The 71,878-nt window shown below is 47.5% G+C and overlaps 2 protein-coding genes across 8 annotated transcripts; both read left to right on the top strand.

The window, feature by feature from the left end:
- Positions 1–2,246: 2,246 nt before the first annotated feature.
- On the top strand, positions 2,247–4,309 carry LOC117851825 (uncharacterized). Its single transcript, XM_034733724.2, has 3 exons — positions 2,247–3,238; positions 3,803–3,847; positions 3,936–4,309. The coding sequence occupies exons 1-3, from the start codon at positions 2,392–2,394 to the stop codon at positions 4,058–4,060; spliced, it is 1,017 nt and encodes a 338-aa protein (XP_034589615.1). The 5' UTR covers positions 2,247–2,391; the 3' UTR covers positions 4,061–4,309.
- A 3,789-nt stretch (positions 4,310–8,098) lies between these two features.
- LOC117852202 (1,4-alpha-glucan-branching enzyme 3, chloroplastic/amyloplastic) lies at positions 8,099–41,359 on the top strand. Of its 7 annotated transcripts, none has more exons than XM_034734199.2 (22): positions 8,101–8,538; positions 8,853–8,924; positions 9,044–9,108; positions 10,156–10,833; positions 12,873–13,045; positions 13,125–13,214; positions 14,011–14,086; positions 14,449–14,556; positions 15,163–15,253; positions 15,367–15,468; positions 16,465–16,567; positions 16,930–17,067; positions 17,281–17,343; positions 22,925–23,026; positions 24,056–24,133; positions 24,258–24,365; positions 29,103–29,183; positions 31,436–31,540; positions 40,107–40,192; positions 40,307–40,361; positions 40,438–40,636; positions 40,874–41,359. In XM_034734199.2, the coding sequence occupies exons 1-21, from the start codon at positions 8,222–8,224 to the stop codon at positions 40,468–40,470; spliced, it is 2,724 nt and encodes a 907-aa protein (XP_034590090.1). In that variant the 5' UTR covers positions 8,101–8,221; the 3' UTR covers positions 40,471–40,636; positions 40,874–41,359. The 7 variants fall into 7 exon arrangements, with proteins under 7 accessions (XP_072149280.1, XP_072149276.1, XP_072149277.1 ...); XM_034734200.2 differs by lacking the exon at positions 8,101–8,538 and adding an exon at positions 8,570–8,724; XM_072293175.1 differs by lacking the exons at positions 40,307–40,361; positions 40,438–40,636; positions 40,874–41,359 and adding exons at positions 29,432–29,502; positions 29,618–29,804 and having other exon boundaries at positions 8,100–8,538; positions 40,107–40,123.
- The last annotated feature ends 30,519 nt before the right edge of the window (positions 41,360–71,878 follow it).

Consider the following 71,878-nt stretch of genomic DNA (forward strand, 5'->3'; position numbering starts at 1 on the left):
CGGCTTCTGTCAGCGCGTCCGCCGGAAGAGGGCGGCTACCTTCGGATCTGGTCGAGCATCTCCTTGCTGGCCGTTGCCGCCAGGCATGATGATGGTGTTCGGTCGTGGCATCTGTACCCATCGGGGAAGGCGGCTGATCCTGCCATCTTGCTGACAGCCCGCGGAAGGCGGACGTTGCGTCCCTATCGCCGGATGCGTGGGGCGCGAGAACGGGCGCGACTTCCTCCTGCTCTGGGCGGTGCAAGTCATGAGTGACATGCTGCGAATCAGGGGGATCTGCGGCCACTGTAGCCTGTGCGGTCGTGGCTACAGTGTTCCGCTCGGGTACTTGTGGCGGGTCACGTCGAGGGGCGCCTTTCTGCGTGCCAGAGCCGCGGTGCATTTATGGCGAGACCGCTGGGGGGCCCACAAGGTCCGCGCCCTCGTCCGTCAGTCTGCGCCCGAGGTGGACACTTATCTCGTGGGCCCGGATGAGTCCGACCCCCTACGCCCGGGGTCGGGCGAGGCGGAGCCTTGCGGCGAGGGGTCGGGCGCTCCCGACCCTAGGACCGCGGGTCGGGCGAGGCGGAGTCCCGCCATCGAGGGGTCGGGATTGTCCGACCCCGGGACCCTGGGTCGGGCGAGATAGAGTGGGATGTTCTCTGCCTCTACTGGGTCGGCAGTAATCGTAATTACCGCAGGTGGGCATGGGCCTTCATGATTGTTGCTCTAAGGGGTGTTAGGAGATCGTTAATATTTCCCCCCAACAGGAAGGCTCGTAGAACTAGGGTATTCTACGAATCTCACAAGGCCCTAGTGTTGTACTTAGTGTTTAATTACTTTATTTTCCCAGGCTCGTTTTAGTTTAAAACTCTTAGAATGGTTTAACTTGCACTTTAAATTTGTTTCAAGCTATAGTTTGTAATAATTCGCACCTTCAGTTTTTATGTAAAAAGGTAATGTTTGTTGATGCTTTCCCTTCGTGGAAGCAATCATGATGTATTGCTAAGATTCAAGTCGTGGATGATTCGAGGCATCCTGAGGACACTCGATGGACTACCAGATTTAAACTGTTTTAAGTGTGTTTTGAATAATTGTTGTTCCGACAATGATTAGGCACACTTAAGTCAGTTTAAGTTGGACGGTTCCACCACAATCACAACGTATATCTATTTTGTACTTTTTATTACAATATCTACTGCTAATCCTGTTTATTGGGTTATAAATTTGTATACTTTTACATGTTTAGCATTTTTTTAAAAATTGATTCAACACCTAACTCAATATTTCAATATTTAGTATATGAGAAAATTAAGTTTGGGATTTAAATTAATCACTCAGAGCAACTTCAGCAATAACTCTAAAACCAAAGCCCACAAATATCAAATGGACTCTCTATTTTTTAAGGGCCAAAAAATATCTACAACTCCAACGATAGCCCTATGGATAGAGGGCTCCCTAGAGACTCTCAGGAAATGTGGGAATTTGAAAGCCTCAAAAAATGAGGAGCATAGTATTTGTTTACTTCACCCTCTAAATTTTGAGGTTGTTAGGGGTTGTTGGAGTTGCTCTCCCATATGCTCCCTATAATCAAAATAATGCCATATGCGATACACACGACTAGTTTGTTTTCTTCCCACCTTATCTCAGTTTTGTTTGTCTACTGTTGCACTAATCTCAAAGGGTAAAAACGTACATAAGCCCAAATCTCATAGAAGATGGATGGAATTTCGTTTCGAGCTTGTCATGATGGTTCAAATCAAAGAGCTTTGGTTGGGCCAGCGAACAAACTGGCCCAATGTACTGAACATGGACCAAATGAGATATCCATGACGATGATTCCAAAAAGGTAATATGAAGCCCATAAACAATAATCTCCTTTCTTTTATGTTTATAGCTCAGAGGCGTGTCTTATTTTAGTTAACGTAATAAATTCTCTAAAAAAACTAACATGAGAAATAATACAGATCCTTACACCACTAGTACTACTGAACTAAAGGAACCTAATTAACATAATCGCATCCCTTCACTATTTATCTATGCGACTATGCAAATGCAAGGTTAAAGTCGCATTAAATCTTGCAAATACTAATTACAGTATAGCGCCTCAAGTTGAAGTTTTTTCTAAAATTTCTGCAAAATCACACTCTTGGTTTAACTATATACCTTACTTCAGCAGTGCTAAGGGGCAGCCCGACCAAATACAAAAGACATGGGATTAGATTCCGATAGTACATTAAACAAGAGACTAGCACAAACAAAGCAAAAGCTCAAAGGATGAAAGCTCCAAAGCAAATTTAAAGTGCAAAAGCAGCAGCCTAGCCTTAAGCTAGCCTCCATTCTTTGCTTGAACGCTCACACAAACGGGCAAATCCAAAGCAGCTAGCAGCTGGGCAGCTCTCACCCACTGTCATGTTGCACCACTCCACTTCTTCACCGATGGAGGAGATCCATCATCTCCATGCTTTAGCGATCCTTGTAATCGCAGCCGCCATGGCGCTACCATCGGCCGTCGCCGGCGGGCTCTGCCGCGAAAGCTGCGGCAACATCCCAGTCCGCTACCCTCTGGGCATCGACGACGGGTGCGGCAGCCCGTACTATCGCAACATGCTCACCTGCGCCGACAACGCCACGCTCCGCCTCCGCACCCCGTCCGGCACGTACCCGGTGGCCGGCGCGGACTACTCCGACCCGCACCTCGTCGTGACGGACCCGTCCATGTGGACGTGCGCGCGGCCCTTCACCTCCGTCCACGCGGCGCCCTTCAGCCTGGACACGAGCACCCGCTTCTCGCTGTCCCCGCGGAACGACTACCTCTTCTTCGACTGCGACGAGGCGCGCGTGATCGTGGCGCCGCGGCCCGCGAGCTGCGACAGGTACCCGGGCCGGTGCGACTCGGCGTGCGACAGCGCGGGGTACCTGTGCCGCAACCTGCCGGGCTGCCGCGGCGCGCTGGAGGAGGGAAACATGACCTGCTGCGCGTACCGGCCGCGCGCCGCGGGGTCGCTGCGGGCGATGCTGCGGCACTGCGAGGCGTACACGAGCGTGTACTGGCGCGCCGTCGGGGACAAGTTCCCGCCCTACGACCAGGTGCCGGCGTACGGGGTGCGGGTGGACTTCGAGATCCCCGTCACCACACGGTGCCTGCAGTGCCAGGACAAGCGCCGCGGCGACGGGGGAACGTGCGGGTTCGACCCGGCCACCAGGGACTTCGTCTGCATCTGCGACGACGGACGCAACTCCACCACGGACTGTACAGGTAGATCTGCCAAATTTCCGCTCCTGACTCCGGCGTCCCTGGCAACCTTTCATTTTGCACACACTCCATAACTCCAAATCAAGCTAAGTAATCAACCACTCGGATCCATGGCCAATTTCGAAACTGTAGCTCGTGGTTATTCTACAAATTAATGATACGTGTCCGTGAATCATAAGGAGGCATTACTGGAGACGTAACATTTTGTTTAGCCATAAGCGCAACTCACTACATGAACCGCACATTCACAAGAACTTTACTTCCGTTGTCCGTTCTACCCTCGTATTGTATTTAAAGAATACGTTGATTCATCACTTTCTCACTCCTCATATTTTCGTCCGGCTTGGGGAGTGAAATGGGTCAATCGTCCACCATCATGTCTCATCCCTCAGAAACATATGATTAGTTTAGTAACGAGGAATCGATTTATCCTACCAAAATTCTTAGAATGATCCTGTAATAGACCATACTAGAAGAGGTGGTTCTTCGTCCAAACACCTAATAAGGAGTAAAAAGTGCATTGGGCACTAGGTTTATCTGTATCGTGATCTGCTCTTTGTATTGCAGGTGGCCACGCTTCAGGGCATCATGGATCGGCAGGAGTCATTGCTGGTGAGAACCATGTCCCAACAATCTTGCTCGTGCTCCCATATTCTTCAAATTAACTTGACTTCTGATACTTTGGGCATTTTTCTTGCAGCAAGCGTTGTCGTCTCAGTTTCTGCAGCCATTGGCATAGGGGCCCTCGTGTGGTACATACGCAAGATCAGACCGAGCAAAGTGGTGACATGTGGGGTTCAGAGTAATGAAAACAGGTTCTTTTGAGCTGATTGAAGAAAATACTTCCATGGACAAGAGGTGGAGAAGAGCGCTATTTTGTTAGATTTTGTTTAAGCTGTTAGCTAAATTCTGTGATGTATATACAGTGCAGCACCATGCAGTTTTAACCTATCAAGCCAAGGGTTCAAGCCATACATATACACACAGGAAGATAAACACGTTTCCAAGTGTAACAAACATGAGCATCTTGCTGTAATGAAGTCTGTTCGTTAAAAAAAAACAGTTCCAAAGGTTTTTTTGAAGGAAAACGCTTCACTAATCACTACGGATTGGTCGTCCGTGCAACCACCCACAACGAGTACAAGACCAGTGATGTTTTTGCTTCTCTGTGCTACCGCCACTTGCACTCCTTTCAGTTTTCAAATAATTGTTTCTAAGATAGCTATAGTCAAATATTTTAGTTTTGACATTAATGAGTGCTCCGGTACTCCTCATCTATACAAGTCTTAAAGCAGTCCATCTATTATAATTAATTATTTTTAATTAATTTTCGTCTGGCCCTCCCTTGCCTGCCCCATGTCATTCCCGATTCACCTCGGTCGCCGCTGGTGCCTCCACCCCCCACCCCTTGGAAGGAAAGCGGTCAGGAAAACCCCTTAACCATTCCCGCTACTGTATTTTTTAGCCGGGAACGGGTGCAAGTATGGGAAAGTCGGACGGGAAAACGAAATCGGTATTACGAGATATCAGGAACGGAACATTTCGATCGGGAACATGTTGATTACGATCGGGAATCAATAACTCAAAACGGGAACACCATGATACATAACGACTCCAAACAGCTAAATGCACAGACCACACCATTACAACATTACTTAGTCATAGACACACAGCACATAGCCTACAGACTCCAGTAGTTCGTATTCCACGTTCCACAGCTCTACGTTCCAGAATCCAGCCAGAGTTCCAGACATACATCATGATTCACAGATGGCAAGTCCAAATAAAAAAACATACATGCCACAATGGGCAGCAGCAGGCAACAAAACAAAGTTCAAAAAGGATAGCAACTCAGTAGGCCTACAAACTGTGGCGGAAGATTGAGAGCCTGGCATCCTGGCTGCCGAGGGCGACCGGCCAGCGGTTGAGTGGCCGAGCCGCCTGGGAACCGACTGACGATGGAGGGGATGGGCCTGGCCACCAGGCCGTCTGGGGCGACCTGTCGGTAGTGGAGTGGAGTGGCGTGGCCGCCAGGCCACCGGTGGCGGCGGAGGGGCCTGACTACGGCCGCCTCTGTCGCCCAACCGGCGGCGGAGGGGCTTGGGCGCCTGGAGCCCGGAGGCTTGGACCTGGGGGTGGGCGGCGACGGCCAGGAAAGGGGCTGGGGGTGGGCGGCGGCGGAGGGGCTTGGGCGCCTGGAGCCCGGAGGCTTGGGCCTGGGGGTGGGCGGCGATGGCCAGGAAAGGGGCCGGGAGCTTGGCTTGGCCGCGTTGGTGCATCCGGTTGACGATGCACAGGCTTGGACTCCTGGTGGTGGGTGGTGGCCTTAGACTTGGAGATGTGAGAAGAGAGAGAGAGACTGGAGTGTGGCGGCAGCTTAGGAATCGATGGGGAGCTAGGGATGGAGAGGGGGTAGTCATGACGCGGTGACGCGGGGTGGCTGAGGCGGGCCTTAGGGTTCGATGGTGGGCTGAAGCACTGGATTGAGCGAAGGAGTGGGCTGAGTTTGGGGATGGAATACATGAACAACCGCAGGATTTTTTCCGACCAAATACGGGAACCAACGATACGGTCGGGGAAAGGCTCCAACCAGTTCCGCTCCTGATTTCGTCAGTTTTTCCTGATTTTTTTCTATTTTCCTATTTTTTCTTCTATGCAAACGATATCTAATCAGGATATATGATATACGGTGCCGGTCGGTACGGGATTTTCCCATTCTGTTTTCATCCATACCCACCCCGACCGAGGCTCCGATCCACTTTATTCGGCACCGTTTCCATTTCGTGTGACAGGTGAGGAGAGCAGATGCCGGCAGTTCTCGAAAATAGCAGTGGCGGTGCCACCGAGCGGCACTTCATGGCAGTAAAAACTACACCATACAAAATTACCAAAATTATACGAGATCCTGCAGGGTTGTAGAAGATCAGGAAGTAAATTCTACCTTCTTCCATGTCGTTATAGAACACAACTCGTTCGTTAGCATCTAGCACGACAACAATGCAGTAAGCGTCCGTATTGTTGTCACAGCTTCTCTTGCCGGTCGCCTTGTCTTCACTGGATGAAGAGACCGAGACCAGTCACACGCTGCGGTGCCACAGAGGGGACACACAACAATGATGTCTGCGGTGCCACAGAGGACGATGCCGGCGGTGTCGCAGTCGAAGGGAGCGACTTCAGCCTTTTTTTCTTCCCCGCTTAGCGGTAGCGTACTCGCTGATAATGTGTTAAAAGCTAAGTACTAAACGACGTTTAGCGGTATGGTAGCGGATTAGTACCGATGCAGCAGATTGCGGATAACGGGTGCTATAACGGACGCATGGTAGCGGATTAGTACTGATGCAGCAGATCGCGGATAGCGGGTGCTGTAACGGACGCTAAGTCCAAATAACGAAATTCAAAAAATAGCCACAATTTTAAAGCATATATGAATATTAACATCAAATTTACTTATAACAAAGTTATAGCTTTAAGTTAGCCATTACATTTCATGGTAATAATCACAAATAAATAGGTATAATTAAGATGTATGGATATATATTAACATCAAATTTCCATATCAATAAATAAAACAAATTCATTTTCCATCTAATAACTCTTCGTCGTTACCTAAATAACCATTTTAAATATTATTATTACCATCTTATTCATATTCATATGTCACTTGAACTGTAAATGTAGTGAATAGCGGCCTAACATGAGCAATAGCGGCCGCAATAGCAGGCAATAGCGACCACTAAGTCCAAACATGCTACCTTGGATCTGTTGCCTTATAGTACCGCTACCGCTATTGCGGGCGCTACGAATACTATTTAGTAAAGTAAAGAGCGAGAGTAGACAAATGACAAGAGTTAATTGATAGTTGCATTGATATAGTGAAGTATGTACATATATATACATGTTGAAGAGGCGTCATAAAGGGTCTCATCTGTTTGGTGTGAAGGGACATGTCCATTAGAACTTAATCGCCGACACGGGGTGTTTGGATCCCCGGGCTAAATTTTAGCCCCTGTCACATCGAATGCTCGACACTAATTAGGAGTATTAAATATAAGCTAATTACAAAACTAATTTCACAACCCCTAGGCTAAATCACGAGACGAATCCATTAAACCTAATTAGTCCATGATTTGACAATATGGTGCTACAGTAAACATTCGCTAATGATGGATTAATTAGGCTTAATAGATTCGTCTCGCGATTTAGCCTAGGGGTTCCGCAATTAGTTTTGTAATTAGCTCATGTTTAGTCCTCCTAATTAGTATCCGAATATTCGATGCGACACGGACTAAACTTTAGCTCCGGGATCCAAACACCTCCCTAATATTCTCCAACAATATAATCTGTATGTAACACAAAGTTCAGCGTTCCGTGGACACTCGGAATCGATTGTTTTTATTTTCGTATTCAATCAATTTTTTCATGACCGTAATCTATTACGTGGCATGTTTGTATTGGTCAAAAAATTGAGTGAGACCAAAAACGAAAATCAACCGAGAATGCGTAGTCACTCCCTTTGAAATCTGAGATAAAGTTTAGTCCCTGTCACGTCGAATGTTTAGATACTAATTAGAAGTATTAAATATAGGTTAATTACAAAACCAATTGCATAAATGAAGGTTAATTCGCCGCACAAATCTATTAAACCTAATTAACCATGATTTGATCATGTGTACTAATCATGGATTAATTAGGATTAATAGATTTATCTTGCGAATTAGCCACAACTTATGAGATTAGCACGTTTATTCTTTCTAATTGTATCCAAAATCTGATGTGATCCGAACTGGTTCGTGGACCCGGACAACCGTGCCCGAACAACCGTGCCCTAACCAGTGAAGCCCAGTTACCCGATCAACCCATGGCCCAAAGCTTATCCCTCCCCAAAACCCCTCACCGGGCGTCCTCGCTCACGGCGTACCCCTCTGGCGCGCCGCGGCTCCCGGCGGTCCTCCCTCCCTCCTCCGCCACGACACCACCCTCGAAACTATGTCCTCGTGCCCTCTGTTCCTCATGACCCCGCGTCCCCCCCCTCTCCTCGTCCACGCCGACCGCTACCCACCCATCGGGAGCGCCTACCTCCCAACTAGCCGTCGCCCTTGCCCCGGACGGCGGCATGGTTACCTGTTCCGTTGCGACTCGTCTTCTTCCTCCTCCGCGCCTCGCGACCGCACGCCCAGGCCGCGACAGCAGAGGCAGCGGTCGCAGCGCCCCGGCGGCCGCCGAGTTGACGCCGTCGACCCCGTGGGCTTCCTCGCCAAGCTCCGCGTCTCGGACCGCGCTTTTGCCCAGTTCCTCCGCGACCGGTATGTGCTCCGAGCGAGTGGTTTCGGTGCGGGAGTGGCTACGCACATCCTTTCCTCGCCAATATCGAGTCCAATCTCCATTCTCCGGTCTCCCCTTTACTGAATTTGTTGGAATCGAGCAATCGATGTTAATTTGGCAAGCATAGTTTCCCGTGTGGGAACTCATTGGGACTTTTGACTGAAATGGTGCGCATGATTTTTTTGTTTGAATTGTTGAATAGTGAGGTGGGGAGTTGATACTTGATAGGTCATTCTTTGCTATCTGTTGGGAAAAGGTAGCAGGTTTTCTTAGCTTATTGTGTGATTATTGCCAGGCATAAGGCTTTGAAGGACCGCAGATGGGAGCTGTGCTCTCGGTTCATTGATCTGAAAGAGGTGTCCTCTGGGTATGTGCATGACCATCTTATCCTATTAGACTTTCAGTTTTGTTATCCAACAGGTCATTTGGTGGATTGATCCGTTTAATGTGGAAAATGGTTTGTTTGTGTTGTGTTTCCTCTCCTAGATTTGAATTATTGGGCATGCACCGGCATCGGCAGCACCGCATGGATTTCATGGAATGGGCTCCAGGTATGGGGTCATTTTTAGAACTAGTTTTTTGCTAGTTAAGAATGTGTGGCAATTGTCAAACGTGGTTGCATTTCCAGCAGTGTGGTTGGAGCTGAAAGCTTCGGCGCACAATGACCCCTCATTATATTCCTTATATATGTTTGGATTGTTTACATGCATTCATTTTAAATAAAAATATCTTAACAATGTGGCCATCCTGTACTTTTTAGCAGTGGCGGAGCTAGAATTTTGAAGTTGGGTATTCCCACTTCCCATGAAAAAAAACAATGCTACTATCAAGCAAACTAATCTGATAACAAATTTGTACTGCCTAGACCATGATTGTTAATCTAATATACGACATGAGGAGTTTCTAAGATCCAAACAATACATCAATACCGCAGATAGCAATATTCTGATCAATCACATGGGTTTTCGTTTCCTCATCACCTTTGAAATTGAGAAAACCCACTCGTTCCCCCAACCATGTTGAGACTATACAGGCTGCAGGGCAAATTCAGATGTAAACAAGCACAAATTGAGAAATTTCATCCATTCATAGAGCATAGTAACAATTTGCTTGGCAGAATCCTAGTGATCTTAGCCATTTCTTTAGCTCAAAAGAACAAGATCTGGTCCAAGATAATATATACACATCTATGTACCTGATATGCAGTAATTCTATTGCCAAAATAGTTGGGTATGGTATTTCTGGGAATACCCAGGAACATACCTGGCTCCGCCCCTGCTTTTTAGTTGTTTTGGTTAGCTTGAACTTGAAGTGGTCATTTCAGCAATACATTATTTATATGAAGATATATTTGGAGCTGCAGCACTATAGATTTCTTTTTATTTTTCAAAATTGTCCTTTTTACGCACCTTGTTTTATTGTTAGCCTCAACACGTTACATGAGTTACTTTGAATCCATAATTTTACTTGACTGTGTGATAAACTGATGGTTGTAATTGTTGTACTGCTGTGTGTTACATCCTATTTCTTTTTGTGTTTTAACATTACTCTGAACATCTTTTACAACTTTCTTTATTGAACGAAGAATTGCCATGCAGGTGCTCGCTATTGTTCATTGGTTGGTGATTTTAATGAGTGGTCGCCAACTGAAAACTGTGCCAGGGAAGGTCATTTAGGACATGATGATTTTGGATATTGGTTTATCATACTTGAAGATAAGCTCAGAGAAGGGCAAGAACCAGATGAATATTTTTTCCAGGAATACAATTATGTCGATGATTATGACAAAGGTGACAATGGTGTTGATGCTGAAGAAATAATGCACAGGATGAAAGAAGAGTATTGGGAACCTGGAGAAATTAGGTCACACAAGTCTCAGTTAGAGATGGTTGTTAAGCTATATGAGCAAATGTTTGGCCCAAACGGTCCACAAACAGAGGAGGAGCTAGGTGAAATTCCTGATGCGCAAACAAGATACAATGAGTGGAAAGCCTTGCAGAAGACTGACTTGTCAAGCATGTCTCCTTCCTACGATATCATTGACAGTGGTCAGCCGTTTGACATTTTCAATGTTGTAACGGATGGAGCATCCTTTGAAAAGTTTCAAGCAAAGAAACCTCCCCTTGCTTACTGGGTTGAAATGAGGAAAGGCCGAATAGCATGGCTTGAGAAATATGTCCCAACTATTTCTCATAAAGACAAGTACAGGGTTTATTTTAATACTCCTGATGGTGCTTTAGAACGTGTTCCTGCTTGGGCTACATATGTTCTTCCAGGTTTGCCAACATCTCTTTGTATTCATGTGACTTATTTGCTGATTCTAATTGAGGAGGTTGTACAATGCAGATTGAAAAGTTGCGTTGATCGACTGCATAAAATAAATAGTAACTGTGATAGCAAGGGTCATGATTGGTTGTTGGGTCGTAACCCCTGTCTTTTACTTGATTGGATGATGAAGAAACGATCTAGCCGAAATTTGATTGACAGAGAAATATTCTGTTGCATCAGTCATATGCAATAGTGATCTATTTTATTAGTTAAGTTTCTAGATTTTCCTTTTTCGTTGGCTGTGGTGTGGTGTAAGAACATGGATATAAACGAATTTTTGTGAAATGGAAAGTTAGTAAACTGATTCTACTGATTTAGTAAAAGAGGAAAATGGCTCTGTAACACTGTAAATGTCATGTGAGTTGGAAAATAACATTGGCCGCTCATTATTATTATTTCCAGGTTATGCATGCTTGCAGTGTTGCTGAAAAATGTGCCCCAGTTAAGAGGTGCACATAGTTTTGTTAGACATGCATTCTTTTTGTGGTGTAGCAGCAGGCGAGAGCCCTAAGTCACTAACATCATCTTGCAACTAAGTTGTATTTTAGTTAGGGGAAAATATCTAGTGCAAACCCGCCCTCCAGTGCAAACGTGGAAACCTGAATTTCATCCATTAGATGCGAAACATGCTGTCCAGATGAGGTCATGAGAACAAATCATGCTTTTCCAATCAACCTTCACGATTCACATGGAACATTTCACATGGCGTACAATATTTGCAAATTGAAGTGTAGACTGATTGCAACTTGAACCATTGGTTGGATACGACTCCAGTTGCAACTACAGGGGTGTGGAATTTATTGTGCTGAGTTAGGAATGTCCCAATTTAACGCGATGAGGGTAGTAGGTGGCCTGTAGCATTTGCAACTCGGTGTGTAAACTGATTGCAACTCGAACAATTGGTTAGATACAACTCCAGTTGCAACTGCGAGGTGGTATTTATTGCACTGAGTTAGGAATGCCCCTTTTCACACTAGAACAGCTTGGGTGTTACATGCGAAATGTTCCATGTGGTGGCGGGGGGTTAGATGCAAATTTTGCTGCTGGTCTTGGGAGGCTCATCTGGATCGCACATTTTAGAATGGATGGTGTGCATTTGGGTTTCCACGATTGCACTGGAGGGTGGGTTTGCACTGGATATTTACCCTTTAGTTAGAGATGCCTTCTTCTGATGTTTGTTGTGATGGACCATCACAGAGTATTCTGCAATACCGACATTGAGGACTAGGGTTTACAAGATATACATGAGATTTGGGCCAATTGGGCTGAATATCTACAGCTATAGGACTGTTATGCATATCTATGTACACTTAACACCATAGACAAGTCTAGTTGTCCCAAGAAAGCGCCTTCAAGACAGATAACAGGGTGATACGGCTCCAGCAGAACACCAAAGGGTGCACTCATTTCCTACTACCTGTAGAACTGCAATGACACTCGGGCTTGCGCTATTGAAGACACAGTGGGCAAGCAGTTGGGTGTGGCAGCTCTCACTTGGCGAGGCTGTCCAACTATGATTATGAGTGGCTAACCAGATAAAGAACTTGCAGCGCAGAGGGACTGAAGTTTTTTTTTCCAAACTCTCTTGGTTCATATCTGATAGACCCAAGTTTGAAGGCATTGTTGGCGGATTTTGCACGTGTAGAGGGCTCCCTTAATGTCTGAAACTCATCTGCGGTTAACCAATGCTTCTGCGGCTGTATGCTTCTTGATGATCCTCTCTTGTAGAGGGCTCCCTTGCAGCCAGTGTTTGGACCAAATAATGTGTCTGACCATTACCAATAATGCTCTGAACTTCTACACTGAACAAGGCTTGAATTTCCTGATTTTCATGCAATGGTTGATGATTCCATTTTAAATATCTACTCTAGTTCATGTATGTTTCGCAAGAACATTACTATCTTGTTAATATATTCTTTTGTGCTAAATTCTTTTTAGAGACTGTTAGCAGATCATGTTGATTCAAGATTTTTTAGTTTTCTTGTAGATGCTGAAGGGAAGCAATCCTATGCAGTACACTGGGAACCTCCTCCTGAAGAAGTTTACCAATGGAGATTTGGACGTCCAAAGGTCAAGGGTTCACTTAGAATATATGAATCCCATGTTGGCATAAGTGGATCGGAGGAAAAAGTTTCATCGTTTCAGGAGTTCACATCCAAAGTATTTTCTGGACTCTTGTTTTTTTGGCTATTTCATTGTAATTTTAAATATTTATTTCTGTAACCTTTTTTACTACTAGGTTCTACCTCATATAAAAAATGCTGGATATAATGCTGTTCAACTAATAGGCGTGGTGGAGCACAAGGATTACTCCTCCGTTGGCTATAAGGTAAGATTTTCTTGTGGATAAAGTATACTATACAATGTTAAAGTTTCTTGGAACCTGTTGTAGACTGCTTGAGGCCAACTGAAATTCTAGTGTAACAATCTCCATGACATTGACTTAATGTTGCATATGCTTCACTAAATGGCAGAGCCTAGGTGTTGAATTGTGTACTTGTGGCCAATAGCTAATATGAGGATGAAACTTTGGTAGCTGTTGCAAAGAGGGTGGGGGCAGCCGCCACCCTCCACCCCTCTAACAAAGAAAAAAAATGAGTTTCTGGCTTCGCCCCTGGGTGGGTGGCATTTGCAATGTCCTTATATGGGTGTTGCTCCTAATATGATAACAGTTACAAAGTAATTAGGTGACATGAAATAATATACCTGAACTCTGAGATAATTTCCTAGATTGGAAGGTGAAGCCTTATGGCCAAATTGTGGCTCAACAATGAGGGTGAAGAATATGAAGCTGGCGCATACAGTCTGATAATTCTAAAGATTCTACTACTTAGGAATTAGTATAAATGGCTTCTCATTAATTTCATGTTTATTTCTAGCTTTCCATTGAATTTGAGAATATATGATGCACGGGCATTAATTTTATTGGTGTAATATATAGTTTTAATTTGAAATTTAGGGTTATATTTTTTAGAAATATTGTTCGATCCTGTCATTTATATATTTCTTTATTGTGCTGTAAGCAATATTACAGTTACTTCATTTTGCTATAAATTCGTTTCGTTGTATTTTGGAAGATACGTTTTTGATATAGTTCTCATAGAACAAGTGCATTGTCCTTGTAGGTGACTAATTATTTTGCAGTCAGCAGCAGATTTGGCACCCCAGATGACTTTAAGAAACTAGTTGATGAGGCACATGGTTAGCATCTTAAGCTTATTTTTTGGAAATAACTCTGTAAATGGGCATAATATTCTATGAATGATATGCTTCTCATTTTAGCAGTCACATAGCTGAAAGAATCATATATCAGTTACATCTATTCTAGTTCATATTTGTTTGTTTGAACAGTCTTAGTTGAAACAGCCAAGTGTCTGAACTATGAAGCCCTTATCTATCACTGCTTGTGCGATTCAGCTTCTTACCACTTTCCTCAATTATGTTTCTTTATGTATATGATTATGGAACATATTAGTAGCAAGCTTTTCCATATCTATACATTGTAAGGAATGAAACACTGATTAACATTTACGTCTTGATTTTCTTCTACCTGGTTTTGTCAGGCCTTGGATTAGTGGTGCTTCTGGATATTGTCCACTCCTATGCCTCGGCAGATGAACTGGTTGGCTTATCACTTTTTGATGGCTCTAACGACTGTTACTTTCACAGCGGTATTAAAACTACAACTTTCTCTTTTATCCTTTTGAGAATTTTAGCAGTTCTATTTTGTTCTCGATAATTTCTGAAAAGAATTCAATGTCAAACTCATTATGTTTTATTGATATAACTTGGGAATTTAAATGCAGCATTTTTTTCTCAAATAGCAAAGCACTACTGCAGACTAGAACAATGACTTGATATACTCAACAAATGGTCAAGGACCATTTACAGGCCCATTGAACTGCTTGATAAAGTGGAAGTAATTTTCTCTTTTTGAGCAGATGCAAAAAATAATTTTATCCAAAAAACCATGAGTAAATGGTAGTAGTGACAGTGCAATATTGTTGAGGGACCAATATGGGCATTTATACTAACTTTGCTAGTCTTACTGATAATGACTGCTGAATGTAATTAGACAATGTATATTGAATTTCATATGTGTTACGGCCTAGAAATCTTATTAGTAAATACTGTCTGATGTGCATCTTGAAATGCACACTGTGTTTCCTTAGAAATGTAAATAAATGCATACTGCATTCATCACTGTGTTTCTAAGGTTCTTCTTCTAGTATCTTCTTTGCTAATACATTATCCTGGTTCTAATTGATCCTTGGCAGGAAAAAGAGGGCATCACAAGTATTGGGGAACCAGGATGTTTAAATATGATGATGTGGATGTTCTGCACTTCTTATTGTCCAATTTGAATTGGTAAAACCACAAAAACTATTGAGTCTATGACAATAGTATATTCTTACCTTAGGCACATGAATTTTTCTGCGATGTGCCGTGCCACTTATGGTGTGCCTTACTAATCTCACTAGGTGGGTCACTGAATACCGGATCGATGGATTCCAGTTTCATTCATTGTCTTCTATGTTATATACTCATAATGGGTTTTCTACTTTTACTGGCACCATGGAAGAGTAAGTTCCATCTACTTTTCGTTATTAACAATATCTTGTATTAGATTTTACTGAGTCGTTTTCTATAGCATGGAAGCCGAACAGTTTGCCTATTCAGCTAACATGAATTGGTGTTGGTAGGGTATGTACTTCGTACTAGAAGTAGGATGCAGTATGGGTTCATGTGTGCTCCCTGCCAACTAAAAAGAAAAACCTTCACCCAACCACCTAGTGACCCCTCTTTTCTTTTCTTTTTTTGTTCTGTACTTAACATGCGCTAATCATGGATTAATTAGGCTTAATGGATTCGTCTCGTGAATTAGCCCTCATTTATGCAATTATTTTTGCCATTAGCCTATGTTTAGTACTCCTAATTAGCACCAAACATCCGATGTGACCTGGGCTAAACTTTAGCCCAAGGATCCAAACACCCCCTAATACCAAAGGTATCAGAATCTCAACTCATGTAGTAGGATCCCACAATCATGTCAAACCATTCCAACCATCATCCTATATAGAATCTAAATTGAGTATAACCCGATTGCAATAGTAGTCAACAGCATACACAGCTCAAAGTGGCTGGTTGACTACCAAGAAGCAAGGAAAGTTAATCAGGTGCGCGCAGACCATGGAATGATTGCATTTCCATTCTCCTGCTCCTCAGCCTTTGATCGGTCACAAAGGTAAACCACTTGTCTTTGGTCGCATGAAAGCACACAACCTGAGGGAGCAGAGGGACGTGCAGAGATTGAGGTTGCTAGATTGGTGAGTTAGTGATCAGAAAAATGAGGGAGAGAAGTTGGAACAAGGAGGTGGAGGAAGAAGAGAAATCTGAATCTTACCTGTGCGGCCCATCAAGTCATTTGATCGTGTGCCTTATAAATGCTATCCACTGTTTCAATTTTCATCCTTTGTGATGTTCTTTATTTTCTTCACAAGCACTGCCTACTATTATTTATAAAAAATAGCTCCCATTATTCCCAAAAATATGAATGCTCACCAAAATGTTACTTTTAGGTATTGCAATCAGTATGTTGACAAGGATGCAATTATATATCTGATTCTAGCAAACGAAATGTTACATGATCTTCATCCAGATATTATAACAATTGCCGAAGATGTAAGTTTCTTTTATTCTATGTTTCTCTCTCTCCTGTAAATTTATTTTCATATAAACATACTTCTTGGTCTTAGATACGCAGTTTGTTACTGAAATATGCTTATTATTTATTTTCGTATAAACATACTTCTTGGTCTTAGATATGCAGTTTGTTACTGAAATATGCTTATTAGCCACGTTAAACTTGGTGCTAGTTGGTTTTAATACCAAGAAGCTTGTGTATAGCATATATGCAGTGTCTGTTCGTTACTTTCCTTAGTTGCCTAATCAATAGATAGTATTTGTGAAAATCCAAATGATTGTTTCTCCAGCTTTTGCTGCCTTGTTTGCAATACAACTTTTATATTGCTTTGTTACTCTAGGCAACATTTTATCCTGGATTGTGCGAGCCGACCACTCAAGGTGGATTGGGATTCGACTACTGTGTCAATCTTTCTGTTCCAGAAATGTGGTTGTGGCATCTTGAAAACGTTCCTGAGCGAGAATGGAGCATGAATAAGGTTTGTGTACTATTTACACGTTTTTGCATGACACCATCTATCTGGAATATATTTAGTGTCCTATTAGTTCCTTGCGGAATTTCATCATGATTCTTAAGTGCTAATACATTTATAAAACATATTTCTCAACGATTTAGTAATATTTCCCATTGCTTCCTTTTATTTTAAATATCATATTTTTCTTCTGTTGACTGTGTCAAATTATTTTTGCAGATTATGAAAGTATTAGTAAGCAGCGACCAGAAAATGCTCTCGTATGTTGAAAATCATAACCAGGTAATCACATTTTCATTATTTTGTTCTGGTTTGAGGATAAGGAAAAGGAAAAAGTCCATTTTTGACCATTGAATTATAGCCTCGTTTAGTTTCGACCATCGAACTCGAAAACCAGGAATCTTTGACCACTTAACTGTATAAACCATGTACAAATGATCATCTCACCCTGTTTTGACTCGTTTTGAGTGGTTTTGATTGCCACGTTGGATCGATCGGCCATGTCGCCATGCTGACTCAGATTAGGTCCACACGCCAGGGCATGGTCGCGCGGTCGCCGCTGCCGTCCCCAGCGCGCTACCCCCGCCACGGTCCCCAGCACCTGCTTCCTACTGCTCCTCCCCTCCTCTTCCCCACTCCCCCTCCCTGCTTTGCTCCTCCTCCCAACCGATCCCCACCTCCCAGATCCCCTCCTCTTCGCCCGCGGCCGCCGCCATCCGAATCCAACCGGCTCTGCGATGAGCTGGTGGTGGACGGGTGTGATCGGCGCCGTCAAGAAGTGGCAGGATGAGCAGGCGGCGGCGGCCAAGCCCAGCTACCAGAGCATGGCCCTCGTCGTTAGATCCACGGGCATCGTCGGCACCTTTCTCCTCGACATCCTCCCACTCGCCAACACCTTGGGGGGCCCTTGGAAGCTCTACGCGCCGCCCACTCTCACCCTGGTCCCCTCCCCCTCCTCCGCCATCATGCACCTCCACCTTGACCTTGTCAACGCCATCGCCCTCTGGCCCCTCACCGACATCACCACGTCTTCTACATCGCCTGGACCGGCTGCCCCACCGAGGCGGAGAACCGGGAGGCCAATGCCGCCATGCTCCGCAATGTCCTCTCCATCGTCGCCCCCAACTGCCCCACCCTCGTCCACGATGTACATGCATCGGGCCTCCCCACCTGCGATGGACTGCAGCTCCGCGCAGTCGCTCCCGTGCGCCCTCTCACTGGTGAAGAGGGACGAGGAGCAGCTGCCGTCACGGCTTGGGGGGGGGGGGGGGAGTGGGGAAGAGGAGGGAGGAGGTGAGGAGGAAGCAGGCGCTGGTGACGGTGGCGGGGCTAGTGCGCTGGGGACGGCGGCGGCGACCACGCGACCAGGACCTGGCGCGTGGGCCTAATCTGAGTCAGCATGGTGACATGACCGGTCGATCCAACGTGGCAGTCAAAACCATTCAAAACAAGTCAACAAGGTGTGATGGCCATTTGTACACGGTTTATACATTTAAGTGGTCAAAGATTCTTGGTTTACGAGTTCGATGGTCGAAACCAAACTGAGGCTATAGTTCGATGGTCAAAAATGGACTTTTTCCTATGGAAACACTTATTGTGGAAAGCATGCTTCATGTCCATAATGTTTGGAACCACACCAATATATAGTGTGTGTGTGTGGGGGGGGGGGTCCTTTTTTCAGGTCTCCTACAAACTGGTATAGTTAACAAATTAACAAATGTATACGTTTGCAGCTTGCATGTTATATTTCTTTTGGTATGGATACATACTTCTTTGGAACTTAATTCATCTTATTTATTTTTCACACATTTATTAGCATATATCTTTCATCAGTTCCTGCATAATGAAACTACCTGTGTAAATGTTATTTTCACATGATGTTTATCATACTTTTTGTTGTAATGATCTAGAAAAATGTGAATACCTTGGCTGGAATTGTGTTCTAAATTGCCTTACTACAGGTAGAAATAATCTATTTCAAAAGTTTGGACAGTGGTTTGATTTTTTTTAATATTACATTATTCGACAGCATAGCCTGCTGCCATTTGCATTATCGTGTGATACCTTTGTATATCTAAAAATTGTGGGTCAAATAGTTCATTATCCGATTCTTTTTTTTAGAATGGACATGAACCTGCTATATGTTCCACTTTTGTATTTATCTATCATAATCTGCATACTATTTTCACTGTTTCCTAAGGAGGTTTGCTAGCGCATGGAGTGGAATGTAGTAATGATTGGAATACTAGTATTCTTCTACAATCCTGTAGCCATGCAAATGCATTTTCCTTTTCTTTAGATATTTCCCCTATTTTCACCCTTAACCAAGTAAGTGTCAGCTGTTTATATTGGAACATAAATGTTTCTTTTCGTTTTATGGGTACAAGATTCATAATATACCCTGTCTCTTTGCAAATGCTTGCCAATTTTGATTGCTTTACTGGCTCACAAACAAAAGGTTTAAATTGTGATTCTTGCAATGCTACGTTATCATGGCTTCACAGATTATCATGGATAGCGGAAGCTATGCTACAATGTTGCCATCTAAAAAGCTACCTGTTTTTATAATTTTATAGATTTGTAAAATACTTGAATACAACAATCAATAATAGCTTACATAAGTATATCCATCAATTAATTACAGTAAACATGCGCATTAAAATCACAAAAAGTAATATTATAGTGCATCTATGATGATATAGAGTAATTAACGCTTGTTCCATAATGAATCATGAATCAATAATAAGTTGATAATTCTTGATCCTCTAATCATCACTAAGACAATTGATATTGAACTTTGGTTTCACTTCAATTGAAAAGCATGAGTAGCATTCATTCATACTGGCCACATTGCGTGCTACACCAGGTCAGTAGATCAATGGTAAGAAGCAACATAGATGTGCCAAACCAGACTACCAGCATGAATTCAAAACCAAGAAAGAAACGCCTTTCTTCGATGGGTTATGTAGAACATCGAGTAGTTGTGTCTGTCGATTGTATTTGGTTCTGATAATGAGTTGAGTTAAGCATCAAGTAGCATTGATGGCACACAAGGTACTCTGATATGTAAATCACTTCCAGGCTATGAAATTATAGTGACTAGACTAAAAAATGTAGCCATACATGTCGTAGTGGCTGCTAGGCACTCTATGGCAGCAGTTTTAGCAGAATTTTCAAATTTAGCTTAGGCTTTGGGTGCCCAAACTCTATGGGTGTGTCTAGTTCCCTGCATCCCACCCATGCAGAAGACTGTTTGGTTGCCTGCATCCATTTTAGCAGCCTGCTTCCGCAGATGCATAAGTATGGTGCCATCCTTTTTTTTTCTCGAACATGCAGGAGAGCTGTGTATCTTTGTATTAAAGAAGGAGAAAAGGGGTAAGAGAAACCCTGAGTACGCACACCCACCCACATACTTAGTTCTTAGTGTACGTTCGCGCCTGTGGCAAACAAAAGAGCGACCAAAAGAACAAACATCAAGACCTAACCACTCGGCCTAAGGGCAGCCAAGAGGGAGCCCTCGAGCCCCTGCCGTATGCTACATCTGTGCCTCCTCCTCAGCCATCACAAGGATATTTGCCATGTTTGGAGCTGCGCCTTCAAAGACGCAATGGTTACTGTATTTCCAGATAGTCCAAGCTCTAAGGGAGATGAGCGAGTTAAGTCCTTTTTGCACCATGCCATTAGTTGCTTGAGCTCTCCACACATTCGGTGAGTAGGGAATGGAGGCCAAAACGTCTCAACAATCTGAACCAAAATCTTGCAAAAACACATTCGGTGAGTAGGTGATCAATTGTTTTCTCAAGCTGATCACAGTGGGCAGAGCTCCGGATGAGGCAAACCCCTCTGTGCAAGACGGTTTGCAGTCCAGCATTTTTTGTGCATTATCAGCCAAAGAAAAAAAATGACACTTTCCTGGTGCCCACGTCTTCCACACCCGCTCCCAAGGACTGAAAATAACCGAGCCTCGGAACAATCCTTCATAAACAGATTTAGGGGCTGTTTGTATACTAGGGGCTAAAGTTTAGCCCTTGTCACATCGAATGTTCGGATGTTAATTAGGAGGACTAAACATGAGCTAATTATAAAACTAATTGCAGAAGTCCTGGCTAATTCGCGAGATGGATCTATTAAGCCTAATTAATCCATCATTAGCAAATGGTTACTGTAGCACCACATTGTCAAATCATGGACTAATTAGGCTTAATAGATTCGTCTCGCGAATTAGCCTGCATCTGTGCAATTAGTTTTGTAATTATCCTATGTTTAATACTCCTAATTAGTATCCAAACATCCGATGTGACAGGGGCTAAAGTTTAGCCCCTAGGAGCCAAACAGGCCCTTAGCTGAATACTCCCCTGATGCTGAGTGACGCCACCGGTGAGTATCCTCCACTTCAGGCTGCAGCTCCACCTCAGACAAAAGGTCCCAAAGTTCCAAATATTCAGTGATCACATTCACCGACAAAGCCCCCTGAATATCCTGAACCCAAACATGTCCTGTTAATGCTTCAAGGATGGTATGCCTGTTAGCTCTTCTAGCAGGGACATCAGCAATTAGATGGGGAGCACCATGTAACCATCTGAACCCAAACATTTCCAACATGAGTTTCTACTGCCATGGAGAAAAAAGCTCGAATGCACTCATGAGCCTGGATTGGGAAGGCCGACCAAGGTCTATCAGGCTCTGTTTTTTGCACCCATAACCACCTCATCTTGAGTGCCCAGCCAAGTGCTAAGATCAGAGATACGGAGGCCACTGAGGTCACGAGGATGCTGTACCTTTGCCCAAGCAATAATACAGTGGCCTCCCTTAGCATCTTTTCTTCCTCTCCACAAGAAACCTCTCCGAATTTCGGCGGATACCCAAAATGAGCTTCACTAGCCAACCTGACTTGGTGGATGCATTGTACCTCACACAGACCCACATATCAGCCTCTGGTGAAGGGCGACTGCATGTCTATGCAGCTAACCAAACATCTTCGTAGGGCTATTGCATCCACATGAGCACTCTTCTTTTCAGGGTCACTGTATTCACTCAACTTGCTTCCTCTCATCCGGGATATATGGTGCTTCACCATATATCAAATATGGGATAAATACGGGTTCATCCCGGTTAAACACGGGATCCCGCAAAAACGGATGGGATAGACCCTCTCCCGCTTCCCAACCCATTTCCGGATTTGTCCGTAAATACGAAAACAGGCGGGTCAAATGTGGAAAACAGATTTGTCCCTAATGGTGCAGCTCTATGAAACCCTATTCGAGCAGCCAAACAGACCCTATACTGGTGCCGTGGCACCGATATACTCCATCCCAAAAACCAAGTCATCCAAGGAATTTTAGGACAGATTAACAAGGAAGTAAAATGACCTTGGTTGCCCCTATTTATTTGCCATATTTGGCACTAATTAACTGCTGCATGCCCACGTGCCAAATTGAGTATAATGACTTGTTTTTGGGGACAAATTTTGAATCGCAGAATGACTTGTTTTTTGGGATGGAGTAGACTATAGCATGCTATTTGAATCTTTCTTCATAAATACATAAAATTCACCCATTCTTAAGGTGGATTATCCTAAGAGGTCACTTTTAACTCTACCTTATAACATTATCCGGTGGTTACAATAACTGTAGAGTGTAGTTTTATCTAACTTGAGTCATCTTTTTTTGCATGCTTAGCAAGGTTAATGTGGGGGTTGACATCATTTGCAACCATTTAGATACCGCGAAGAAGTCAGTGCATGTGCATCTATATTTTATGTGTGAAATAATTGAGTCCTCATTTAACTTTTGATAATCTGCAATTTTATTTTCTAGTGTTTATTTTGTGATTGAATTCTCACATTTGATTTTGTTTGATACAGTCGATATCAGGACGCAAGTCTTTAGCTGAAATAATTCTTAATTCTGGAAAGTTCTCCGTTGGTTCTGTTGACGATGATTTGATTAGGGCTTCATTGCTGAAAGTATGAGTTTCTTCTTACTACCATTCATGATCGCACTATCTCTTTAATTACATATGCGCGGCTCCAGTTATTTACCATGCGGTGAATTACAATTGTCACGTTTCCATAGTTTATCGTTATCTTAGTTATTGCTTGCATGGCTTAGTATGTGAATTATTTAATAAGAAATGATGAAAATTGACAAATGTAGTCTGTTACATTATTTATATTATGAATTTATTGTTTAGTAAATCACACTCCTCTGTCCTCTTTGTGAGGCTGTCAGTACAGAAGGGACAAACTGCATAGGTTGAATTTCTCTCTTCTTTTAATGTGTATCTGTTTGAACTACTGTGTCATTTTTCATCCTTCTCCAAGTTAGTTGGCTCACTTACACTCATATCCCTCAAGTTTGCTGGGTCACTTACATATTTCAATATTTATTTGTTGACTGAGATCTAAAGTTGAAAAAAATTATGGAAGAACGCAGGGGCGACACCCAGTTTATTCACCGCTGTGCACATGCACCAGAGTCCCAAAGAAATAACAATCCTACCTAGTAGAGCTTTGCTTGAAAATGTTATAGGTGCTATATAAATAATTATTAGTGCACCAGGGTAATCCTTGATCTAGCTTCAGACCTGGAGGAAAGGGAGATCAACATGAATCACATGATAGCTATTAAAAGTTGGTTTTGTATCATCAAAAGATACCCAGTTTAGAAATATAACACCAAAAGTCTAAATTCGAATTTCATGCCACCACCATTGAAAGGTCAACATATCACATGTATTGGTCATGTAACAGATCACTGCACAAATAGAGACTTACTGCACCTGTGCAGGCCATGTACACTCTAAGCGTAGAAAGAAGGCATAAGGGTGTGAGGAAATTACAAATTAGTGGTGAAGGTTTCATAATTGACAGATGTTTTCTTTGGGGTGGGGTTGACTATTTTGTACTTAGCTGATCATTACCTTTACTTTCAAGTTGTTAAATAGCTAAACTTCATGCTACAAATATCTGTGTGAATTCCTCAATGAATTTCAGATTATCAAACTAATTACTTTCACAACGAGTGGAGGTGCTTATCTCAACTTCATGGGCAATGAGTTTGCACATCCAAAGGTAAGTAGAACATATACTATCTTTGAGTTCTGCTCCTTGATTTCTCAGTTTTCTGGAATTGTTTTTGTTTACTTTACTCGGTTTGTTCTCCAGATTTTCTAAGGCTTTTATGCATTGATTTCAGAGAGTTGAATTTCCTATGTCAAGCAATGACTATTCCTTCCAGTTAGCTAATCGGCAATGGGAACTATTGGATAAGGGTTTTCACAAACATCTTTTTAACTTTGACAAGGTTTGCAATATGGATGAACTATTCCCCCTAAATATATTTCAAATATGCTGCAGCAATCATTTTCATAGCAGTGTTTTCATGTTTATTGAAATGTTAATTCTCTGCTGTGCAATGTCAGATTATATTGGTCTTCACATCGCTCGAAGTTCATTTTCTCCGACATTTGTTTTAGTTAATAAACTGTAGGCATTTGAATATTTGTTGAATCTTGGTAACTAGATGGAACCTACTAACTTACGGGAGGATGTTTACAAACTAAACCCGTGTAGGCTAATATGTATGTTCAACTAGACATTGGATATTTGAAGTGTAAAGTGAGAAGTGATAACATGCTTGAGGTCCAAGAACCAGTTTGGGCTGACCTTTTGGTTATGTTGGATGAAGCCAAGTGAATAGAACTTGTATGGCAGGTGCTGTTGAGTCAATATAGTCTCATGTTGCTTAAGTGGTGCATTAGAGCATCTCCAACAGATTGAGAAAAGAGATCCCCTTTCCCTATAACCTACCATACAGGGGATTGAAGGGGGAAAAAGTGCTCCAACAGATTGAGAAAACTATCCCCTTTCCCTAATTTTTTTTCTCAATCGAGAATAAGTTCCTCCCCTTTTCCTAAATTTTTTTCTCAATTGAGAATAAGTTCCTCCCTCTCCCCTTCGTGTAACACACCGCTCCAAAATCTGCTTATGGCCTAGCTCCTCACTTGGACGGGGCCCACATACGCATAGCATCTCTCTTACATTTTCGTCCTCGCTTCATGTAAAAGGGTTAATCCGAAAGTGCTATATTTGGAACTGAAAGCAATATGGCTCGGGAATAGTAGATTGATTGATGCAAAGCACTGGGGTTACATATATAGGCTAGGGTCTCTAGGGTTTATAGAAACACCACCAATCAGGAAATCCTAGCCTAATAGGATAACACCTACCTAATCCCTAGGGGAGGCGCACGGCAACAGGGCTATGCGGCCAGCACCCAAGGCCCATAGGGCCAGCCCTATACAATTTGTCTAACACCCCCTCCCCCCTCGCAGTCTGATTGTTGGGTTGCCGGACATTCAAACTGGACCTGAACTCTGAAAACACCGAGGAAGGAAGGTCTTAAGTGAAGATGTCCGCATAATGTGAAGAGGTTGGCACATGCATGACACGAACAGCACCAATGGCGACGCGCTCCCGAAGAAAATGAAGATCAATCTCAATGTGTTTGGTGCGCTGGTGTTGGACCGGATTGGAGGACATGTAGACAGCATTGATGTTGTCACAGTAGACCAAGGAGGCGCGCTGAGGTGGAGCATGAAGCTCAACCAGAAGTTGGCGCAGCCATGCAGCTTCAGCAACACCATTAGCAACGGCGTGGTACTCAGCTTAAGTACTAGAACATGACACAGTGTTCTGACGAAGACCAGGACACCAAGTTGTCACCAAGGAAAACCGCATAACTTGAAGTGGATTTTTGGGTCTCAGGGCAGCCAGCCCAGTCAGCGTCGGAGTACACAATCAACTGGGACGAGCGCAGCAGCAAGCCAAGATCCAAAGTGCCTTGAATGTACCGAAGAATCCGCTTTAGAGGAGCGAGGTGTGGTTCACGTGGATCATGCATGAACAAGCAAACCTGCTGAACAGCGTAGGCGATGTCAGGCCTGGTGAAAGTCAGATACTGCAAGGCACCAGCGATACTGCGAAAACCAGAGGCATCCTTAACAGGTGGACCATCAGCCGCCAGCTTAGGATTAGTATCCACCGGAGTTGAGCAAGTCTTGCAATCTATCATACCAGGACGGTCGAGGATGTCGATCATATACTGTCGCTGGGAGAGGAGAAGATCAGTGCAGTGGCATTGAACTCTCATCCCCAAGAAGTGATGCAGCTCCCCAAGATCCTTCATGGAAAACTCCTGCTGCAGAGCAAGGATGGTGCGCCTAAGAAGGTACGGGGAGGAGGCTGTAAGCACAATATCATCAACGTAGAGCAACAGGTAAATCAGATCCGTGCCACAGCTGTAGACGAACAACGAAGTATCTGACTTGGCCTCCACGAAGCCAAGAGTCACCAGGTAAGCTGCAAATCGACTGTACCATGCTCAAGGCGCCTGCTTGAGGCCATATAGGGACCTGTTCAACTGACAGACAAAGTCAGAGTGGGCAGGATCCTCGAAACTAGCAGGTTGAGCATAGTGGACGGTCTTCGACAGGGTGCCATGAAGAAACGCATTCTTCACATCGAGCTGATGAATAGACCATCTGCGAGAGAGAGCCAATGATAGAACAGTGCGGACTGTGGCAGGCTTCACAACGGGGCTGAAAGTCTCCTCAAAATCAACACCTGGCCACTGAGTAAAACACCCATAAGAACCCATCGAGCCTTGTATCGTTCTAGCGAGCCATCAGACAGGAACTTGTGGTTAAAGATCCATTTACCAGAGACGATGTTGGCGCGTGGAGGACGGGGAACCAAATCCCACGTGTGGTTCTGCAGGAGGGCGGCATGTTCTTCCTCCATGGCAGCCCGCCAATTGGGATCGGCGAGGGCGCTGCGGAAGGACTTCGGCACAGGCGACAGCGAGGCGGTGTGGTACAGTGCTGGAATCCGGAAACCGTGCTTGGCATGCGTCATCATGGCCTGCTGGTTCCTCATAGGGAAAACCGGCATGGCTCCTCGGGGTAGCAGGGGCGGAGCAGCTGCAGCAGGCGCAGCGGAGTGCGCTGGGGCTGCCGGAGGGCGGCGAACGTAGTGGCGGCAGAGAGGGGTCACCAACGGGGCGGCAGGCGCCAAGATGAGGTCGGCGGCTGGTGACATGGTCACCTGCGGGCCAGCGGCGGCTGGCAGGTGGCCGTCAACAGGGCTGGTGGGTGGTGGCGTGTCCACCTCATGGCCGGCTGTGGCCAGCATGCATCCGGAGGGCGCCGTAGGGGCCGGCGTGAAGGCGCTGGAGAGCGTCGGCACCACTAGGGGTTCGGCAGGGGCTGGCTGGTGACCGGCGGAGGCCAAGGCAGCCGGCGAAGCACTGGCCGCACGTGGCTGTGCGGTATGGGCACCAGGAGCTCCTGCAGGCAGAAAAAACTGTGACAGTCCTATGGGGGCTAGTACAGTGTTAGTGAACTTGTCCAGGAAACCAAAGTCCGCAGCTGATGGAGAGGTCGACTGTCCCGCAAAGGGAAAAGGTGTCTCGTCGAAAATGACATGACGAGAAATGAAGACACGGTTGGAGGTGATGCCAAGGCAGCGGTATCCTTTGTGGTGGGGAGAGTAGCCAAGGAAAACGTAGAGAGTGGACTTGGGGGCGAGTTTGTGGCTGGCCATGGCGGACAGGTTCGGGTAACAGGAGCACCTGAAGACGCACAAGTGATCGTAGGATGGTTGTTTCCCATGAAGCGCAAAGTGTGGTGTCGCGAACTGAAGTGTCTTCGTAGGGAGGATGTTGAGGAGGTATGTGGCAGTAGCGAGGGCCACAGCCCAGTAGGATGGCAGCATGCTGGCCTCGAACAGCAGGGAGCGGATAACATTGTTAGTTGATCTAATGATGCGCTCAGCTTTACCGTTCTGAGAGGAGGTGTAGGGACAGGACATGCGCAGGTGCATGCTATGGGTGAGGAAGAACGTGTGGGTGATGGAGTTGTCAAGTAAGTTATTCAGAACGTCCATTAGCAAAATAAAGAGCATGGGAGATAGCGGATCTCCCTGTTGTAAACCCCGCTGGTGGAATATATGCTCCCCACTCCCCAGGTTCTCCATTCAGAATGACTTGGGTAGATGCTGAATAAAGTAGGTTGGAAATGAGGTTGCACCATGAAGCTCCAAAACCCAAGTGTGAAAGTACCTCCATCAGAAAATCCCAGTCTACGAAATCAAAGGCTTTAGAGATGTTTCTTTTTTAAAAAAAAAACGGCTTTAGAGATGCCAAGCTTCAGGAAGAGACTCTACCTTGCGCCGGTGTAGGACTTTAATGGTTTGCTGGACCAACATGATGTTCTCGTGTATGCATCTTCCCTGAATGAACGCACTCTGAGTAGTAGCTACTAACTTATCAAGGTGAGGGGATAAACGATTTGCCATCATCTTGGTGATCAGTTTAGAAAACTGTGTACAAGACTAATTAGACGAAAATCTTTAGCTGTAACCACCTCAACCTTTTTGGGGATCAGGGTCAGGTATGCCGAGTTCAAGAGCTCAAGCTTTCTTGCATCTCCTTGCTGCAAGTTAATGATCGCTGCCATGAAATCTGCCTTTATTTGGCCAACAACATTTGTAGAACCTTCCAGTAAAACCATCCGGACCTGGTGCTCTATCAGATGGAAGAGACTTGATTGTTGCCCATGTCTCTTCCGCAAAAAGTGCATCAGCAACTGAGAGATCAATCCCTGCTCTATGGAAGAATTCTAAATCCAGTGAGCTAGTTCTAGGCATAGCAGTTCCCAGCAATCAAAAAGGACCTGACGTTTGTCCTCTTGAGCTGTGACAACACTAATTTACTCTAGTTTATTCTTTCAAAGTGGTAGCTTGATACTTTGTTAGGTTCACGTAAGTAAACTGAATCAACTATTTTAATTACATTCTTGATATTCAGTACTAGTGGGATTTATGGACATGTAAAAGAAACGTTCATGGATTTGCAACTTCTATTTTAGGCACTATTATTTCTTTGTTTTAAATATGTTGTAGGCATCTGTCAAATGTCATTGGTATATATTCATGAGATGAATTAGCCTATTACTAACTCAGCAGCTACCTTTTGTCCTAGGATGTCATGAGCTTGGATGAAAATGAAAGGATAATCTCCAGAGGTTCACCCAATATTCATCACTGTGATGACACGAGCATGGTATGCAGATCTTTCTGCTAATATGAGATGAAATATATTTTGAAGATCGATAATGACAGACACATGGTTTTCCAAAGTTCATTATATGCTTTCTTCTCAATCAAGAATGGCTTCTTGTGCGCTAACATACACTCTTGCATTATATAGTTAATCATTACACAATCACTTGGATAAATCTTATTATGCGTATCATTTTCTAATGAGGTTGTTTCTTGGTGCTTTACCTTTACCTGTTCTCACTTGAACAGATATCCTTTTAAAGATGACATTATGTACTTTTATCGAATGACCTGGTGAGGCTTGATTTGCAAATGACGGGGTAAAATTTTGATTTATTGGAACGCTCTATGGTCATTCTGTTTAGCTTTATCACAATTTCTCTTTGTTTGGCATTGGCTAAAACACATAACAAACATAGCTGTGATTTGACTCAGGAACACAAAATAATTAACACTCGCTCAATATGGATATTGAAGCATATTTCTGCTCCCAACATTGCTGCAGCCTTGATCCTTGCTTGGGAGGAAGCTGAGCTTTGGTGTTTGGCAGGAGCTAAAGGTCTCACCTTGCTCACTGCCAGAGGGGTTGGCTAATTGGGTGTTTAGATCTCTCTATGGTCAGGTAGTCCTTTCCTGTAACAGGTGATTGGTCTTATTAGTTTCTAGTGGGTGTCTCTGTATGACTCTTTCTTCTCCTATTAATAAAATGGTATGCCGCTCATGCGTGTTCGAGAAAAAAAGAAGCAATGCTATTTCTAATTTTAGGAGAGCTTTTCGGGGATTTGGTCAGAAAGAATGTGGGGCCTATTTGGCATACTAATTGGTATGGCTACAATACAATATCATTTTCTTTTGTCATGTTTTGGTATTTCCTAGGTTTTGGCATTAGCAATATTTGGTATTGGACCTTGCAAGTGGTAGATGGAGAATAAGCTTGGGTAAACTAGGAATTTTGAACTGTTTCTTTCTCTTCTTTTCCTTTTCTTTTTGAGTTCAAACTGTTTCTCTTTCTTTCTTTTCTTTTCTTAGTTCTACCAGCACAATATTCACAGTTCCACCTTTAAAGATGGGTGTGGATCGGTTCGAACCATAGGGTTGCCGATCCTCTCCATGAAAATGCGTCTAGTAGGTCACCGGTTCTGCGCAAAAAATAATGAAGGGTCAGCGGTTCGACCCAGGGATCCCCATCGGCTCGAGTGGATCGATCTGCTTCTGCCGCATCGTAGTCTCGGGACCGCTAGCGTGAGGGGTGGGGAGATGGAGCTCGGCCACTGCCGTTTGGCAGGGCAGCGTGGAGAACGGCCGTCACCGCCGCGAGCGCGTGCGCGGGACACTATCAGAAGGACACGGAGGCTATAGCGGGGGCACGGCATGGAGCATCAGGCGGTGGGTGACGGCGGGTTTGTCGAGGAGCTGCTAAAAGGCCTCGACGCCGTGCTCTCCAAGAGCGCAATGGCAGCGCATGCGCAGGCGTCGGCAGTGGCCGGCATCAGGTCCTGCCTCCTCTAAGGCCGCGGCTCGCCCGCGCACTCCACATCATGGCACGCCCTGACAGGCTGCGAGCCTCTATCGCAGTGCGCTCGCCATCGTCTGCCTTTGCCCAGTTTGCCGCAACGCCATGGGTGGAGGTGCAGGGCTCAACTGCCGCTGTGGTGGAGGCGGCAGGGCTTGGCCACGGCACTCCATATGCTCGTCAGCGACGTCGTGGAGCAAGCAGCATTGGAGAAGAAGCAGGTTGTGCTGTTCTGCCAAGGCGCGTGCCGCTGTGTTGGGCGGCAGCAGCAAGATTCTGCAGGGCGCGCGCCGCCGTGTTAGACGCGTACAGCTTACATTGTAGAGTTTATTACTACAGCAGACCGGGTACCGCTGAGTCCTAGGTCCTTATCTGTACCAATCCTGCACTGCACGCCAGACGCCACTGCATGCAGACTGCTGTTGCAACAGCAAATGGTTCGACCCGCACTAACCTTTGGGGCACCGAGCATACAGCATAGGAATAATTTTGGATAAACCAGTGCACCATTACTATTTGATTGGGTCGATGGGTCGGTGTCGTTCGCTCCATGGAGCAACCACGCCCATCTTTATCCACCTTCCAATCACCAGAATGAATTAGGATTTTTTGTCTTGAACATGCTAAACATATTCAATGGAGTAATGAATACAAGATAAAGCACCACTGTTTCATTTGACACAGAAAATTCTGGGTTCAAAATTTTTGACATCTATTGTAATTACGTTTCATTCTGGCAGGTCATATGTTTCACAAGAGGGCCTTTCATTTTCATATTTAATTTCAATCCTGAAGTCTACCACCAGTCATATCATGTTGGTGTGGATGAAGCTGGGGAATATCAAGTAAGTGAATGATGCTTCTTGCATGAAATTATTCTTTTTGTATTCAAATGGAGGGTACAAGGTAGGGCTTTAGTTTGACTTAAAAAGGAAATCAATCGTGCAGAAAACTAGCAGTAGAGAAAAATCGCAGAACACACACTCATAACCGAACTGTGAAACTGGTGTTAGGCTACATAGCACCAGCCTTTCTTCTAAATCTTTTGGGGTTCATCGTCGAAGTATTGCACCTTGAGGCAATTTATTCACCTCTGGTGATGAGGGTCCGCCGGGGAGTGGACTACCTGTGTCGTGCCCTTTCTCGATCATTGGCAACAGCCCGGCGATCACGGCGGAGATAGTTGCGGCTAAAATTGCACAAAGAAACGAGCTGGAGACAAGCTCCCTGTGCCCTGTCATACTGCACCAAAAGACTTCTTGCTCCTCCCTGACAGCAGAAAGATGGCAATAAGAGTTTACAACGGAGGACGACCGTTTATAACGCCTTATTTTCAGCTTCACATCATGCGCTGGCTGTGTGCATGCCGCTGGTGCTGTTCTGCCATTCCTCGTCGATGTTGAACCTCATGTTCTGGCGCATGCGTGGGAGTTCATGATGGCTGAGCAATTACTTAATGAAGAGTTGCATCTGTAGAGGGAAATCCTGCCTGTGAAGCGCATCCTCACGTACCCTATCTGCATCACAATGACACCGGTCATCCTGCCGTTGGTGGATCAGCCCCGTCGCCTCCCCCTCCATCTATTGATGGTCACGGCTATAGTAGGCGGTGGCGCCTAGTCCCTTTGCTCCTCCACCCTCCACCGTGAGACTCGACGAGCAGCTCCTCGTCGCAAGGCCTAGCCGTGCACGGTTGGGACCCTACCCTCCCAACACTCACCATGTGGCGCTGGCAGACAAGATACTATCCTTGGATAGTGTGACAACTTGTGACAACTCGATCGCTTGTGAAACACAGTTGGCCCATCATGCAGTATGGCGGCGTTGGGCTTGATGCATGAGGTTAACAACCTGTCATCGTCCGTGCAACCAAGGTGTCAACCTTCTTTATTCCTTTCAATGTCAGGCAGGGTGTCCCTCCTCTGTCCTGCACCCCCAAGCGTTGTTGAGAATTTGGCATGATCTTCCAAGAGGCAAGTCGATTTTTGGAGGACTCGGCGTTGATGATCTAGAGGCTGTGATCAGGATGTCCATTCCTTTGCAATCACTACACCACTGCCCACTGCTGCGATGGTTATCAACCACGCATGACATGATCGACCTCGCCAAAAGTGTTAATTCCTGCAAGCAAATCAAGAATACAAGCAAGAACATGAAAGCACGCAATTCGAATATTACCAGTTATATGGAATACATGAGGCCGGGTTCCACAAGCCGATAAAAAAGCAAAACTCTTCTATGACAGATTAGTATAAGCAAATCGCAATTGAAAAATGGCAGCATCACATATTAATATAGGGTATAAGCTAGGTGTTGGCTGACCTAGGGCGCCGTTGCGGCGTGCCCCTACTAGTGGAACCCACAACAACTTCGGCCTTATGTCCCAAGCAAAACTACAAGGCTCAAGGCTTGATAAGAGGTGGTGCAGCACCCGACATAACAGTGATGGCTTGTTACAACGATTTGAGGGCCTTCCTAACGTGATATTGAGGTGGAACAGATCCATCAGGTACTCATGCGCCTCAATCGGACTGCAATGGAATATGGCCTCGAGTAGTCAGAATCATGAACAGATTCATCAGGTACTCATGCGCCTCGAGTAGTCAGGTTTGACTTCCATGCCTCCAGGGCTTGAAGTCCAACTCTGGTGTTGGATATAGTAGTGCACATCCAAGGGGATGTATTGGTGGTAAAAGGCACCATTTTTAATGTCACCATCATCCTCACTTTGTTCCCTATGGACAAGTAAATTTTTGGCATTAGGTAGCAACAAGTTCTCGCTTATTCCCTTAGACAAATATATGAACGAGCTAACCTTATTTTTAGCTTGAGAGATTATATCCATAGATGACATGGTCACATTAGTCCGCGTTCCTCTGTCTTGGAGGTGGATCGTTGCTCCTCGATGAATACCCCAGTCCATTATCTCATGATAGTAGTAGTTGGCCCATGTGACATAGTTGTGGTTGTGTTATAGTGGTTTAGTATCACTTTGAAAGTTTATTGGATGAGAGTGTAAGAGAGGTACCATGTGTATGCAGGTCCAAATAAGAGAAGTTTATAATCCTTGTCGCTCCAAATATAGCATTTCATCTTAACCCTTTTATATGAAGCAATGACGAAAGTGTAAGAGAGGTACCATGTGTATGCAGGTCCGTTTCACGTGGGAGCTGGGCCATAGGCAGATTTTGGACGTGGGGCTGTTATATATGTTATCAGAGCATGAACCCTCGCTGCATGCGTGCGTGTGCGTTTGGATATGTTACCGCAAACAGTCCTTAAGGGGTGGGGGATGAATGTAATACCCTAGTCCAATATCTCATAGTAGTATTTGTTGGCCCATGTGACCCTGTTGCGTTATTGTGGTTTAGTACCACCTTAGAAGTTTAGGAGGGAGCTTATAATCATTGTCGCTCCATACATAGCACCTTCGGGTTACCATTTTACATGAAGTGAGGATGAAAATATAAGAGACGTGTAGCAGCCCACTGACCTGTACACACAACTGGAAGGGTCGTCTTGTCTGTTGGAAATTAATCTTGACACGTATGTATGTGAATGCAGTGTCAAAAATATTGTAAGTCAAGGAGTCAAGAATATACTAGGCCATTTGCCTAAGTCAAATTAAGAGTTGGCATGAAGATCAAGAAGTCACTACTTAATTAGCCATTACTAGTAGATCGAGGTCAATGTGAACATATCACAACAGTATGAAATCAGTTGAGTCCTCTCCCTATATATAGCTATGTAACTTGCATTGTAAACATGAGAATGAAGTAGAAAATAGTGCTAGTCGTCGCACCACAAATATAATCTCGTGTTCATGTTGAGTTCTTAATTTATTCACATATTCATGTGTGTTTGATTCTTGGGCAAAGCCAACACCATCCTCCAAAACCGCACCGCCTAGCCCTTCCGAGGGGTGGGCACATACACACATCACCCTACTTATATTTTTATCCTCGCTTCATGTAAAAGGATGAACTCGAAGGTGGTATGGTTAAAGGACAAAGGTTTATAAGTTGGCTCCACTCTTGCTCAACTAGCAAGGTGGTATTAAATATGTGCACGTAGCACTCATGGGGCATTATTAGGTCACATCCAAATTGGGTCGGGTGTCACACGAGGCACCCTTTTTGTTACATGTGTTACCAAGGCAATTGAGCGGTGTTGAGTCAGACATATAATTTACAAAAGGAGAAACAAGGTGCCACAACCAAGCTTTATTAAATGGCAAGGTAGGCGCGTGGTCGGTGTCAACCCATGCTCGCCAGGACCAGTGGTCAATGATGCTCAAAGGCATGTGATCAAGAGCCTTGGTTTTGCTGCTAACAACGAGAATATTGAACATCACACTCAAGATAAATACTTTAAATTAGTTGACAAGCCTCTCACGCACAAATTGCTACCCTTGAGGCCGAGCATGTTTGCCTGTCCTACCTTTTGGATCAATATGATGAAATCCATCCGTAACTCTAGTTTGGATCGTGTGTGGTCTTAATAAACGAGGCCACAACAATAATGTTCGTGATGTTAGCTATCCTCTCCTTCAATGCTGATATTGTCTGTCTCTACAACAACAACAACAACAACATAGCCTTTCAGTCCCAAGCAAGTTGGGGTAGGCTAGAGTTGAAACCTAACAAGAGCCACAAATTAGGGTTTGAGCACATGAATAGCTGTTTCCAAGCACTCCTATCCAAGGCTAAATCTTTGGGTATATTCCATCCCTTCAAATCTCCTTTTATTGCCTCTTTCTATATCAATTTTGGTCTTCCTCTGCCTCTCTTCACATTACTGTCAAGCCTTAGGGTTCCACTACGCACCGGTGCCTCCGGAGGCCTTCGTTGGAAATGTCCAAACCATCTCAGCCGGTGTTGGATAAGCTTTTCTTCAATTGGTGCTACCCCTAACCTATCACGTATATCCTCATTCCGGACTCGATCCCTTCTCGTATGACCACAAATCCAACGCAACATACGCATTTCCACAACACTTATTTGCTGAAAATGTCGTCTTTTTGTAGACCAACATTCTGCACCATACAACATTGCAGGTCTAATCGCCATCCTATAAAACTTGCCTTTTAGCTTCAATGGTACCCTCTTGTCATAAAATTCCTGATGCTTGGCGTCACTTCATCCACCCCGCTTTGATTCTATGACTAACATTCTCATCAATATCCCCATCTCGTTGTAGCATTGATCCCAAATATCGAAATGTATCCTTCCTGGACACTACTTGGCTTTCCAAACTGATATCTCCCTCATGTGTAGTAGTGCCAAAGTCACATCTCATATATTCAGTTTTAGTTCTGCTAAGTCTAAAACCTTTTCACTCTAGGGTTTCCCGCCACAACTCCAGTTTTCTATTTACTCTTGCTCGACTTTCATCAACTAGCACTACATCATCCGCGAAGAGCATACACCAAGGGATATCCCCTTGAATGTCCCTTGTTACCTCATCCATCACCAAGGCAAATAGATAAGGGCTCAAAGCAGACCCTTGATGCAGTCCTATTCTAATTGGAAAGTCATCTGTGTCTCCATCACTTGTTCGGACTCTAGTTACAATATTGTAGTACATGTCCTTAATAAGTCCAACGTACTTCATGGGGACTTTATGTTTGTCCAAAGCCCACCACATAACATTCCTTGGTATTTTGTCATACACCTTCTCCAAGTCAATGAAAACCATGTGTAGGTCCTTCTTCTTCTCCCTATGCCGCTCCATAACTTGTCTTATTAAGAAAATAGATTCCATGGTTGACCTTCTAGGCATAAAACCAAATTGGTTCGTAGAGACCTGTGTTATCCTTCTCAAACGATGCTTAATAACTCTCTCCCATAGCTTCATATTATGGCTCATCAACTTAATTCCTCGGTAATTAGTACAACTTTGAATATCTCCCTTATTCTTGTATATTGGTACCAGTATACTTCTCCATTCTTCCGGCATCTTGTTCGATAGAAAAATATGGTTGAACGACTTGGTTAACCATATTATGGCTATATCCCTGAGGCATCTCCACACTTTAATTGGGATATCATCCGGGCCCACCGCCTTACCACTTTTCATTCTTTTCAACGCCTCTATGACCTCAGATTCTTGGATCTTCCGCGCAAAGTGCTTGTTGGTGTCATCAAAAGAGTCATCCAACTGCAAGGTTGTGTTCTAATTCTTACCATTGAACAATTTGTCAAAATACTCTTGCCATCTATGTATGATCTCATCGTCCTTTACCAAGATGTTCTCCATTTCATCCTTAATGCACTTAACTTGGTTGAAGTCCCTCGTCTTTCTCTCACGAACCTTAGCCATCCTACAGATGTCCTTCTCTCCTTCCTTCGTACCTAATCGTTGCTAAAGATCCTCATACGCCCTACCCTTTGCTACACTTACAGCTCGCTTTGCGATCTTCTTTGCCTCCTTGTACTTGTCAATGTTGTCCACACTCCTGTCATGGAACAAGCGCCTATAGCATTCTTTCTTCTCCTTAATAGTCCTTTGGACTTACTTATTCCACCACCAAGTATCTTTATCTACGCCGCTACCCCCCTTGGTCACTCAAAGCACCTCCGAGGCCACCTTCCGAATGTAGTTTGCCATCTCCCACATGTTGTTTGTGTCCTCTCCTTCCTTCCAAGGGCCCTCTTTGATTACCCTTTCCTTGAAGACCTCTGACGTATCCTCTTTCAGTTTCCACCACTTTATTCTTGCAATCTTGGCTTGTTTATCCCTGCGTGCGCGCATCTGAAAACGAAAGTCCGCCACCACAAGCTTATGTTGAGAAACAACACATTCCTCTGGTATCACCTTGCAATCCAAGCATGCCCATTTATCCTCTCTTCTTGTGAGGATAAAGTCAATCTGGCTAAAGTGTTGGCTACTACTAAAAGTCACTAAATGGGACCGTTCTTCCTAAAGAAAGTGTTCGCTATCATCAAGTCAAAAGCTACTGCAAAGTCCAAGACTTCCTCTCCCTCCTGATTCCTACTACCATACCTAAAACCTCCATGAATCGCCTCGAAACCTGCACTTGTTGTACCTACAGATCTCCTATTAAGATCTCCTATGAAAAGCTTCTTGCTAGAAGGTACAGATCTAACCAGGCTTTCTAAATCTTCCCAGAAAAGCCTCTTAGCACTCTCATCGTGGTCTACTTAGGGGGCATACGCACTAATTACGTACAGGACCATATCACCAACGACAAGCCTAACTAGGATAATCCTATCCCCTTGCCTTATCACGTCCATCACTCCATCCTTGAGACTCTTGTCAACCAAAACTCCCACTCCATTTGTATTTGCAGCTGTCGTTGTGTACCAAAGCTTGAAACTGGTATTGTCCACCTCCTTCTGGCCCTTCCATTTAGTCTCTTGAACGCATAAGATATTTATACGCCTCCTAGTCGCTACGTCAACTATCTCTCTTAACTTACCTGTAAGAGACCCTACATTCCAACTACCTACACGAATCCTAGTTGGTTGGACTAGCTTCCTTGCCCTTCACACCCGTCGAGAGAGATATGAAGATCCTTGCTCATTTTTCACTACACCCGGGCGCCGATGTAGCGCGCCACTAAGGAAATGATGACCCGATCCTTGCTCACTTGACACCATACCCAGATCGCGACACGGCGCGTCACCAAGGGGGAGATGACCTGGCCCTTGCCCATTTAACACCATACCTAGGTTCTGATATGGCGCATCGCTAAGAGGGTTACGCCCTAACGGGTTTCTCTTGGGTTTCATCTCCATTAGAATGGTTAGGTTTAACGATGGCTCGCCAAGCCTATCACAACCCTCCTCCTTTACCAGGGCTTGGACCTGCTATGTGGAGACAACATAGGCAGAGTTGATATTGTCTGTCTCTAGGAGACAAAAATTGCAGCCATGAATTTGGCTCTTATCTCAGCTCTACCTTTGATAAGTGTGTAGCACTGCTGGCCATTGGTACTCGAGGATGGGTTATGGTAGCATGCAAGCGTACATCCTGTCGAGGATCTGCCACACGTGTGGATCAGTTTTGTGTCTCAGTACAGTTTATGGAGCAGGAAGGTTGTTGTTAGTGGTTTACTGATGTGTATGACCCACGAGATGTTGGGGATTTTACTGAAACATGAGATAAAGGGAGAATAGAGAAATTGGGCAAGCAAAGTGAGGAGAGCCAAAAGAGTCCCCGCCTCATGTCGCTTGTGTTCTTTATATGGGGAAAGGAGAGGATGGCAGACAACCACAATTAGGTCTTTGGGTACTTGCATTTTCCTAATTGTAGCCCGTCAGCTGCTTGAGCTTGGCTGGCACAAGGCTGAGTAGCTGAAAACATAGGAAAATGCCTAGACATGATTCTGGCTTTGGTCATGAGGAATGCTCTCACGATCACATCCGCGTGTACGCCTCATTAAAAACTCCATCCGAAAAACTCTAGGAAAAAGAGGAGAAAAGAGCACATACATGTAGCGAATCTACATGTACATGACATTTACAAGTGAACATGTGATCGTCTTCGATTCCGCTTTGTGGAGTAGGTCTTTGACGACGCCAGGGCTTTCATCAAAGCGAGTCGAAGGTTGGTGGCTTCATCTCTTGGCTTTGCTCCAAGGTCATGATTCTGCTCGAGGGGTTCATCCTGAGGCTTTGCTCTGGAGCATGATTGCTTTGGAGGCTTGTCTTCTGTAGAGCCAGCCATACATGCTTCTTTATAGCTGAATCTTGATCTTGAGCATAGTCAAAGTAGAGAGTACAGCTTCGATATAGTTGTAGTAGTAGAAGTGAAATGTTCATCTTCAGCGTAATCGAAGTAGCCAAGGTCAAAATGCAACTGCTGAGGTCTTAGCCAGCAATGCCTCTGGGTCTTCGCTCATGAGCACCGGTTCAGGACTTGTCCTCTGGGGTGAATCGATTCTCCATGGTACTCGGTGTAGCACCTCTTGGCTGGTGTTGCAAGTAGGCAGGGGGTGGTAGTGATGCTTTGGATGGAGTCGAAGTAGTCAACGTCGACGATTGTGTAAGCGATGTTGTTGATGAAGTCAAAATAAATGGCGAGCCCCTCAAGCGGAGCATAGTTGACGAAGGTGGCCATTGGGCCAAACGTAGTCGACAGAGGCAAAGTCGAAGTAGACACCGATCTGGGCCATGGAGGCCATATGAGCCAAATAGCAACAGCTATAACACTACTATACATATCTTTATCTATACACACTTAACAATAACAACTGCCTGATTTATGGAAGTACTTAATTCTGACTTCGCTGAATCATGCATTCGTGTGCTACTGGTTACATTCCTCAAGTTCAAGTATATCGTGTACTTTCAGAACAAGCAAACTCTTACTTTTTATAATTTCATATGCTTTCACTTCTTAGATACGTGTCATCCGCACTGAGATATTGTGCTTTTATTTGATCAGCTCATCTTGAACACGGATGAAACTAAATATGGTGGATGTGGAGAGCTCAAGAGTAGTCAGTATATGAGGCGGACCTGTGACAAAAGGTGTTATTTGCATTACTACCTTCTTTCCTGTGGTTGTTTTCTTTTTCTTTTGTTATTCTCATTTGAATGCCTTAGTGTTTCATGGATAATTTAAGCAGTTTTGCTTTCTTATAGAGTTGATGGTTGTCGAAACTCCTTGGAATTGGCATTACCATCTAGAAGTGCTCAGGTGGGTACATACAACGCTACTCCTTTCTAGAAGATATACTATATATGTATCTTCTAAAAGGGCCATGTATTTGCAGGTTTACAAGTTAGTTCGAATTTTGAGAATTTAGCGCTCAACAATAAGTATTGTAATGGAACCGTGCAACCACGTAGATGGGGCTTTGCAGTCAATATATGCACCTTTGTGGCATTTGGTGATTAGATGGCAAAACAGCGATACGGGCAGCATTAAGTTTTCTTCTCATCTACAAGGCGATTCCTCTAAAAACTGATAAGGTATGTGGTATGTTTGTGAACAAGAAATCCACTTTAGTTTCTTATCCACAGTTTAATGAAATGATTATTTATCTAGCTGTAGCACGTATACCCTGTTAAAGCATTTATCACTCTTGAGTATGCTTAAGTAGAAAAATCGCAGATTTAACTGTGTTTCTTTATCATCGGTACAGACTACAGAGTACTGGTATAGCTTCGGGAATTCTGTTGACATTGAGGTTTTTCCCTTTGGTGCAGTGCAAATTCTCTGAAATTTGTCCATGCTGTGACTGCGGAGGCTCATTAGCTTCGAACTGACTTCAAAGAATTCAGCAACTTATCACGAAAAATAGAACAAGCCAGCTAGACTACACTCTGTACTTACCATACATATAAGGGTTCCATATCTGGATTCTGACAGTTCATGCACGCAGACTGTTGGATTGATACAGCTCTTAGGATAGTGGAGAAATAAGGCGCATATACTTTTATCCTCGTTAAGCTGTCAGCTTCGCTATCCAAATCCAACAACCAACAAGCTCAGGAGATGATCTTTGCCCAACACATGGTGTTCATAGTCTCGTAGCTGTAGCCCCCTGAATTTTAGGGACAAATTCAAACGCCATTTACAACATTTCTGGCTCTAGCCTGCAGCCTTTGCTGCCATGGACATACTAAGCATCCGCCGGCTACCTCTGTCGTTAGTTTGAGGTAATAGTCAGGTTCTTCTAATCTAGTTTGATAGATACTCCCTCCATCCCAAATTACTATTCATTTTAGCTTTTCAAAATAGCTATGTATTTAGATGTAGTATATATGTACACATCAAAGTACATATAACAACCAAAACGAATAATTTGGTATGTAGGGAAAATTAGGATGTAGATACGAACAAGAAATCTAGGGGTGCAGAAAAGAGACCTGTGACAGTCTCTTTGATAAGACATTTTTTTTCTCGAATACAACTCTATCATTGTATTAAGAAGAAATAGAATTGGTTACAACCAACCTAATTGCTTCGCATACATTCGCGCCTATTACCTAAAATGGACGGACTACCGCAAGTCCGCAACCTACCCAGCTAGTTCCTACTGCTTAAAAGCCAATATGCTTTTGGCGCTCGCAAGGAACCAAAAATGCATCTCCTCATCCACGCAGCCTCCACTAGGCGGTGAACAGAAGGTGATAGAAGACCACGTTGTTGCGGTGGGTAATACTTACCTACCCATATTATGGGACGAATTATTGTACGAGTTTGCATCCTTTCCTATGCACCTTTTTACATATAGATAGTATGATCTAATTTATTTTCACATGTAAAATAGTGGAAGTCATAGTGGAAGTCATAGGTTAAATTTTTAAGTTGATTTACCCCTTTTCTTAAGCTGTAGATCAGCATGGTAAAGACTGCATAGCAGGGTGCATTGTAATTTCAAGCCGTTACATCCAGCGTGGCAACGGTCATTGTGCTTGTGGTGTGGCCTAGGGGCTAGTGCCATGATGATAGAGGTTGCGCGGGGCGCGATCCCTTCGCTACGAGAACAATGGATGCATAGAGCTCATCGAATGCATTATGTATACATTACTCGTTTGGAGTTCGAATCATGAAGCAAATGGCTACAATAACCCGCGCTATAGATTCAGTTTTTGTGACCGAATCCTATTTCTTTCTTTTTGTTTTGTCCTGACCAAGCCCCCTTTGCCTAACCTTAATCTCCTCCCAGTCCCTTACTGTCGGTAAGCGAATGCCAAGGATAAAAAGGATAAAAAGTGGGAAAGAGGGGGAAAGGAGGAGAGGAAATGATGAAAATTAGGGTACACCCATCGTTCCTTGTCATTGCCATTCCTCTTGAAAATTATTTAGGATTCCTCACTGCTCTCCGAATTTTCTCTCCAAGGTTTGGCCCTTTTCTTGTTTCATGATGGTGGTCCAGTGATAAAAGTAGGAACGGAAAAATCATGTACCTACGAACACAGTATATCGCATAAACTGATTTTGGAACAAGTCTACCTACGAACATCGTATACCGCATAAACCGATCAAATATTATATTTTGGAACAAGTCCACGATCCAATATTGGATCCTGACGTATTTGGACGCGGATTCAATGCCGTCACTTCTTGAAGGCATGCTGTAACTTCTCCTGCCAAATCTACCATGAATCACACATCCAAAGGCTAAAATGAACTGCAGCCTCAAATCTTATCCATGTGAGCTTTTTCACAAGGGGAGTCTGTCAGCAGGCGGGCGTGCGCTGCTCTCCCACGCGTTGCGCTGCCTCCCGCGCGCCATGCTGCTCTCCCACAGGCTCGCGCATTGCGCCACCCTCTGCGCCCCCGTGCGCTGTGCTGCTCTCCCACAGGCTTGCACGCTGTGCCGTCCTCTGCGCCTCTGAGGAGAGGGCATGTGCCGCCCTCTGCACCTCGCCACCGTTGGATAGGAGGTTCCCGCCAGGTCGCCGTGGAGGAGAGGGATGCAGCCACCGACAGGACGCCATTGTCAGGTACATTAGTAAGCTTTTTTCTTTCTCGTGACCTAAGCATGTGCACAAGACAACTAATTCACTTCACATTTGTATCAATCTGAGATTCTGTGATTATAGAAGGTTAATTTGCTCAATTTCATGGTAGGAAAATCATATGCTTTAGTTGATTTTTGTGCCATATTTCTGGAATTGAGTGTTGTGGAAGGCAATGGCAGAATTTGAGAAGGGGACACCTCAAGTTGGTTTAAGATTCAGAAATCCAGATGAGACTTGGAAGTTTTGGGTTGCATATGGAGGTTGTAGAGGCTTTGATATGAGGAAAAGGTATGCAAATGTATGCAGCTATGATGGCAAAATGCAGATTTGTTCGTTTCAATGAGGGTCATCGACGAAAAGGGAAAACAAATAATGCGACAAGTATTTTAGAGCTGAAACAAAAACTGACTGTAAAAGCTCGATAATCGTAGTAAGCCCAACTAAATCTGCTGAACTAAAAATATAGAAATTTCTATGTGTTATTGCCATTCATAGCTAATTAATGATACTTTTGTTGGCAGAAACGAAAGCAAGATGATGGTGTACAACCTCTAAAGAAAGTGGAGAATGATGGCAGCAACAAAAGGAGTAATCATGGACGTTGAAGAGTACAATGTTATTGGCAATTTTACCCAACTTGTGACAGCTCCAATTTATGATGATGATATTTTTCATGTTGATAATCTGTTCTAGTATGTGCAAGTTGATTAGGAGTATTTTGAACTGGCTAGGACTAACTATAGTATTTTGTGGAGTAACTGTAGCATTTTGTGGAGTAACTGTACTGATTGGTCAAGTAATAGCATTTTCTGTAGTAGAATACCAATTTGAGAGACTTAAAGTGCCATGCATTGGTGATGTACTATGAATGTCACTTCCAGTGACTCAAAATGCAAGCTTTGTTTTATGTTACGTGCACGTTAAATTTCTCATACTATATTATGAATATCACTATTGTTTGCTATTTTGTGTGCTAAATAAATGAGTCATATTGTCTAAGTGTCTGAAAAATGCTAAAGGACTTGACTTGAGAAGCAAAGAAGCAAAGGCACGTCGTGCCTTTAAGAATCAAAGGCACTGAATATGTGTTTGGTGTATTTAGCCGGGAACGTTCCCGTTTTGTTTTCCGGAAATTTCCCGTTTTTCCCGTAGAGCTAAAGCAGAGACAACCTGCGTCCCCAGTCCCACTGTATCCCATTTATAACTCACCTGGAGCGCCACTGGTGCTTCATTGGGCGAGGTGGGACCACTGTCACACGGAACACGGTAGAACGCGGCGTTTCGCGTCCCAGGGTCATTCGTCCAGATCGAGGAACGGGTTCGAGATGGATCGATGGCTGGATCGAAGCCTGGGACGGTAGTTGGAACGTCGATCCAATCCTTGCTGGAACAAAGTACGAAGGTGCCACTGATGGCTATCCAAATTTGGTGCAGAATTTATTCAGTTGTGGCAGCGCGCTTCCAGGAGATGCAGATCTTCAAGAACATAGACGAAGCGTAGTGGCGAGTGGAATCAACATCTCCTCCATGCTCACCTCGCCAACTCCCTTTGCATAGCACGTTTTTCATCAAGAAGAGATTTACAACGATGCAACTTCAAGAGAGATCCAAAAACACCGAGTTACAAAAACTATCACTTGCGACCAGAAACAAAAACACAACAACAGAAAAAGAAAGGTATGCCCTAGAGGCAATCATAGAGATGATGATATCTGATTGTATCCATGATTTTATTGTGTTCCTTAAATATCCATTAAAGGCTACTTGAATTGATTTGCAATTATGTGAATTGTATGTGAGACTCTTTACTTGTATGGTTATTCTAAAGTTATCCCTAGTCGGAGTTCATGTGAGGACACACATGAATATTAGACTAGCACATGTATTAGTTGATGACTATGTTTCACAAGTTATGGACATGGAGATGTCAAACTAATAGTGTGAGCACATGTAGAGACATGTGCTAGGACTGACCCAACACGAGTTACATAGTTCTCTCTTTACACAACATGTACGCTTTGTCCTTAGATCTGAGATTGTCGCATGTACTCAAGATGTGGATCGACTTACTTCGGGGCTATCAAACGCTACACTGTAACAGGGTAGTTAAAAAGGTAGCTTTCGGGTTTGTCAAGAGGCATGCTATGAGGTATGGTCAATCAAGATGGGATTTGCCCCTCTCTGATTGAGAGAGATATCTCTGGGCCCCTCGAGTGATCGGATCCAGAAATGCATGGCCATGCTACGTAAGATTAAGAGTTAGCCTACAAAGGGTTTCCGAATCACAGAATCGAGAAAGAGCGGTCGACTTGGTGCTAGACCAAATATCGTGAGGCAAAGGGAATAGCATGTACGTGATGTTGTGACGGCTCGTCTGATATGATCTCCGTGTGCGTATAGGAGTTGGCACGTCTTGCTAGAGACCGCTACCGACTATTGGGCTGAGTAGGAGTACTCGTGCCATGTCTATACGTATCTGAACCTATAGGGTCACACACTTAAGGGGCTGGAAGCCCAATTCGGATGTGATCCGAATTGGATCAGGTTTAGGAGTACTAATGGGCCTTGAACCTAGAGGCCTGTTAGGAACCTCTATAAATAGAGGGGTTGGGGCGCCCTAGGGTTTACACCTTTTGGCCGAAGCATAGCCGCCGTGCCTCCCACGCCCTCGCCCTGTTGCAACTCATGGACCTAGCAGTCCAGCTTACGATGCTTCCTCCCTGCACGTGTGGATACCTTGGAGGTGTTGCACCTGCAACACTTGGACGAGCCGCCGACGAGCCACGACGAGCCGCCAACGAGCCGACGACGGGCCGCAGCATAAGGAGGACCTCGCTGTACGTGGATGAGCTGCTGAGGAGCTGCTCGATGTCGACGTGTTCGACTACGCTAATCGACTTCGCTGCCCTGACGTGATTCTACAACTTCCGCACTTGTGCGTCGAGTGGTAATCTCGTAATCCATATACGACAGTTTTCCTGGTTTACGCGGTAGAAAATTTTTATTTTGCGCTAGCGTAGCCTATCTCGTATCCTAACAACCACCACCACCACACTAAACAAAACCTAAAATGACAGAAACCTGTAGGAGATAAGGACACCATGAACACACGCACATCACCGATTGCTTAAGGACCCGGAGCTAGCGGAGGTAGAGCGAGAATGTCAGACAAGACGATGCCTTCAAGGGGGGAGCGACGCCAATGCCGCCATCGTCTGTCTGTCCACGAAGGAGCAGACCAAGTCTTCACCTGGCCAAACCAAATGGATTTGGTGGCTACAACAACACCCCAGTGAGGTGAGCTACGTTAAGGAACGCAACCATTGTCGACACCGGCGAATGCCAAGCAAAGCTTTCGCTAAGGCCCCAAAACTAACTCCACACAGCAGACCACCAAAGTTTGGATGAGAGCCAAATCGATGGGATGGCAGCGAGCAATCCACGACGATGATGACAGAGAACATCCATAGGCCAGCGACCGCCATCACGATGACCCGAAGGCGACTAGGGGCAACCGCGATGACCAAAAGATGACCAAGGGGGAGGAGTGGAGCCGAAGCCCTCCCTCCTCCCAGCAACACTTGACGACGACGACTGGGGATGACCCGTAGTAGCGGTAGTCGCCATGGGGTGGCGGCGACCCGAAGCACTATGGGGAGGACGAAGACCCATCCTCCCATCCCTACCAGCGATGAAGACGGCATGGCCCCACGAGCGACAACTATCAGCAAAAGAGTGAGCGACCTTAGAGCGAGTGACCAACAACGATAGGGCGGGAGGCACTGGCGGCACGTTGGTCACCCTCAGGCCGTCCTTGATGAGTGGCCAGAGCACGATCAAGGTGACGTGGGCTGAAGGGAGAAGTGGTGGGGGGGTGGGGGAAATGATGGGAAGGGGAGGAGGGGGTGGAGGGTGTGGTAGAACCACCCAGATTAACCCGGCTAAAGTGTGTTAAACATCGCCTCAAATGCGAACAAACACTTTAATCGATCAAAATGGTAGTTTGTCGGGTTTCACCCGATACAACCACGTATTTCCGATCGAAACAAGCATACAACACTCATATGAAGATGGGCCCAGAGATGACAACAGTCCGATGTAAATATTACAGAGGTCCCAACTAATTATTACAAATCGAGTTTCAAAGCATAAAGTAGTTCAGAGTTTAAAAGTAGTGGAAATAAGCGATAGTTCTAATGTCGATACATGTAGGGATGGCAACGGGCACAAATTACCCGTGTGCCTGCGGGCAAAAACCCAGTAGGGCGAGGATACGGGTTCTATTTTGTGCCCATGGGCATGGGTGTAGGTTTGAGTTTGTGCCCACGAGTAAAAAATTAGCGGGCATAAAAATGTCTTACCTGTGCCCGTAAACCTGCGAACCTGTTGACATGTGGACCTCCTGTACAACTGGTAGAGTTCCTCCGTTCCTCCAATCCTCTCAGCACACCCACGCCCGACCGCCCGCCCTATCCCTGCACACCAGGCGGTCGCCGCCACCTCCCCACCCTCCACCACCCTCCCTTGCTCGCTGCCGCCACCTCTCCGCCTACCCACCTTCCCGCCGCCACCTCCCTACCGCCTGCTCGCCCGTCCTCCGCAACCTCCCCGCCGCCACCTCCCTACCACCCACCCTACGCCCTCTCTCCACCGCAACCTCCCCGCTGCCCACCGCGCCTTCTTGGCCTGCTGCCCTCCGCCCGCCACGGCCCCACCACGCTAGAGCAGGAGGCATTGGATCTATTGGGGGAGGCAAGCACTGGAGTTGAAGTGACAAGATTTGGGGAAGCGGCGGCAGCGGGAGGAGGAATGGGAGGAGCAGGGTCTCGGTGGAGGAAGAGGAATCACTCAACTGCTCCTACACCCCACCACCACCTCCACCGCCCGTCGCCATGGGCACGGGTGTGCTCGTGGATGACGGGCGCAACACAAGTTCTTGCCCATGACGGGCACTGGGTGCGGGCACGAGTACAGGATTTGCCTCATGGGCGCAGCTTTGTAAACCCTCTGCCCGCGGGTAATGTGCCCGTTGCCATCACTAGTTACACGATACCATGGTGGGCGCCAGATGTTGGGGTTCTCCCAAGCAACAGTTAGAAGGTCACGACAAACGAAGACAGTGTCTGTTCAAGTAAACACAACAGTAGCTATCCTATCAGTGATTAATGCCCATCCCAGGGGGGACGGTTCATCTCCCTTTATAGGGCCATAAAGTTACATTTTCGCATTCCCGTTTTACCCATACTCAACCACTACATCCTAAGAATATTCCGTACAGGACAGTAACTTGGTCCCTACTCAAAATGTCGCTTTCATAGCAGGATTACATTTCCAACCTTCTCCAAGATTCTTATTACAAATCTATCTGTTGGCGCTAGAAATCGGTCAACCGAATTCCCAGCGTCTGACACACAACCCGGGAGAATCTGCTTAACTCCTGTTCGGGTGATTGCCCTGGTGCGGTTCGCGCGGCGTGCCAGCCAATCTTACCTGTTGATTGGCAAGGAAGAACACGTGTCAGGTCCAGAAGTCGCGATCGGCTAAGTTTCCGATCTCGAGAGAGCTTATCAGCGAATCGGCCGATTTGTCGTAATAAAGAAATCGACTATAAAGCAACCGATCACTGTGGCAGTGTAGACAAAAAAACTACTGGAGTAATCGACACAATGCCATAGTAACAACACTAGGAATAGATCTAATCGGCTATGTGTGAAATAAGTAAATTAAATAGCAAAATATAAGGAAAGCCGAAACTGCCGATTCCTAGCTGGATAACTGGTGATAAAACTAGAAAAATAGGTAAAACCTATGCTTCTAGTAAATATCGATAACTAGTGAATAAATCTAAACGAAACAAAAGCGATGTGCCCGAAGTTAAGGCTTAGAATTTACTCGGTAAACGGAACTTACAAGATCAGCTGGAGATCAAGTTGATGCAGCCCTGCCAACCCGTACGAACTCGTGAAAAGAGAAAGTACTTGGCGAAGTCGCCTGTTTGAAAGTAAGTACGAGGAAATAGTAACTTGTTGTATTGAGTAGTTGATGTTTACAGATCTACAAAGGTAGCTATTTATAGCCCCGTACAGATGACTTCTTAACCGACTAGAACTCTATCTCTAATTCAAATAGAAAACAAATATTTACAAGCACGATTCGTACTCGGTTGGTTATTATACACTTCATGGGCCGATCTCCCCTTCATCCTTCTATTCCTTTCCAAGCCCATACCGGCCCAATTATTCCAACCTCCTAATCGGCCGATTCCTCATCGGCAAAAGGTAACCGATCGGGAACCTGGCGTGTCCGATCCAAACCCCAAGGGTTAAGCGAGGCAGAAGTCATCGACCGATCCCGCACTGTAGCATTTGGCCGATCTTGGACTGTAGCGCCATTCGGCCGATTTCCAACTGTACTTTCCCATTTCCTCTTCTCCTGGCGCCGATTTCACTCGTGACGAAATCTGGCGTCAACACTATCCTACTGTAGTGTGGTCCCAGGGATGTCTTGATTACTCTCTTCCTCATTCATAAGCTTCGTCGGGACTGAGCAAGCTTCTGTAAACTTCCCGCCTTCTTCGGTCGAAGTCAGCTAACTTCGGCTTCTTGTCATGGAATCTCCCCGAAGCCAAATCGCCGGGAGCTCCATGGGGGATTCAACTTCGCGAGTCCTTGCCTGCAAAACAACAGAGTGGACACCTTCGTGATAGTTGACTTCGGTTATTTGATGGCTTCATAAAAGGGGAAAGTGACGAGGTTGGAGCCGATTAAGAGAGAGGGTTCCTTCCAGCGCCGTTCAAGGTGCGTTGTGGGACGGTCCCCAACAGAAGCCATCCATGATATTACTCACCACGGTCCTCGCCCACCGAGGATGGGTCTCACTCAACCGTCTATCCCGGAGGGAGCTGGTACGACCAAGTAACACTAGCAACCACATCATCAACAACATTACCTGAAAACATAGACACAAGTAAGGTTGAGTATACTAATACTCTGCAAGACTTACCCGTCAGGTGGTATCTAATCCACCGACTCCTAGACATGCAAGGCTTTTTGGCTAAGGGGTTTGTTTTTGCCAAAAGCTTCTAAGGCAGATCCTTGCTTTCAAGTTTTAGCACCAAGTTCTAGTTGATTAACCATTATAGATGAGCACCTATTCTAAGCAAGCATGGTAGAACAATCAATATTAAGCCTCATCCTTGTTCATCTTCTTACTCAATGCAGGAAAGGTGGTCAAGCAGTCCCAAACTATGAGAAGCAGATGATTCGAATCGAATTTCTTAACCTTGCAAGGTGAACCTAAACACACGACATATGCGTTCCACAATGGGTTCACATATATCAACGGTTCCCATCAATTCGCGGCACTTGTCCAGAGCCTACTTCCCTTGGATATAAGGCCCCACCGGTTCTTGCAACGACGCCGTGCCGTGGCCGCACTTATACCCACAGGTTGCACCAAGGGAACCCGGTTCTAGAGAGAGCAGGGTAAAGGTCCATACTGGTTCAGTTAGGTACTAGGCTTATTGATTCCCCATACTCTCAGCATGTGTTTAGTACGTTCAAAAACTTGACCAAGACTCCCACACGTATCAACCTTAGCAGTTTTTTCTCTATACAGATGGGGCATCAACCATCTCAGAACAGAGTACCAAGCCCCGCCCGTCAACCTTATGATTCCAACATAACTAAACAGGCAACTCCTATAGCTCGCGAGTGACAGGAAATCACTCGACTTTTACCGTGTCCCTATTTAGCATAGCAACTAAACAACTTATCATGCTAGTATTCAAAACAGGGGTACTAGGAGCATGCAACTAAGGTTTCAATACAACTCCTATGAACTTAATGCACAAACATAAGTAACATAAGTATTGCATAATTTGGAAACCAGGGTAATGATCCAGGGCTTGCCTTCCTGCCCTGAATCAGCCTTGGGCTCTTCCGAACTTTGGTTCAAGCCTTAGTTTTACTAGATCACGTTTTGTTCAGCAGGAGGGTTTCCTTCTTCGCGTTCCAGGATGGGCTCGTACGTTTTGTTAGCGAGGTTAGCTTCTATACAAGATGCATATGCATAAGATCTCTTTTATAATCTTTCACGACGTAGATTTTATTTCATTAATCATTACAAAAGCATAGGGTGTATTTTTGGCCACATTCACCTAGACAAGTTTATACACCTTTCTTTCCTTTTGGACACATTCACCTAGACAAGTTTATAACATCTCTTTTCTTCACAAAACAAATTTGGTTGGGAAGAAAACATGGCTTTTATTTTGATGGTGATTGTGTACACATATAAAATTCTTAGAAGTTTATTATTCAAAACACAACAGGTTGTGGTGTGTTGGTACTGTTTATCAACCTTTTAGGAATGATCATGGTACTGATGAAGAGTATAAATAATCATTTGTGAGCCTACAATTTTTAGTAGCAATTATCTTTATTAAATAAATTAGCTTTTAACATGAATAAATGTTTCAGGAAGCATCTGCTAATATATGAACATGAACTTTTTACATAAGCTTTGCCTTTGCACAAGAAATCCACTGTAAAAAGTTGGGATGAATTTGACAACTATAGAATTTATTAAAAATCAAATATGGTTACACTACAGATTATGAAGAATGATTTATAACTAGAGTTCTACCATCTGTTTAGCTCTACAAATTCTACAGCAGGATTTTTAACACTATCAGAGACTCTTGTGAAATTATCAGGATTGTATAAGCATGGGAACTATTTATTCCATCATAAAGAGATTGAACAACATGTATTTTTATAAGCATCAAAAACACATATTTCTTAGGAATAAGTATTTTTACTAGTCAGATATGAGCATTTGAAAGCTAGCAAAATTCATTTCGCATTTTTATCATTTTTCTATAGTTTATATGGATTTCCAAAGTTTCACCCATTTCAATGCATTTTATTCAAATTTGAAATTTCTCTTTTTATAGCACGACCCTTGGAACTTTTCATGGTTTACAACGATGCCCCTATGTTTTGCACTACGGACCCTAAAACTAAAACTTAAATGGCAATTGGGCCCTTAAACGACTCGAGCAGCCTATGTCACCGAGACAAATGAAAATGGAATAAAAATCAGCATGACAGAAATAAGGATGGGTTTTGTACTAAAGCACTTTGAAAACTTCCTGAAGATAACTCTAGAAATAATATGTCCCTTAGTTTTCTACCTTCAATGAACCCTACCTATTACTTGAGTGTTTCAACCCTCTTAATGAAGTTTTGTGAAATAATAATGAATACAAATTTTGTTCCAAACTTAATCACGCCCTCGTTGTTTTGTAACCACTTACTTGTTTATTCAAGATGCTCTTAACTTATCTTGTCTCATGTGGGGTTGTCCTAATGTACTCAGGGGTGTTTTTAGAAGTATGTTTGGTTAGGAGTGGATGTGAAGTTGCATCGTTAGCTTTGAGTAGTCTTGTATCGCGACGTAAGACGCTTAATATGTATCCCTATGTGTTAACTTGTGAACTTTGGTGGTTGCAACTCCTACACACCGCTCAAATCTCGTATCCAAAATTACCCATCATGTTCATTTATTCAACAACATTAAAGAACCTCATTAGAGGCAGTATTGATTAACCTATAACCATTTCCCTTACCAAGTGATCATTCTATCACTAAGCATGGCTAAGAAATTGTAAGATTAAGTTATTATAACCCATACTACTCGAGCGATAAGGTATATGATAACAAAGCAAGGGAGTCCATAATAACAAACACATAGGTTCTAATAATGCAAAAAGATAACCCCACATGCAACCCATAGAGATACATAGTAACAATTTTATTTCAAAAAGTAGGAGACAATTATGCTTAGCTGCTTGCCTTGGTTCTCTTCGGGCTCAAACTCGACCTCTATGCCGGCCTCGGCTCAAGGGTCACGTTCTTTAGCAAATCATTTTCTAAAAGAATAAAATTCGTGCATGCATTAGATATGATACTATGAGCGCAATTGCTCATGAAATGCATGGAAAATAAAAGAAACAGTAAGAAATCAATTGTTAATAGAACAATCTAGCTAAAAATAATACAAAATCATACAAGAACGATGAGAGAAACTATTTTGCACGATAAGCTAAGCAAGCACGAAATTGCAAGATTAAAATCATCTGTTGAGAAACAATTATGAAATAAATTGCACTGATAGAAGACAACAATACAAAATTATGAGATTTGGATTCACATCAAAATCAATTTTTAAGGTGGAGATATAAAATAAACAAGATAAATAACCATTAAGCACATTAAATCCAAAAAGGCTTGTACATCAACCAGAAAAGCATCAACATCATTTTTCATGGATTCTATGTGGAAAACAATGGCTAATAGAAGTGGTTTAAACATTCTATCAATTTTCCACTAATTATCATGCAAATAACAAAATTAAGACAGCAAACAAGCATTATACTTAAAATAGCATGAAAACCCTATATTCCACTAACACAAGTTGCAGATCTAGAACATACATGATAAATGGAAGCTAACAAAACTAGATTCACAATTTTTGGAACAATATATAATTCAGTAAGCTTTAAAAAAGGTTTTCACAAGATAAATTCTAGAGCAAGATCTACAATAGTAACATGCACCAGTTCATTTTTTTTCATGAAACTAGACTTCACCAGAAACCTAAAAATTTTAGTTTGTTATTTTATCATTTTTATGCAATTTTATATGCATTTCTAAAATTCTCAGCTTAGATAAAAGAAAAAGATACAAACTAACTTCACATTTAGGCTCCTAGGAAACATTTCTTTCAACAGATCTACCCTTTCTTTCTCATCTAGCCCCCTGCATCTTACACTTAAGACCCTAGAAAAATTCCCACCTCGCACTTAAACCCGGAACCTTTATACAAAACACCCTGGACTTTTTATTCCTTTGCAAGAACACACCCCGCCCTTCTTCCTCCAGTACCCCCATGCGCCCGCACGGCGGCGGTGCCCCTTCCCTCTTCGATGACTACCCCAAAATGTTCTCCGAGATTTAGCGCACCTTCCCCCATCTCTTTATCTCCCCGAAACCCTAACTGTAGCTCCCTCCGTGGCGAGTGGTGGCGCACGACCGGCAGCATCACCGGGAACGAGCACGGCAACTAGGCTAGAAAGGCGAAGTGATGAGAGCTTGGGCACCAGGTGTTCACCAGAGTTCGATTTGTGCAGTTGTTTGGCGAAGAGGAGGTCGGGAAGAGGGTGGTCGATGGTGAAACGGTCATGGTGGCGTATGAGCTCAGGCAGCCAGAAAAACTTCGATTCCCGACCGTAGGATGGACGGTGGATGACGTGGAGTGGTCGAGGGTGTAGCTAGGAAGGTTGACTCGGTGGAGGCGTGGTGGATTTGGTGGAGGTGGAGGGATGGCAATGGTGGAGGCCGACTGGTTTGGGCAAGCGCCGGCTTTGCTTAAAAGGCAAGGGGGGAGCGGGGGCAATGACGAGATTTCACGTGGCACCAGCCATGGTGGCCAATCCGACGACGAGCACCGCCGACGCTGGCCAACGGGAGGGCGTGCGTCACCGCTGGTTCTGCCCAAGGAACGGGAGGCGCCGGGAGAGAGGCCCAACGAATTTTAAAACATACAAATTTCCCCACTCAAATTACCTAGGTACAGGCACCCAAAAATCTCCCAAAAATACTTGTTTGAAAGATAAAATCGCAAATAACACAATGCCATAAGAATCACCTTAAGAATTGCTCAGGTTTTCACACAATTGATAAAAGAAAACAGCCAAAACTGAAATTTAAATGAATTTTTAACACAAGGAAACATCATTGAACAATTAAGTAAAAATATTATAAAATCATCCAATTGCATCTAGTATTTAAATAAAATAACATAAGACACAGTTGCATGGCAAAATGGCAAAAATTGGAGTTGCTTCACAAGTTTGAATTTCAAGAATAAACGACAATTATGTGAACTAAAACAATGCATGGTCAAGATGCTCAATTATGCACAAGTGATGCTCATGATGCTCAATTATGCACAATGATGCTCATGATGCATGGCATGTGAAGGTGCCATCTTCAACGCGGATTTTCTCACAAATTTTGAACTATGCGTTTGAATTTCCAAAAATAAAAGTTGGAATTCGAGGTATAGTCTATAACTTTTATAAAATATGATATATGGAAAACCTTATGGATTTGGAGATAAACTGGGGAGAAGTTTGGTGGAACGCTGGCCAAAACTGGATTTGAATATGATTTGATTTTTAGCCAAACTTCTACTCAAGTTTTGAAAACCTTTCACTCAAAATCAAGAAAAGTGATAATTATAAAAGTTGCTCAATTTGAAGAGATCTACCATTTTTATATTGGCTAAAATTTGAGTTCTTATATAAAATTTATTTTTACTTTCTGCCCAAGAGAGCACCATTATAAAGGAGTAAACCTTGACGTGGTGGATCGGGAATCAACCCCTGACGGCTGCAAATCCGCGTAGGGTGAGTGGGAGACGCCGGCCGATGGCTGGCGGTGATGACGAAGTTGACCTGGTGGCCCCAAAAATTGGAGCTTTGATGATCACTAGGGAGGGTCGCCACAAGGCGCAGCCACGGCCGCCTCGCCCGCGTCGCCCTGCCCACCAGGGGGGGGAGTGTGACACCACGCCACCCTCGTGCGTCACATCCTCGTGTGCTTAGACATCGTCATGGGCCATGGGCCACGAAGGAGCTCTGTTGGGGGAAAATATTAACGACCTCCTAATGCCCCTTAAAACAACGATCATGAAGGCCCAGGCCCACCTGCGGTAATGATGATTACCGCCGACCCAGCATGGGCAGGGAACATCCCGCTCCATCTCGCCCGACCCAGGGCCCCAGAGTCGAACACTCCCGACCCTTCGATGACGAAACTCTACCTCGCCTGACGAAACTCCGCCTCGCCCGATGAAACTCCGCCTCGCCCGACGAAACTCCGCCTCGCCCGACCCACGGTCCCGGGGTCGGGTGTGCCCGACCCCTCGCCGCAAGGCTCCGCCTCGCCCGACCCTAGGCGCATGGGGGTCAGACTCATCCGGGCCCACAAGATAAGGGTCCGCCTCGAGCGAGGACCGGCAGACGAGGGCACGGATCTCGTGGGCCCCCCACCGATCTTGCCATAAATGCGCTACGGCACTAGCGCGCAGAAAGGTGCCTGTGCCCCTCGACGTGACCTGCCACAAGTACCCGGACAGAACACTGTAGCCACGACCGCACAGGCTACAGTGGCCGTGGCTCCCCCTGATGCGCCATGGGGCACTCATAGCATGCGCCGCCCGGCACAGGAGGGAGCGCCGCCCGTTCTCGTGCCCAGTGTATCCGGCGACAGGGACGCGACGTCCGTGTTCCACAGGACGTAAGCAGGACAACAGGGGTCAGCCGCCTTCCCCAACGTGCACAGTTGCCACGACCGAACACCATCATCATGCCCAGCAGCGACGGACACCCGGAGGACCGGTGATAGGATCCAGCGACAGCCGCCCTCCCCCGGTGGTCGCGCTGACAGGAGCCGAAGGCTGGAGCAGGAGGCGGCGACCCGGGGACTTGGTCCTTCTCCTTGTATTTTACTTTACTTAGCTTATCTCTTTTACTTCTCCAAGACACCCGGTCTCACCTGTAACCCTGAACCCTCCCTCTCTCGCTTGTTTGTAACCCCTACTACAGACCACGCGTGAGTAACACGAGTAGCTCCTCATAATGGACGTAGGGCTTTCCTTGCCCGAACCAGTGTAACCCCGTGTATTCTCACGCCACCATCCGAAGCCTTACGCGCATAAAATAAATTTACTAGCTGTAATCTTGATCCGCTAATCTTGACAACAACAATTGGCGCGCCAGGTAGGGGACCTTTGCGCGTACATCACCAGCTTCAGATGGCCAGCTGCGACGCCAGCTTCGCTCCGGGCTCCCTCGTCTGCTTCGGGAGCTTGGACTTCCTCACCACGGGGGAGGGGATCGAGCTGATCCCTCTCCTTGTCTTGCCCGCTCACCCTCTCATCTCTGGCTCCGCTGTAGTGGCGAGCGGCCGGGCGCGCACCACGGGGCCCCCTTCGGAGGAGTGGCCCTTCGGGCTACGCAATGCCGTGGCGACCTACGGTCACCTCCTGGCATGGTCCATGATCGTGCCGCCCGCGAGCAACGAGCTCGCGGGCGTGGCGAGGACAACCTCCAACGCTGGCTCCAACAACGGGAGCCACCACCCCTCGCGCGAGTCCTTCATGGCCGACGCGCACTCCGAGGGATCCAACGATGACGGCGCCGAAGGGAGGCAACGCACTCTCCCACCGCGCGCCGCAGCTACGACTGGGGCCCTTGCCAGGGCCCTAGTGCGGCCACGACAGCCAGAGGCGCGCGCGGCACCCCACTAGAAGGTCGAGCGCCCCCGCAACGAAGGCGGGGCACGACAGCAGGCGCGCGACGTCCAGCAATGCATTTGCGCGGACGAAGATCGCCCTCAGCTCTTTGCCCGTGCCAGCCAGAATATCACCGCAGTGGCAACCCTACTCTGACGACCCCCCGAGCCGGCGACCCCCGAGGAGCGTTAGGCGCACCAGGAGGTGCGCAACCTGCTCGAGTGCGCCACCGTCCAGCAGCCGGAGAGCTCCACGTCCCGGCGATGTGGGCACAACGCCAGTAGGGCAGCGCCCACCGCACCTTCCGAGAGACGGGAGGAGTCTGTCCACCAGCCTCCCACCAGGGCAAACTAGGCCGCGCCCGCTTGACGGACACCGCCGCCCGCAGGAGGCGGGGCTCAGTCCGTTCACCGGCTCATCGGCCCCGTCCGCGACGCCCGCGACACTTTGGATGCGCGGAGGTGCTGCCGCACGGACATAGAAGATGGAGTAGGCTGTGGCTATCACATCCATCGTGGTGGCCACTACAACAGCGGAGAAGATCGCAGCCCAAGCCCCGACCCAGCGGGGCCCAGGGCCTTCTGCCCACGCATCCTGAACGTGCCATTCCCGGTGTGCTTCAGACAGCCGAGGAATGTGGCCAAATACTCCGGGGAGACGAACCCCGGGCTGTGGCTTAGCAACTACCGGCTTGCATGTCAGGTTGGTGGGGCGGATGATGACCTGTTCATCATTCGCAATCTCCCGCTCTTTCTGGCCGACTCGGCGCGAGCCTGGCTGGAACACATCCCTTCGGGTCGGATCCGTAGCTAGAACGACCTAAAGGAGATCTTCGTGGGGAACTTCCAGGGCACGTACATGCGCCCTGGCAATTCCTGGGACCTCCGGAGCTGCCGCTAGGGGTCACATGAGTCCCTCCGGGACTACATCCAGCGTTTCTTCAGGAAGCGCACCGAGCCCTCCAACGTCGCGGATGCCAACGTCATAGGAGCTTTCCTGGTAGGAACTTCCTGCCGGCCCCTTGTCCACGAGCTGGGATGCAGGGGCCCGCAGACCACGGAGGAGCTCCTCAACATCGCCACCAGCTTCGCCTTGGGCGAAGAGGCCGTTGGGGCGATCTTCGATCGTTCCAAAGGCAAGGCGAAGCGGGAGGAGGACGCCAACGAAGGCACCTCCAACCGCTGGCAAAAGAAGAAGAACAAGCAACGGCGTGAGGCCCCCCTCGTAGCCGTTGCTGAGTGCAAGCGGGGACAGCTGTGTTGGAGGTATGCCCTAGAGGCAATCATAGAGATGATGATATTCCATTTGTATCCAAGATTTTTATTGTGTTCCTTGAATATCCATTAAAGGCTACTTGAATTGGTTTGCAATTATGTGAATTGTGTGTGAAACTCTTTACTTGTATGGTTATTTTAAAGTTGTCCCTAGTCGGAGTTCATGTGAGGACACACATGAATATTAGACTAGCACATGTTTTAGTTGATGACTATGTTTCACAAGTCATGGACATAGCGATGTTGAACTAATAATGTGGGCACATGTGGAGACATGTGCTAGGACTGACCCAACACAAGAAGTAGTTCTCTCTTGAAACAACATATACGCTTTGTCCTTAGACCTGAGATTGTCGCATGTATTCAAGATGTGGATCGACCTACTTAGGGGCTATCAAACGCTATGCCGTAACAAGGTAGTTATAAAGGTAGCTTTCGGGTTTGTCAAGAAGCATGCTATGAGACATGGTCAATCAAGATGGGATTTGCCCCTCTCTGATTGAGAGTGATATCTCTGGGCCCCTCGAGTGATCGGATCCGAAAATGCATGGCCATGCTACGTACGGTTAAGAGTTAACCTACAAAGGGATTCCGAATCACAGGATCGAGAAAGAGCAATCGGCTTGAAGCTAGACCAAATATCGTAAGGCAAAGGGAATAGCATGTATATAATGTTGTGATGGTTCGTCTGATATGATCTTCGTGTGCATATAGGAGTTGGCACGTCTTGCTAGAGGCTGCTACCGACTATTGGGCCGAGTAGGAGTACTCAAGCCATGTCTATACGTATCCGAACCCATAGGGTCACACACTTAAGGGGCTGGAAGCCCAATTCGGATGTGATCCGAGTTGGATTAGGTTTAGAAGTACTAATGGGCCTCGGACCCAGAGGCCCGTTAGGAATCTCTATAAATAGAGGAGTGAGGGCGCCCTAGGGTTTACATCTTTTTGGCGAAACACATCTGCCGCGCCTCCCACGCCCTCGCGTGTTGCAACTCACGGATCTAGCAGTCCGGCTTGCAACGCTTCCTCCCTACACATGTGGATACCTTGGAGGTGTTGCGCCTGCAGCACTTGGATGAGCCGCCGACGAGCCACGACGAGCCGCCGACGAGCCACGACGAGCCGACGACGAGCCGCGGTACGAGGGCGAGCTGCTGAGGAGCTGCTGGACGTCGACGTGATCGACTACGTACGACTACGCTGATCGACTTCGCTGCATGGACACGAATCTACATCTTCCGCACCAGTGCATCGAGTGGTAATCCCGTGATCCTTATACGGCAGTTTTCCTAGTTTACGCGGTAGAAATTTTTTAATTTGTGCTAGTGTAGCCTACCTCGTATCCCAACAAGCTGCCCCCTGAGGGCACCCCTAGCTTTTTTGACAATCTGCTCGAGGGACCGTGCCCAAACCATGAGTTCCCTACTAAGCACTCCTACAAAGTCTGCAACCTCATGAAGAGGTATTTTGTAGGCAACCCAGTGAAGGGTGACCGGAGACCAAAGCCCGAAGAGGAGAAGAAGGACGGCGAGGAGAAGGAAGATGGCTTTCCCAAGGTGGACGGCTGCTTCATGATCTTCGGCGGGCCAGCAGCTTACGACTCCAAGCGCCACCGGAAGCTGGAGCGCCGTGAGGTCTACGCGGCTGAGCCCGCTACACCGGCCTTCCTCGACTGGTCGGGACCCGCCATCACCTTCGACCGGTCCGACCACCCGGGGCGCGTCCTGCAGCCAGGACACTACCCGCTCGTCGTCGACCCCATCGTCGGCACAACACGCCTCACCAAGGTGCTCATGGACAGAGGCAGCGGCCTCAACATCCTCTATGCCGAGACTCTCGATGCCATGGGGATCGACCGCTCCCGCCTCCGCCCCAGCGCGGCGCCGTTCCACGGCATCGTGCCGGGGAAACGGGCGATGCCTCTCGAGCAGATCGACCTACCCGTTACTTTCGGGACTCCTTCCAACTACAGGAAGGAGATCCTCACCTTCGAGGTGGTGGGCTTCCGTGGAACCTACCATGCCATCTTGGGGCGGCCATGCTACGCCAAGTTCATGGCCATCCCCAACTACACCTACCTCAAGCTCAAGCTGCCGGGGCCCAACGGGGTCATCACTGTCGACACGTCTTTCCAAAAGGCATACGAGTGCGACGTAGAGTGCTGCGAGTACACCGCAGCCATCACCTGCACGGAGATCCTGCGGTCCAGCTCGCGAAGAGCGCCGAGGACCCGCCCGACTATGGCAGAACACCTTGGATTAACTCAACTAAAGCACGGTTAAGTCGCTTAACACGCGATCCTCATGCCTTAATCAAGTTAACTTGATGTGCCGTCGGATTCCATCCGATTTAACCACTTAACAGGACCGATTTAGCATAGCTCACACGAAGGTGAGTGGTTCCAGAGAATACAACAGATCCACCATTGGATTAACAATTCATGAGACACTGGTTGAAAATCAGAGTTTTACAAAGTTGAAGGAAGACAACAGAAGGCAAAACATAGCGGAAGCTAATCGTCGGGGTCGGATGTCTTTGGTGAGGCCAGCCACCCATTCCCCGCTGTCCGAGGAAGGATCCCACTCGACCGTCCACCCAGGAGGAAGCTGGGGCGGCCAAGTGCCAACAGCAAGCTTAGAGGTTTCAACTTCGCCTGAAAAGAGATGCCACAAACAAGGCTAAGCTTCTAAGCTCAACAAGACTTAACCGACTGGTGAAAAGCTACTTCACCACTTCTAGACATGCAAGGCTCTTTGGCTGAGGGGTTTTGTTTACCAAAAGCGACTATGTTAGGTCCCTGCTTTCAAAGTTTTAGCTCAGATTCTAAGTTCATTAACCAGTCTATATTGGGAACTTACACTAAGCAATCATAGATCCAACATTATGTATATAAGCTTAACATCAAGACCATGTCATCATTAGACTCCTTCATTACTCAGTGTAGAATAGCGATCAAGCAGTCTCAAACTATGAGAGGCAGACGAATCAATTCGAGTTCTTTAACCATGCATGGTGAACCTAACCTCATGATATCCGCGCACCACCAAGGGTCGCTTCCTGTGTCGGCCTTCCCCATCAATCCCCTAACCCATGTCAGGCCCACTTCCCTTGGTGCAAGGTTCCACAGACCCGGCCTCTGTCGTTCTGTGACCACACTTGCCACCACGTGCGGCCACAGGGGAACTTCGTTCTAGAGATAGTGGATCGAACCGCTCACGTCTAGGTTCAATTAGGTACTAGGCTTCCCCATCCCATAATGGGTATGAGATTAGTACTTTCAAACACTTGATCACGAACACCACCACTGTCGGTCCTTAACAGCTTCAGTAAACAGACGGGGCGATCAGCCGACCACCAAAAGAGTTAACCATAACTCTGCCTTGTCCATTGTCCTTATAGTTGTAAACGGAAGAGAAAAAACCAACTCCTATAACTCGCGAGTGACAGGAAATCACTCGACTTTTACCGAGTCTTATTTAAGCATTGCCACTACTCGACCCAACAGACTAGTGTTCAGATCAAAGAAACTATGTCATGCATCTATGGTTGCAAACAACTCCTATATGTAAATGCACATTCATAAGAAGGAAGGCATGTGCAAGTTTAGAAAGTTGGGTGCATGCTCCGGGGCTTTACTTCAAGCGGAGTGGAAGGGAACTGGTCTTCCGCGGGTTCGGCTTCGGCTTCTGGGATTGACGGCTCTGCTACAGCTCCGTCTTCAGGCGCCAGATGTAGCTCGTAGGTGCCGTCGGTGAGATGTAACTCTACACGGATGCAAATGTAGGAGTTACGACTTAGACGGTTATTTCAACAACACTTGCAAGTTTAAGCTCGGACACTTGTAGCAAAGCTACAGGAAAGGTGAGGGAAGTTCAACTTTAGTTGGTGGAGAACAGGATAAAAGGGTCGGATGGACATAAACTTGTGATCTGACCCTTAAACCTTAAGGAATAACTGTGCCGGGGTCCCCGGACTTAACACAGAGAAGTCCCTGATATTTTACACAGATACCCTCGGGTCAAGGAAAAGATATAGCCAAGCCCTCGGGTGAGGTGGATAAAGGTCGGCTAAACAGACAGGGTCAGGCGAGACGGAAAAAGGGGTCGGGCAAACCGGAAAGGGGTCGGGCGAACCGGAAAGGGGTCAGGCGAACTGGAAAAGGGGTCGGCAGCTTACCTTCAGGTCTATGGGTGAAGCTTTAGGGTCGGGAGGAACAGACTTGGGCGGAAAGACTAAAGCACTAAGGCTTGGGCCGCGGCGAGGTTTGACGGTGCTCCGGTGGCGACGGAGCTTCTAGTAGGCAACAAGAAAGCTCTAGCATAGCATGGAGGAGCAGACGACTGGTGGGTTGGGGAGAAGCGGGTTTGAGCGGAGAGGGGAACTTCTCAAGAGCTCAGCGGGAGTGCTCAAGTGCGCTCAGAGTAGGGGTGGCGAAACAGCGATGGCGAAGGAACTCTGGTGGGACTCTGATATGCCTTTTTATAGCTGCGCGGAAGAGAGAGGTTTGAGCAGCACGAAGACCGGGAAGAAAAAGATGGAGTGCACTGCCATGGCGGCGATTGAGCGGTGATGGGCGGCGGAATAGAGCCTTGGAGACAGGGTCTTCTGCTATTGGGCACTGGAGACAAGGCCGGCGCAGGCGCGGCTTTGCCGGAATTTAGATTTGGCAGAGGCGAGCATGGTCTGGTCGCGTCGAGCGGTGGATTTGACTGGCGGGTGACAGGAAGGAAGGCGCTGCAAGCAAGGTTGTAGCAGGCGAAGTGACAGGGCGAGCGGCAGCGTAGGCGAGCGCAACAGCGGCTTGCCGGGGCACATCACAGGCGAGGCGTAAAAAGGAGCTGTCTTTGCCAGAGTCGTGGTTGGCGGGGGCGGAATCGTCGTGGAGCGAGCTCATGGGCGGCGCGACTGTGGAGAGGCGGAAAAATCGGAAGGCATCGGGGCTTGCAGCCGGGGATCCGGGCGAGATGATGGACGCGGGTCGTGAGGCAGTCTGACGCAGCAGCGGCAAAACTCTGCCACGGCGGCGACGAGGCACCTTGGCGCGGCCGGCGAGGGCGTGAGCGAGACGAGGCGAGGCAGAAAGGGTTGCAGGAGGCTTCCGCTGCGATTGGGCAGGAGGGCGCACTGATCCATCCTGTCGCGGCCGGCGACTGGGCGAGGCGGCAAGCGTCAGAGGAGTTGAGCCACGCGGCGGGGGAGCTCTGAAGTGGGCGCATGCTGCTCAGGCGTGTCTGCCTCGAGAGAACCGGGGAAAAGATTGCGGGTCCACCAGTCAGTCTCGGTTTCTCCACTGCTCCAAGATTGGAAGGAACACTGCCTTTGGACTTAGAAGGAACCGGCGGTTTTGATTTGGGTTTTCAGGGGTCGGGGCTGGGAACCGGATTTTGAGCGCTCAAGCTCAGGAAAGCTGAGTCAGTGGGATTAGGGACTCAGGTTAAGATTAACTCGGCTGATTAACCAAGGTCGTTACACCGACTCCAAGCAGTCCGACACCTCCTTCGAAGTCACCGAAGGCGTCAAGGAGGTCGCCCTCGACCCCAGCAGATCCGACGGCAAGACCGTACGGATAGGCGCTACCCTATCTCCCAAATAGGAAAGCGCGCTTGTCGACTTCCTCCGCGCAAACAGCGACGTTTTCGTGTGGAAACCCTCGGACATGCCCGGCATCCCGAGAGAAGTCGCCGAGCACTCCTTGAACATCATGGCCGGCTCCAAACCGGTGAAGCAAGGCTTGTGTCGCTTCGACGAGGAGAGGCGCAAGGCCATGGGAGAGGAGCTCCAGAAGCTTTTGGCGGCTGGATTCATCAAGGAAGTGTACCACCCTGAGTGGCTAGCTAATCCTGTTCTTGTACGAAAAAGAATGGGAAATGGAGGATGTGTATTGATTATACCGGTCTAACAAGGTGTGTCCAAAGGATCCGTTTCCTTTGCCACGTATAGATCAGATTGTCGACTCAACCGTAGGGTGCAAAAGCCTTAGCTTCCTTGACGTGTACTCCGGCTACCATCAAATCGCGATGAAAGAGTCGGACCAGCTCGCGACCTCCTTAATCACCCCTTTCGGCCCCTATTGCTACGTTAAGATGCCGTTTGGCCTCAAAAACGCGGGGGCTACGTTCCAGCGATGCATGCTTAAGTGTTTCGAGGACCTCATCGGGCGGACCGTTGAGGCTTACGTAGATGATATCATAGTCAAGTCCAAGAAGGGTGACCAACTCATCCTTGACCTCGAGCTAGCCTTCGAAAGGCTGACAGACAAGCACATCAAGCTCAACCCTGAAAAGTGTGTTTTCGGGGTTCCGAGGGGCATGTTGCTGGGTTTCATCGTCTCCGTGCGCGGCATCGAAGCCAATCCGGAGAAAATAGCAGCCATTAGCGACATGGGGACGATTCGAAACATAAAGGGAGTTCAGCACGTCACGGGATGCCTGGCGGCCCCGAGCCGCTTCATCTCGCGCCTCGGCAAATGGGGGCTCCCTCTCTACCGACTCCTGAAGAAGACCGACCACTTCGTGTGGACCGCCGAGGCCCAGGAGGCGCTTGATGGGCTCAAGAACGTCCTGACGAAGGCCCCGATCCTAGTCCCGCCGACCGACGGGGAGCCCCTCTTGCTCTACATCACGGCGACCACCCAGGTGGTTAGCGCAGCTCTGGTGGTGGAGCAAGAAGTGGAGGGACACGCCCTCAAGGTGCAGCGCCCGGTGTACTTAGTCAGCAAGGTCTTGTCCGAGTCCAAGGCTCGCTACCCGCAGATCCAGAAGCTCATCTACGTCGTCCTCATCACGAAGAGGAAGTTGCACAATACTTCACCTCCTACCCGGCAGAGGGGCCCGACCCCCCGCCTGACTGGAGAGCCCCGTACCTCGACTACCTCATCCGCGAGACGCTCCCGACGAACAAGATAGAGGCACGCAGGATGGCATGTCGTGCCAAATCATTTATCATCATCGACCAGGAGCTCTACAAGTGGAGCCACACCGGCATCCTCCAGCGCTGCATCCCGATCGAGCAGGGAAAGGTGTTGATTCAGACATCCACGCCGGGGCCTGAGGCCACCACGCCACGCCAAGAACCCTCGTTGGGAACGCCTTCCGACAGGGCTTCTACTGGCCGACGACAGTAGCCGACGCCACCCACAGAGTGCACACCTACAAGGGGTGCCAATTCTTTGCACGCCTAACCCATCTGCCCGCACAGCCGCTCCAAACAATCCCCATCACGTGGCCGTTCATGGTCTGGGGTCTGGACCTTGTCGGACTCTTCAAGAAGGTGCCCGGGGGCTTTACCCACTTGCTTGTCGCCGTCGACAAGTTCTCAAAGGGGATCGAGGTGCGACCCGTCACGCAGATAAAATCCGAGCAGGTGGTACAATTCTTCACCAACATCATCCATCGCTTCGGAGTACCCAACTCCATCATCACGGACAACGGCACGCAGTTCACCGGGAACAAGTTCCTCAAGTTCTATGACGACCACCACATCCGAGTGAACTGGTCGGCCGTGGTGCATCCCCGCACGAATGGGTAGGTTGAACGGGCCATTGGCATGATACTCCAGGGTCTTAAGCCAAGGATTTTTGACCGCCTCAAAACGTTTGGCGGCCGATGGGTCGCGGAGCTCTCCGCGGTCCTATGGAGTCTGAGGACAACCCTCAGTAGGGCAATCGGCTTCACCCTGTTCTTCATGGTCTACGGGTCCGAGGCAATCCTCCCCACCGACCTGGAGTACGGATCGCCGAGGGTCAAGGCGTATGATGAACAAGGGAACCAGGCATCGCTCGAGGATGCGCAGGACCAGCTCGACAAAGCGCGCGATGTGGCCCTGCTGCACTCGGCTAAGTACCAGCAGGCCTTACGACGATATCACAGCCGCAAGGTACGAGGCCAAGCCTTCAACGTCGGCGACCTGGTGCTTCATCTCATCCAGGACAACAGAGACTGGCACAAGCTGACCCCTCCATGGGAGGGTCCCTTCATTGTCGCGCAAGTACTGCGGCCAGGCACATACAAGCTGGCGACCCCCGACGGGCAGATCTTCACCAACGCTTGGAACATAGAGAAGCTAAGACGCTTCTACCCTTAGCTATTGTTTCCAAGCTTGTACATACATACTTCTGTAACTTGTTAATTCACGGAAAAGGGCAGTTTTGAGTCGATCTTGTTCGAGTTTTGTGCCGAACTCAGGGATATCCGACCCTGGCTCCGCCTCAGGGTCGCATATCCCTCGAGGGCTATCAAGGGCTCCGGCCCAAGTCACTTGACATCTTCTCAAAACACCATTTCTTTCCGAACCGACCCTCTTCCTAAATGTTGGGGCGTGAAAAGGAGAGAGTGCATGAACGACACTCAAGCAAGACTGATCCGACTGCGAAAAACCTACGCCCTAGCGGCTACGGTGCCTTTGCTCATCAGCGCTTACTGACATGCCCGACCCACACTCTAAACTTTCCAAACCCGAAAAACAAGAAAGAGGATCGAAAACTTTTTTTGACAAGTTATAGAAAAGGCCTCTGCGGCCATCACAAAAATAAGTTCAAAGTTAACTAACATATTTACATTCTGGGGTGTCTAAGCCCGATACAGCTAACTCGTCCCTGGGTCCTCCGACGGGACGGCCTCATCCTCCAGAAGCTTCGCTAAGGCCTGTGCTGGGTTGAGCACCGACACGTCGATCTCGTCCAGCTCGACCTCAGAGTACCTGGAGGCATACCCCCCGCTCATCCCGGCGAAGTTGATGCCAGAGTAATGGGAGCCAAAGGCTCGCCTCACGCCGATGTGGAGCGCCTCCCGAGTGATCTCACGGGCCTACCGGTACACCCCAAGGACACAAGCCGCCAACGAGCTCGTCCCCTCCCCTTGGACCACGCCGAGGCCATCGCAGACAACGCGGACCGTGTCCCGCAGGTTGCCGTGCTCGGCTCACTCTACATCGAGGACCTCCCTCAGCCGGGCAAATTTGTCCGTGAGGCCCGTCCACAAAAATCCACCAAGTCGGAAACCATCGCAACACCGCAAAAGCAAACGGATAGGAAAAGCCTTACCCTCGGATTGAGCCTTTAGCTCACGCTCCCGGTCGAGCCCCTAGGCCACGGCGGTCTGAAGCCCCTGCACTTGCACGTGGAGTTGATTGACCTCCGCCCCGAGCTCGGCCGCTATCTTCTCGGCCTCAGCCTTCCGGATCTCCTCGGAGTCCCGCTCCTGCCAAGCCTTCTGCCGCTCGCGCCGGATACGCTCGACGGTTTTCTGAAGGGCCTCATAGTCCCCCTTTAGCTGTCCGAGCTCCTCGGCATCGTGGAGGGCCTTCTTGGCAGCAGTCTGGAACTCCTCGAGATCGAGGCGAGCCTTCTCGACGACGGCCTGGAACTTGTCCTCTGCTCACAGCGCGTCCTCCCGCACCGCCTGCTCGCATCTGCGCAGGTCGGTGATGACCTGCTGAGCGGCGGCAACCTGCACGATCAGCTCCCCGATCCGCTGCCTCTCCGCGGAGAAGCGATCCCAGAGTCCCTGCTCGACCCGGAGGAAATTGAACTTCCCCCAGCTGCATTCCTGGAGGGCCTACAAAACAAATTATGCACAGCAACGGAGGAACAAGAGTAAAACAACCACCGGGGAGAACACCGTACCTGGCCCCTGGGGGCGACGATGCTATCCAGCTCCTCCATCATAGAAGATAGGGCAGCGCAGACATTTGCAAGCCCGCCCTGCACCACCTGCCACTTGCCCCACTTCTCAGCGTCATCCAGCATGAAGAGGGGTCTCTGCGGGTCCTCACGGGACCTCCAACGTAGGGTAGGCCCACCCCACGCCTTGGGGACGGGATTGACCGGGACAAGGGTGGAAGCCGCTCTGGTCAACCCCGGCGCTGTCATCAAGCAAGGGCAGGCGCCACCACCCCTGATGCCACAGGCCTCGTCGATGAACCGGGCGCATGCGCCGCTGCCTCTGTCGGAGTCGCCGCGGCCGTCGTCGACGGCGACGCGCGTTTCGCTCTCTGCGCCGCCACCACCGTCTCCATCGCGGCCGCTGGAGCGGGCGTTCCCATTCCCGCCGCCGCCGCGGCCTCCGTCACGGCCGCTGGGGCAGGCGTCCCCACCTCCGTCGCGGCCGCTAGGGTAGGCGTCCCCACCTCCACCACTGCCGCCGTCCCCGTCACGGCCAGGGGGGTGGACATTTCCTCCTCCGCTGCCGCCGCCGTCTTTGTCGCGGCCACTGGGGCAACTGCCCCCATCTCTGCCGCCGCCATCTCCACCGTCACCATTGGAGCCCCCTCCGCGGCCAACGCCTCCCCCACGGGCTCCCCCTCCGCCTCGTCGTCGAGGTCTATCACATCGCCGGCCGGAGGAACCCCGGGGGCGACACCTTGTCCCACAGGGTTGGCCGTGGAGGCAAAAGGTGGAGCAGGGATCGGACCCTGCCCCATGCCCGGCTGCGGCACCCTTCCCCCAGTTCCCACCGCAGAGGCCGCCTCCGCGGTAGGTTCCACGGTCTACCCGGTGACACCGCCGCTCGCCGCCGACGGGGTTGTGGCTCGCCCCACGGAGGTGGACGACACCCGTAGCGCCTTCTTCGACGCCAGCGGCGGGACAAAGTCCCAAGGGACGGCGCTGTGAAACAACGAACAATATCATCAAAAATGGCTCGATGCCGGGGAAGGAATAAGATGTGCGAGGAATTTCCACTTACACTCCCTCAGTGCGAGGACGACGGGCACGTTTCGCCTCCAAGCTCGACGCCGACCCCAGGGCCTCTGGCAGCGGCCGCTTGCTGCTACTCCTCTGCTCACGTGACGCAGACAGAGGGTCGGGGGTCGGCTCCGTTGACTCCCGAGCCGTACCCCGTGCCGACTCCTGGGGTGCAGCCCCAGAGCCCTGCGAGGTCAGGCCCTATGCAGGCGGTCCGCTTGGCTTGTCCCCCGCGGCCGATTGGGGGTGCTGCTCTCGGATAACGAGCGCACCCGGCCGAGGGGCTAGAATGTACTCCTCCTCCTCATCATCATCATCCTCCTCCTCATCCTCATCATTGTCGTCGTCGTCGCCCGACATGACCTTGCCCCTCCGCCGCCGTTGGAGCTCCTTGGCGGCCTTTTTCTTCTTCCTCGCCGTCTCTTTGTCCTAGCGCCTCTTCTGCTTCTCAGCGAGGAGGCGGTTCTGCTGCCGCCGCTTAGCGTCCTCTGGCACTGGCGGGCGCGAGTCCACAACCCTAGTCATGTGGCCTTGCAGACACGAGAACTCTGCGTCAAAGAGGCGAACCAAGAAATGCAGAGGAGAAGAACGAGAGTGCGAAGTCCTCACCAGCTCGACGAAATTCTTGTCCGGGTGCATCGGAGGGTGACCGAGCACCGGGTAATCGGCGTCCTTGTCATCCAATGCCTCCCGAACTCGCTGCCGGATCTTAGTGTTGGCAAGCACACCCGTCGCAAGGACACTACCCTCGGTTGGTGTGCCGGGGACCATATCGGCGAGTAAGCAAATCCGAAGCATCAGCGGTGCCACCCTCCGAGCATGGTCCGCCCCGATAACTCCGGCCCCGGTCAGGCCCTTTCCCTTCAGGTACTTGATGGCCTGAAGCAACTCGGTGATCTGCTTTTTCTGCTTTTCCACTGGGCCGTACGACCATAGCTCCAGCGCCGCCTCGATGATGCAGCCGATGAACACTGGCAGGGCGGAATTAGCGTAGTTCTTCATGTAGAACCACTACTGATGCCATCCCTTGTGGGACGCCATGGTCTTCATCGCCATATATTCCTTGGCGCGGTTCTGGCGGAGGTGGATGGCGGCGCACCCTATTGGCACCGGGGTCACCCGCTGCTGGCTCCCCTTCTTCTCGGTCCTCTGGTACAGGCTGACCACGAAGAAGTACTTCCAGAGCGAGAAGTTGGGCTCGACGCCTAGGAACCCCTCGCACAGCACGACGAACGCCGCGATGTGTTGGATCCCATTGGGATTGAGGTGCTGCAGCTCGAGCCCGTAGTAGTGCAGCAACCCGCGGAAGAAGCGGCTCAGCGGGGTCACGAATCCCCTCTCGTGGAAGTGCGCGAATGAGACGATGTAGCCGCTGCCCGGATTCGGCAGATCTTCATCCCCGGGAAACCGACACTCGTCCCTCGTGGTCCTTTCGCAGAGGAGGCCCTTCCTCGTGAGGCCATCGGCGCATGAGGAACCGAAGCTCGAGCGCGACCATGAATCCATCGCCAAAGAGTGGAAGTCTCGACGGCGAAGGGCGAGGGAGGCTGCTGCGCTAGGCAGAGGAAGACAAACGGCGAGCAGGAAGACGAAGCGCGCGCGAGAAGGTGAAAAGGTTTGAGAACAAGTGTGGGCGGAACCGGCGAGGCAGACCCCCCCTCCCGTCTTATAGGGGGGCGCATGGGAAGCGAAACAGGCGGCCCCGTCGCAATTAATGCAGCGCCAGGTACGCCCCGTCACACCCGCCTTTTTGGGAATTCGTGTGCACGACCTGCAGCAGGGAAACATCCCCTCCTCTCTCATTTCGCGGGCCAGCACCTTCCGCTGCTTCGCCTCCCGGAGAATGCACGCGCACAACCTCCTCCACGTCCGGCCCAAGGCCCACCAATAGGTGAGAAAGGGATACGGGGCTGAAAACGCCCCTACGGCCCATTATGGTCCAGGGGTTCGAAGGCTGGCCCACTAAGGGTTCAACAGCCGCCCCAGGATAACCCCGAGCAAGGGGTGAGAAGGGACGGGTCCGCTAGCGGCCATCACACGGGCGCACGACAGCCTAGGGCATCCCAACCTCACGTTCGAGTCTGGACTGGCATCAAACTTCATGGTTTTTCCCCGAAGAAAGGCAACGAGCCCCCAGATCCGATCGAACGGACTCGGGAACTATATGAACTGGCCGGCCGGAATCTGGGGTACGCCACCAGCTTGGCCTGAGCCGGACCCCCCCGAACGAGGACCGGGACCCCACTCGAATTGACCCGTTTGCAGCTCAACGAGCACCACGGTTCGTCCGGCGAGGATAGCGTGGCACGGCTCGCCTCCTCCGTCTCAGCGAACGGACGCTTAAGGGGTAATAATCAAAAGTCAATCTAGCCTCCCGACCGGCCTCCTGCAACACGCGGGGGCTCGGGGGCTAGCATC

This window comes from Setaria viridis, chromosome 4, assembly GCF_005286985.2.
Source record: "Setaria viridis chromosome 4, Setaria_viridis_v4.0, whole genome shotgun sequence".
NCBI lineage: Eukaryota > Viridiplantae > Streptophyta > Magnoliopsida > Poales > Poaceae > Setaria > Setaria viridis.

Excerpts from the sequence above, each read along its gene's own strand:
- LOC117851825 (XM_034733724.2), top strand. The coding sequence starts at position 2,392 with ATGTTGCACCACTCCACTTCTTCACCGATGGAGGAGATCCATCATCTC. Across the intron at positions 3,239-3,802 it reads CTCCACCACGGACTGTACAG|GTGGCCACGCTTCAGGGCAT; the intron begins GTAGATCTGCCA and ends TTTGTATTGCAG. Across the intron at positions 3,848-3,935 it reads ATCGGCAGGAGTCATTGCTG|CAAGCGTTGTCGTCTCAGTT; the intron begins GTGAGAACCATG and ends TTTTTCTTGCAG.
- LOC117852202 (XM_034734199.2), top strand. The coding sequence starts at position 8,222 with ATGTCCTCGTGCCCTCTGTTCCTCATGACCCCGCGTCCCCCCCCTCTC. Across the intron at positions 10,834-12,872 it reads GGCTACATATGTTCTTCCAG|ATGCTGAAGGGAAGCAATCC; the intron begins GTTTGCCAACAT and ends GTTTTCTTGTAG. Across the intron at positions 14,087-14,448 it reads ACTAGTTGATGAGGCACATG|GCCTTGGATTAGTGGTGCTT; the intron begins GTTAGCATCTTA and ends TGGTTTTGTCAG.